At 32.4% G+C, this 72089-nt stretch overlaps 4 protein-coding genes across 5 annotated transcripts in view; 2 read left to right on the top strand and 2 right to left on the bottom strand.

Moving 5' to 3' along the window:
- The window catches only part of LOC141693543 (choline monooxygenase, chloroplastic), a 5284-nt gene extending 2706 nt beyond the window's left edge, over positions 1 to 2578 (top strand). Inside the window, exons 4-10 of one of the 2 annotated variants that reach the window (XM_074498682.1) lie at positions 19 to 93; positions 195 to 404; positions 569 to 664; positions 869 to 990; positions 1104 to 1197; positions 2117 to 2182; positions 2256 to 2578. In XM_074498682.1, the coding sequence (XP_074354783.1) occupies positions 19 to 93; positions 195 to 404; positions 569 to 664; positions 869 to 990; positions 1104 to 1197; positions 2117 to 2182; positions 2256 to 2396 (804 nt within the window). In that variant the 3' untranslated portion in view covers positions 2397 to 2578. The remainder of the gene's footprint in view (positions 1 to 18; positions 94 to 194; positions 405 to 568; positions 665 to 868; positions 991 to 1103; positions 1198 to 2116; positions 2183 to 2255) is intronic. The other variant, XM_074498683.1, reaches the window with a different exon arrangement.
- Positions 2579 to 5203: 2625 nt separating this feature from the next.
- On the top strand, positions 5204 to 8091 carry LOC141693013 (large ribosomal subunit protein uL30y-like). The gene is made up of 7 exons (XM_074497993.1): positions 5204 to 5275; positions 6104 to 6291; positions 6389 to 6486; positions 6573 to 6630; positions 7292 to 7371; positions 7492 to 7594; positions 7690 to 8091. Exons 2-7 carry the CDS (start codon positions 6109 to 6111, stop codon positions 7903 to 7905), a joined length of 738 nt encoding a protein of 245 aa, XP_074354094.1. The 5' UTR covers positions 5204 to 5275; positions 6104 to 6108; the 3' UTR covers positions 7906 to 8091.
- Positions 8092 to 10179: 2088 nt separating this feature from the next.
- LOC141693069 (protein SMAX1-LIKE 4) lies at positions 10180 to 14296 on the bottom strand. Its single transcript, XM_074498071.1, has 3 exons — positions 12827 to 14296; positions 11927 to 12122; positions 10180 to 11824 (listed from the first exon to the last, which is right to left on the bottom strand). The coding sequence occupies exons 1-3, from the start codon at positions 14110 to 14112 to the stop codon at positions 10289 to 10291; spliced, it is 3018 nt and encodes a 1005-aa protein (XP_074354172.1). The 5' UTR covers positions 14113 to 14296; the 3' UTR covers positions 10180 to 10288.
- Positions 14297 to 49271: 34975 nt separating this feature from the next.
- LOC141690337 (DNA ligase 4) lies at positions 49272 to 67232 on the bottom strand. The gene is made up of 27 exons (XM_074495114.1): positions 66815 to 67232; positions 65057 to 65148; positions 63793 to 63878; positions 63570 to 63706; positions 63142 to 63216; positions 62904 to 62995; positions 62682 to 62753; positions 58871 to 58950; positions 58696 to 58733; positions 58603 to 58609; positions 58335 to 58490; positions 56638 to 56713; positions 54948 to 55072; positions 54813 to 54847; positions 54668 to 54726; positions 54312 to 54395; positions 53558 to 53653; positions 53430 to 53478; positions 53204 to 53291; positions 52671 to 52874; positions 52224 to 52349; positions 51955 to 52054; positions 51767 to 51872; positions 51200 to 51327; positions 50951 to 51118; positions 50624 to 50779; positions 49272 to 50147 (listed from the first exon to the last, which is right to left on the bottom strand). The coding sequence occupies exons 1-27, from the start codon at positions 67142 to 67144 to the stop codon at positions 49376 to 49378; spliced, it is 3537 nt and encodes a 1178-aa protein (XP_074351215.1). The 5' UTR covers positions 67145 to 67232; the 3' UTR covers positions 49272 to 49375.
- Positions 67233 to 72089: the final 4857 nt, after the last annotated feature.

Below are 72089 nucleotides of genomic sequence, written 5' to 3'. Positions count from 1 at the left end.
ATAGATAATCTTCTGCAGGGATGGACATATGGATTAGATGGAAAACTTCTCAAGGCAACTAGAATCACGGGTATTCAGAATTTCAATGTTAATGTACGCAGCAAATTTGATTATGGGTGCATTCTAATCCTAGGCTTAAGCCACATTTTCTGACTGAAGTAATTTTGGTAATATTTATGGACATTTGGAAGTAGGAATTTGGATTGGTTCCGCTCGGAGTAGCTAGTTGGGGACCATTTATTCTTCTGAATATGGAATCTGAAAATTTTCCTCATCAACAATCTCCTAGTAATGTGTGTACTGAATGGCTTGGTAGTGCATCAGAGATCCTGAGTGTCAATGGAGTTGATTCATCACTGACTTATCTGTGCAGACGGGAATACATTATTGAATGCAACTGGAAGGTCAAATTCTATTTTTTAGCTTTTTCACATTAACAGGCATGTACGTACTGCATGACTTCAATCTTTAATTTTAGGGGATCTGCTCTTTTCTATAAGAGCGCTTCCGTTCTGTTAGCAGGATGTGTTATATATGGATGACTCAGAAGTCCTTTATTGTCTAGCAGGTATTCTGCGACAACTACTTAGATGGTGGATATCATGTACCATATGCACATAAAGGTCTCGCATCTGGCCTTAATCTTGAGTCATATTCCACCTCGGTATGCATCCTTCTTAGACTTTTAGTTCACTCTGTTATCTTTGGAACTGAGCTTGTATATTGATTCACAGCATAATGAATCACCATACATACTCTTAGTTCACCTTGGGTTATTTTCCGTTCTAGTTTGAATTTATTCTCCAGAGGTTTTGTCTGTCTCACATGCTCTGCTGATTTTCTACCTCTTTGCAATTTGCGGAATTAGGTATTTGAAAAGGTTAGTATCCAAAGATGCGATAGTGGTCAGGTTGAAATTCACGAGGATACTGATCGGCTTGGATCAAAAGCTCTATATGCTTTTATATATCCCAACTTTATGATTAATAGGTGTGTAGACTTGGCGCTGCTATACGTGATCTGGTTGTGTCAGTTTATTTTATATTCATTGTTTTTTGTCTCATGCTTTTATCATAACTTCTGTTTTCATCCGGAGATCTCAGGTATGGACCCTGGATGGATACTAATCTAGTACTACCCCTTGGACCGCGAAAATGCAAAGTGATATTTGATTACTTTCTTGACCCCTTGCTTAAGGTAACCTATGGCTTTACTTCGATTTACTAGTCAATTTTAGAGGGGCATTGTATCAATAATACAAATTATGTGGAACTAAAGTCGCAAAGAGAAATATTTTCTTAAAAAGTACACAAATAATGTTCCATAGCCCTGTCTATCGGCTGTAGCAACTGTTCTATCTGATCCTGCCACAGTCCCTCTAGTTGCTAAACATTGTTGTTCTTCATGCTGCTTATCCTCTCAAAAAATTTAAAAGGAACATTCCGCAATCAAGCATATATTGTAGCTTTTAGTTTTAACTGTGATGACTACAAAGAAATGGTTATTTGTTACAATAAGCCGACGTAAATCTTTTCTTCTTGATCACTGTTTTTTTTTGGAATCAATTATTGGCATCTTCGAGGTTTTACACAAGCTATGTAATTGCCTTTCTAATAATCAACTTTTGTGGAAAATTACCTTTTACAACCTTTGGACCAAACTTATAGGAACGCCCAAGTATAGGTTATTTACATCAATTAATTTTTTCCAAGTATTTTATACATCTTTATAGCTAAAAGAAATATCATGCATATAATTTTGAAATCGAAAGGCACCCATAGGAAGCTGTTGCACGGCAGGCTGCACTAGCCATTCCACCTATTGATTATTTAGAATTCAGTCAAGATGAAGGTTATTACCTTACAGAATAGTACCTTACAAAGCTTTGAAACTGTAGCAGAACCCATCTCCTTGGAAGCTTTTATAAGTTTTTTCTTTTTGGATTTTTACATTGAGTATAAATGCTAGTTTTTTAATGGAAATGCTTCAAGAGAAAATAATGTCAATAGAATAATAGCTTTCTGGTATTTGGGAAATTATTCTACTAACTAGTAACACCTTTTTATGTGATGTAATTACTAAATTTCCCATTATTTGAAAAACTAACAAACAATAGTTTGTGTTATTGCAGGATGACAAAGAATTTATCGAAACTAGTTTGAAAGACAGCGAGAGCGTCCAGGTACCGAGTTTAGTCCTTGTGTATACTAATATCAGGAAATATATTAGTTCTAAGAGGTGGGATCTATTTCCAGGATGAAGATATCTTTTTATGTGAAGCTGTTCAGAAAGGTCTTGAATCACCGGCATATTCTAGTGGCCGTTATGCACCAGCCATTGAGAAGGCCATGCACCACTTTCATTGCCTACTGCACAAGAATCTCGTAAATGAATAACGCAAATGTAGAGACTGGAGAGAGGTGGGATGCTGTAAATAATTTGCCTTGTACTAATACAATGCTTGTTAGAATTTTCATTTGGTGGATGACTGAAAACTGATTTAAACTCAAATCTTACGGGTCATGTTTTGATTATTTTTGGTTTGCTATCTGGCGGTGAGATGCATGTTCTTTCCCCCACTGTTTTGTGACTGGTTTGCTGTGATTCTCAAGTTTTGGTGAAAATGAACAAAATAGCATAAAAATTAAGTAGTTAATATAAGAGCTTAGAATAGCTTAATCAAAGTCATCATGCCGTGCTCAATGCAAATAAGTTTCAAAGTCGCGTTAAAATGGAGGCAACCTTCTTGGTTGCAGGTTCGAATCTCAGTAGAGGGAAATTTATGATTACTAGCCTATAACCCGTGCGATACACAAACCGATTATAATATTTGTAATTTTATTATTTTGTTATTTCGTAAAACTAAATTATAAAAATAATGGTTATATATTATTGAAATTAATAAAATTAAAATATTTACGTATTATTTTTTATGTATTATATATTATTGAAGGATTCAAAATTTCAATAGTTAAACTTTTCTTCTTCTGCAATCTATATGGCGGATGTAGGGTTTATACGAAAGTGGGAGTCTTAAATATAAGTGTATACGGATGATTCGCTATTGTTTTTTAATTTTTCCTTGATTTAATAAATATTTTATTATATTATAATTTGAATTAATAAAATTAATTTAGAAAGTGTTTGATTTCCTACCAAGAAAGAAGTTGAGTGCTCTCAGATATCAAGCTGGATTATAATTCATAGAATTTGTAGTTATATTAGATAGATGATTTATTTATTTTGATTAAATAATATTTGTTTAAACCTTTTTTGAAAGGTGTTAACATATTTTTTAGGAAGGTAGTAACCAACCGACCAAACGAAATCATGTTTCGTTTATAATAGTGTAGTATAGATGCCTCCTGAACAATGAACCCGTAGGGTTTACTCAGTACGCACCTGAAGACTAGCGGCTGCGGGTTATTATGATAAAAAAAATGACTCAATTTAGTCACAAATTTGAAAAATTATGTTAACTTAGTCAGTAAAAAAGTGAAATTTTTTGTCGTGATTTAGTTAGTCACACAAAATTTTGAATTAGTGACCAACTCGTTGAGGGGTCGTTTGATTCAGTAATTCTTGTATCAGGTATGAGTTTCGTTCATTCCAAACTCATATTTGGTGTTTGGCTGCCTGTTTTTAACCATTCCTTATACCCGTCTGGAATCAATTTGATACCCTAAGGGGAGGTGAGTTTGAGAGGGAGGTATGAGGTATCAAAATAAATTTCATTATTTCATTACTTATAAAGTTAAATACAATCTTAAAACATATATCTTAAATATCATATTTAATTTTAAATAAGTTATGCTTATTTTTAATTAATAAAAAATAATAATATTTTATTTTTATTTATTTTAAAAATTATAAATTAACATTAAAATTTAAATTTTTAATTTTTAATTTTTAATCACTTATATTTAATTGTTTTTAATTTGTAAGTTATATAACAACTTAAATTCGACATATTGCAATATATAAAAGTTTAATTTAATCAATAAATAAAAAATATTTAAATGAAACATATTTCATTCCAGTACCGAACCAAACACATGATATTAAGAATGATTTCTCAACCCCCCCTATTCCTTATTCTAAACCCATAACGTCTTCTGAACCAAACGACGCCTTTGAACTTCATGACCGATGTTTTTCATAAAAAACCTTCGGAAAGATGGTTCAGTTTTGGCGTCTATATGCATTTAAAAAACTTGTTTCGGTGGATCAAATACATCGAAATAAAATTTGATTCAGTACATTTTTTTAAAAAAATATTTTGATCCGGATTAAATATATCAAATCATAAATATTATAATTTTATATTATATATATTTTACATATATGTTAAAATTATAATTATCATCTTTAATTTATAATTATATTTATACACTTTTAGAACTTTATATATCACATAACATTACTTTAATCATTTTTAGCTTTAATAATTTTTGGTTTGATTTTTAATACATTTTTTGGGGATAAAATGACATTTTGTTTTTTCGGTCTTTTGGTTTGGTTCGATTTTAGAACAAACCGAACAAATAATCAGCTGTATGTTTGGGTGAAACAATGGTGAATTTTTTTGTTAAACTTGAAAAAAATGCGATGCACAGAGTTAAATTGAGATTGATTACCCCGAATAAGCAGGCTAGAAAGGTGCTATTTGCTTCTATTCCATCTATTAAATTATTTGTGAATTATTAGGACTATTTCAAGTAAAATATTTAAATTTGATCCAATCATAATTGAGTCACATTTACATTATTAATATTTAAATTTAAACTTACATATAGTACATAATTATAGGTTTTTGCAAAAAAATAAAAATTAGTATAAGTCAATCAATCAACCGTATCCAGTAAATACCGTCTAGATTGTATCTGGGGATGGTATACATACACAGTCTTACCCTCATTTCAAAAAAAATGAAGAAGTTATTTTCGCAAAAGACCCCAACTTGTGATATGTGTATTTTAGGTATAAAGTGATATATAAATAATAATACATAAAAATGCGTAAAAGTAAGCGGGATAATATATTGGCCCATAATTTTTTCCGCACGGGACTATACCATAAAAAAAAATAAGTATGCGAGTCTAAAAAGTAATGGGCCGCCTGACCAAAAATAGGTAATGGGCCACTCCCTCAAGATACAAAAGACATATAAAACGGCCCAATCACAATGGGCTTGACCTATCCAACGGCTCATATAACATTAGGGTTTTACATTGTATCTCATTCTCTCCTCACTTTCAAGCTTACTCGCATTCAGGTATTCATCTATACTTACACACATTTTGTACGTATATATCATCACTTTTTTAATTCCTGCTTATATTATCTCTGCAATTCTGGTTATATACACACACATTTTATGTATGTATTGTAGTATCAGTTAATTTGATTTTATATTTTATAGTTGTGCTTGTTTGTACATTTATTTGATTGTTGATTTTTGTATTTAATTAGATGTTTGATTTAATGTTTTAATGAAATATCATGTGGTGTATGGATTTAATTGATTAAGTTAAATAGTTGCTGTAAGTATATAGATCTTGTTATGAATTGAGAGAGAGAGAGAGAGAGATTCTAAATGGAATTTTCGATATGTTTTTGTTGAAGTTGTATCGGTTTCGATAAAATATGTTGTGTTTGGTTTGGTTAATTATTTGAAGGTAAGTAGTGATATTGAGATTCTGATTTTTGTTGAATTAAGATTGTGTGTGTCTGTGTGTTTAGGATGAAATTTGTCAGAGGTGTAAAATGAAGGATTAGTTTGTTGTCTCGAAGGAGAGTAGTTTATGGTTTTGTTGAATGCATTGATTTTGTTGAGTCGAGAATGTAGCTTAGTGTGAATTTTTATGATGTTGAGTTTGTGATTTGATTGAAAGGTTTTTTAGGAGAGTAAATTTATTGTGAATAGATATTAGGTTATGGAAGTGTTTTTTAATTTCTTGTGTTGACTTATGTTTTTGACAAATTGAATAATTTCAACAAGTATTTTGAGTGAGTTTTTGTTATATACTTATATCTGAAGAGGTAGCTACATTGGAACAAGATTGTTGAAATTTTTATTGTTATTGTGTTGTCTATGTTACAGAGAAAATGGTTGAGGTGGAAATGAAGGCTTCTGTGGTTCCAGAATCGTTCTTGAAAAAGCAGAAAAGAGCAGAAGAATGGGCTCTTGCAAAGAAGCAAGAGGTCGAAGCTACCAAGAAAAAGAACAAGGAGAATAGGAAGTTGTTCTTCAATCGTGCTCAGCAGTACGATAAGGAGTACAAGAAGCAGGTATTGTTGATGTAATTGGTAGTTTTTAATGTAGAAGTTACTTATTGTTTAAAGTTTGTGCAATAAATGTAGAAGTTACTTGTATCTATTTTTTTAGGATCAAGAGTTGATAGACTTGAAGCGTGATGCAAGATTGAAGGGTGGTTTCTATGTTAGCCCAGAGCCTAAGCTTTTGTTCATCATCAGGATTCGAGGGTAAGTGTATATATATATTAAAATGTTTGATGTCTAATTTTAAAATGCCGAGGGAGATGATGCATGCTGATGTTTTCAATTTCTAGTATCAATGCCATTGACCCAAAGACCAAGAAGATCTTGCAACTTCTGCGATTGAGACAGGTAAATTTGTTATAACCTTGGTATTACGATCCTAGATTAATAGTTAGTTATATGACGGTTTTTATTGTGTGCAGTGTTTTTTTATGAACAGGTAAGGTTTCAGAGGTATTTTGGATTTTTTTTTTAATTTGATCAACAGTATAAACTATATAGGTTTATTGTCAAACGTTAACTATAGCATTGGCTTCATTTTTTTACTGCTTCTAGTTGTGACTAGGAATTTCAAGGAAATTGTGACAACTACCTATATAGTATATGACTTGAATATAGTTTTTATTTCATCCTTACTAATAAATTAATAACAATCTAGATTATTTTTCGTTTATCTATTTCTTGTTGCATGGGCAGATATGGGCAAGATTTGTTGAATAAATTTTACTGCATTACTTTAGTTCTGCTCATGAAATATATCGGTGGTTATTACTTATAAATTAACATTCATCTATCTTTAATAATGAAACAATGTTGATAATGCCTGCAAAAAATTTCTTGTACTAGCATTACATTAGCACCATGTCTGCAACTGAATTTAGTACACACTGCTTCTTGCCTAATAGTAGTAGATGTGCCTCAAACATGATCTTTTTGTTTCAAGTGTTTGTGGTTTGATTGTGTATATATATAACAAATCAAATGTGACCCTTTTACCTTCTGTTTTCAGATATTTAATGGTGTTTTCTTGAAAGTAAACAAGGCCACTCTCAATATGCTGCACAGGGTGGAGCCATATGTTACTTACGGGTAAGCAACCTAATTATTTAGACAGCCAACTTTTATGAATTGAGACCAATTTTTCCAATTTGCATTTACTTCCTAAAGTTCATTTTGAAATTGAACTGATTTCTTTTCATTCCTGTGTAGATACCCAAATCTGAAAAGTGTTAAAGAGTTGATTTACAAGAGGGGTCATGGAAAACTTAAAGGGCAGAGAATTGCCTTGACTGACAATGCTATCGTGGAGCAGGTATGTTGTAGTCATTATCAGATCCTGGAGGAAACTTGCATTTGCAGCTTCTTATTGTGATCATGTATACTAACGTGTGAGTGTGATTGACACAGGCTCTAGGCAAGTTTGGAATACTCTGCGTTGAAGACTTGATCCATGAAATTATGACTGTTGGACCTCACTTCAAGGAAGCAAACAACTTCCTCTGGCCATTCCAGCTCAAGGCACCACTTGGTGGTCTTAAGAAGAAACGAAATCACTATGTTGAGGGAGGTGATGCTGGTAATCGTGAGGCCTTTGTTAATGAGCTCATCAGAAGGATGAATTAGTTTTCTCTTGGACTGGTCCAAATTAAATTTGTGGTACTTTGATTTACATTTTTACTGTTAGTGCCTTGTGTTAGACTCTGTAATCTGAGTTATCCTTGTTTTAGTAAAATTATGGTGATAAAGTTGAATTTTGTGGCTAATTGGTTCCTTTCAGTGATGAATGCAACTTTATGCATGCTTTTGGTATTTTTAGAGCTTTACTAAATATTTATAACTGATTAATACAATTTTCTCCCAGTTAATTATTTGATCGTGAGTGATTATGAACAAATCGTAACTGTTCCAAAATGTTTGATACAATTTGGTTTATAAATATGAAATATAATATGTTATATGTGCATTTTTATTTTACTAACATCTGTGTAGTTTACTTGTTATGTTTCTGATGTCTTGTGGTTGTATCATGTATTGTATGTATGTATGAATGGCACTGTATCATTATTTTTGGTATGTTCCAGTTTCCACTTTCCACTTTCCATCTTATAATATTGATAGGCATTCTTTAATATGAAATCAACATTTATTATGGATTTAGGAAATTCTAGCTTTAAGCCTTACCCATCTGTTTCATTTTTCATAACCACTTGCCAAGCAACTTCCATTCATTGACAAGGTTTGACAAAATAAACATATTTTGGCTTGGGGTGTTTATGTGAGATCAGTTATAAGATGGTCTACCTCTGAGTGAAAGTTCTCGACATTCTGGTATGGTATAATGGTTTGAACTAATAGATAATGAACTGTTACCATTACTTCCGTTCTCCAGTCGGAATTATTCCCCAATGCTTGATTAGAATCAGGAAATACTGTAGTCTGTCAAAACTTGTCATACTGTAGTCTGTATCCCTGAACTACGTGTGCCGTGTGTGTGCATTAGTTGAGTTGCGCCTTGAACAATTATTCCAGGGGAAATTACAATTCATTAAGAAATTATGAAACTCGGGTTCAAGACCATCCGAGAGGCACGCCAACTTAGCTACCAAGTTCCGGCACTATACAAGAAATGTTAGGGGTTGTTTGGATAGGCTCTATCATGTCTCCAAGCAGCACCATACTCAACAAGATGGTTGGTACTAATCCTTGAATCCACTCGGGCCAAGTTGTGTTGGGTGGTAGAGTGACTACAACATATCTTCCATTAGTAAATGCAAGCAGTAAGCAAGTACAAATAAAAGAATCCTAGTAATACTTGCACTATGACATTCTTTTTCTAAAACACCACAAATACTAGTACTATTACTCGTAGAGAATTATTGCATTTCCCTATCATAGAAAGGCACACCTACCCCCACCCCCCACATCCGCCGCTAGATGTAATCATTCTTTCTTTTATTTGTTGAGTTCTTTTCAGTCAAATTAATAAAAATGCAAATAGTAAAAAGACAAGTATTTTGAACCATAAAGTGAGATGAGAATGCAATGAAAAGGAGAGGGGGTCTATGTTATTGTTAGTGTGTTTTGTGTGTTGTGCAAAGGCGCAATGAAACAATTATGATGAACTCTCTTTTTCTTGGTTATCATCACTTGTACCCTACCAGAAAACCAAACATCTGAATGGATTGGTTAGTGATTGCAGTCAAAAGGAAATTTGATAATCATGGTTGCCTTTGTTATGGCATTGTAATGATCATTTATGTTTGAGATCACTTTGTTAACCTAATTTTAGAAAGCCCTACTTATGGTGGATGACTCCACGTACCCCCCCTTGTTTATGTAATCTTTCAACTGGAATTTTGTTTTGTGTTTAGATTTGAGGGAGAGAGAGAGGGGGGGAGAGAGAGAGAGAGAGAGAGAGAGAGAGAGAGAGAGAGAGAGAGAGGTTCACATTTGGGACATCTAGAATTCAAAAGTGTAGCAAAGAAAAAAGTGGTCAAGTTTTCTTTATTGTCCTAGCCCTTAATCCAAGAAATACGTCCAAAATCAAATCAAGATTCGCCGATAGCAGACCATATTTGGCATGCTGATCAAGACCTTTCCTCAACTCAACTTCGTATTTACTTATTTATTTTTGTTTCTCACAGCTTTTTACAAAAAACCCTTCCTTTTTTTCCTTTCCAAACCAAGATTCAGTACACACTCCTCACTACACCCTGCCTTGGGCACAACTTCTTTATTTTTTATCTTTTCCGCTAAGAATAATGCGTACATCTCACCCTCTTCACTATATCGAACTTACGAGGACGACTTCGATATTCGGAATATGTAATGTTTGATCTAGTTTGCCAATTGCCACTATGACAAAAAGATAGTATGGAGACAGAAAAATGCAAGACACATAATGAAAGAGCATTGATTAGTTAGATACATAAGGACATTGCAAGAAAGGTTTATACAAAAGAGAAATAAACACTACTAGTAATTAAAAAACATTACAGAAATTAACTTAGAAATGGATTTTCTTGGGCAGAATTGAACCCTTAAACCCATCATCTTGTATACCACCCCCCTTCTGTATACCCCCACACTCTTTTTTGTCACCCAAACAAAGCCTAATTATACTCCCACCTTCTTTCCCGCCACTTTTAACTGTATTCAAACTTGATTCAAAAATGTCTTTTAGCCATTTTTCAAACAAGTTCTCCAGAAACTGATCACACCCCCCTACTAATTCATCCAAAACTGCTTCCTCGACTTGTAATTCATCGTGATCGGCATCCTGTTTTGCTGCCTCAAATGCCCTCTTGATCTTGTACAAGAATGTGTCCTTCATTTTTCGTGATTCTTGATCGAAAACAAACTGGTTTTTTATGGATTCAAGAAACTTGAGTGAATTCTCAAGGTCACTTGAAAGTACATCATTTTTGTTGCCTTCATCGTCGTCGTTATCATCAGCCATGAGATTAAGATCAAGGGTGTTAGAGCTTGATTCTCTACTCAGATCTTTTTTGTTCTTCAAATTTTCACTTATGATCAAACTCTCTATTTCTTTTTCATTGAACCTTGCAGACTTGCTCCTGCCTGAAAATTCATAGTCCAGTTTGCGTTTTTGGTCAAATCTAGGACTTGTTTCGTTAAGCTCCAGCTTCATTTGTATGACTGTCGTCTTCCTTCTCTTTTCCTCGCTGTGATGTGTCGTATGAGACGCCTTTGTTAAAATGAATACACAGTCTTCCTTTTTAGAAGTATCACCAAAATTCCCGGTCTCAAATCCGTCACTCAGAAACTTAATGAACTGAGGTTCAGCTAAATCGACATCTTCCACTAGAAGGACAAGCTTTTCACGACTTCTCAATGCCCTTTCGAGTATCTCAGAACACGAGTTTATCTTATATCCTTTATCACTCATGTTCATGCACAAGTAGTAGTCAGCTGATCCGAATACTAATTCTGCAATTCCAAGAGCTAATCTTCTCTTCCCAATTGAATCATTTCCTTGAATTAACATCCAAGTACTTTTGTTTTTGGCATTTTCAGTCAAGACTTGAACAATAGAAGGAATTTTTTCTAATTGCCAAGGCACATTATCTTGTAGCACTTTACATAAATCCCCATCATGGATCATTCTTTCACCTTTCCCAGAATCCAAGGGTTGAATGTTACCAAGGGCAAGTGTGATTATCTCTTCTCTTCCTTCCCCATCCTTAAGAGAATTCAAGTTTGGTTCCTCCGCTTGTTTGTTATAGCGGTCAGCATAATTGAACTCAATGTGACATGATTGTTGTCGTCTGAAACGTGGGATAGTACTGCCACTTACACGATTATGCTTTAACCCTGAATCCGCAAAGGAGATTGAATTAGTGTCAGGAGCTGTGCTATTCTTATTAGGCCACCATGGATGTGTTGATGAAGTATACGACTGATTGGTTCCAATCAAATGTCGATTGCTTAGCAAAGAAGAATCCATGTGGTTCTGAACCCTGCCTTGGTGGAGGCTATGACATAGTCTACTCCATTTCCTCCTCAACTCAGCCAGATTATCCTGAAGTAGAAGATTGATTAGATTCAGTTCTAAATCATCTACAAGCTACTGTGTAATGAAGTCGGAAGGAAATGTAATAAATATATTTCGGACAATTCTTACCCTTTGAAGGGAATCAGAACTCTGTGATATGAGCCAAGAAGGCTTGTTTTGCTGGCCTGATAATTTGAATAAAGCAGCTTCTTTTTCATAGTTGATAGTGCATTCTGCGCAGCAAGTGAACATATCTGATTCCTCTTTGCTTGTGAATAGCTTCCTCTCTAGCATTTGAGATGGCGCCATCCTTGATTCGTGAACACTAGTAATATAAACCAGTCAGTTAAAGTTATGTATTCCAATGGTTGCATTATTAAGAATTTACAGTGCAGAAAATGAACTAACTAGAATTCTAAATGTTTCCTTAAAACCAAAAAAGAACTATTTGCATGTAAAAAGGCTCAATCTTGTTCCAAGTTTCCCCTCAAAGCACCAAAGTGAACAAGTTTAAACAAAGATTATAGTTCTAAATGATCATTAGTGAAATATACTTCTAACAATAAGACCAAAAAATAAAACAAAACTAGACAAATTTATCAGTATAGTATGATTTGTAATCTTGTGAGGACACACAGTATCAAAATCTCAGGTATGTTTTGTTTATTTCCTCCATTTCCAGTTTCTTGTTTAGCAAATACAAGTCACAAGTGATATTATAGACAAAAGCAGGCAATAAAGAAAGGACAGTGATGATGCACATTATTGTCTCCCCTCCAACCTCACTTTTTTCCAGTAATGACATGGTCCTGACCTTTGTTCAGACCAAACAAAGCTTATGTATCAAATAGACACTACAGGTGGCTTCAAAGACTAACCATATATGGTATTCCTAATTCATATACTTATCATTAGACAGTACATGTATGATCATACAAGGTAGTAATAACAAATAAATCTGAAACACATTATAAGAACTTTTCACTAAAAATATGATATTAATTAGTTAACTAGCTAGGCTTTACTCACCTAGTGGCATTGAGACTCAAGCCAAGTCCACCAGATGGAACAGAAACAGCTTGAAGAGACCATTGCATCTCAAGAGAAGGTTGTTTCATTTGGCACTTCATGTAGGTTTGGTAATCTGCAGTAGCCATCAACCAGACCTTTGTGTTTGAGCTACTATACTCAAAGAGCAACCTTCCTATCTCTGAGACCAAATGATCAACTGGGCTATATTTACCTTCTCTTGAATCATCAAAATGATTTTCAACTGTCCATTTCAAGTCACCTGTGAATATAATCACTCCCCTTCCTCCTAAAGAAAGTGAATCCACCTTTCTTTTCAGGTCTGACAAGTTCATCTCCACTTCATCTCTTCTCATAAACCTCAATGGAATTGATGAGAACTGAAACTTAATAAAATGGGCTGATCTTAATTCTTCAGGAACATCACTATGAACCCAACCTCTTTCGATCCTCGACATGATTTCAGTGACAAGACCTTCAGTTATAGACACTGAATCTCCAACAATGATAGTGTTCCTCTTTTTCTTCCTCAACAAGACCTCAAAAACCAACTTGACATCCTCTTCCTTGACATAATCAGGTTCTTGAACTTTCTTCAGAGGTGAAAAGAAAAGTGGGTTTTGCTCAGAAGAGTAATTCAAGAACTGGGTATGCAAGAAATTAGTAGGATAATTAGTAGCATCAGCAGTAGAGTTGGGAGAACAAGGAGATGAATAAACCCCACCTGAAGTACTACTATTATAACAGTACTGAAAAACAGGTGAAGCTGAATTAGCAGACTCTTCCAAGTTGTTCTTGATCAAAGTACTTGAAAAACCAGCTTCTCTCATAACTCTACTAACACTAGGATCATCCAGGATAGACAAAATGAGCTGCTCCAGCTCAACTTTAATAGCCAAAAGAGGCTGTTGCTGCTGTTGTTGCTGCTGCTCAATGCACCCCCTCCTCTGATGAGCTTGAGCACGCTTAAGCGCCGCAATGAGAGCATTAGACAGCGAAGGCTGGCCATGCAGAAGAGGCCCTGGTGTCGTCGGAAGACGATTAAGAGCCACATTGAAGCAAAGCTCAAGTGCTCTAGAATGCAAAGGATGCACAGACTGAGGAGACTGAGATTTAAGACAAGCCCTTTTTAAAAGACTGCCTCTAGAGCTCAAAAGAACGGTGGCTACATGCAATGGAGTAACTTGAGCATGGCCTCGCCGCCTCGCCAAGCCAAGAGAATGCTTCAATACAGAAGCAGCCTCTGTAGTGAGGGTCTGTTGAACTGTTATAGCTCCTGCACGCATTACTTATACAAAATCACACCCCCCACCCACAATTTACCTTAAAACTTGTCACTAGCCTATGTGATCCTGATCAAGATTTCTCTCAACTTCAACCCTCCAACACAATGCAAGTATTTTTAAAGATGCAACTAGTTTAAGGAGAATATATGGAAAGCTTGAGGAATGTAATAAGCAGAACTAGACTAGAACACTAAGCACCTTCTTTATACTTGTTATTCATGTTTCTTTAACTTTTTTTTGTACTCCTTTTTTAATTTATTGGGTAATTACTTTTTCCTTTTTCTTTTTGTCTCTCTTTTCTGCAAACTATATATTACTATTAATTACTATAAAACTTAAGATTCCTCCTTTCTCTATTGAGTTTATTGTTAGATTGACTGCTCCTGTAAAGTGTACTCTATGGATTATTGTTAAAGTTGGGTTAGTGTAAAAGCTTAAATTAGTTATCATTCTAGTTTTCTTGGGCCTATGTCAGTATCATGATTCATGCATAACTAGTTAGTTTGGGTTTCAATCATGTTCTTAAACGCGTTAATTTTGTATTATCTAAAATTTTACATATTCGTCGGAGTGAAAACATGCAATTTTTAGCATGAGAACACGTGAGATTTATCGTTCAAATGTCCTTCTCGAATAATTATTTTTAACGTTCTCCGATCTTTCTAGAGTACGGTCCTATTTGTTTATGTATATTTATGTGTTAATCATGTCAATAATTGAGTTGGGGTCAGGTCTTGGTTTACATTGTCATCCCTGATCAGTAATAAGACTCACAGGAGGGTAAAAAAATGGTAGTTGAGATGAATATAGCTACAAGTTCACCAGCAAGATAATGAAAAGCTGCAAACAGAAGATCTCAAACCAAACCAAATATGTAGGGGGTACTAATGTATAGTACACATTGTCATTCTTTTCTTTCATGCAAATGACACCACTTTATGTAAATCAGGGTCCACTACAAAGCACCACATTCAAAAAAAATTAAGTATGAAAAATATAGTAATTGAACACTGCTTTAATAAAAAGAAATTCACAGACCAGCCTTTGAATGGACAGACAGGCCAGCAGATATTCAAAATATACTGGTATAAAGTGGTAAAGAGGGGAAAAAAAGGAAGGGAAAGAGAGTAGATAATTGTGATGAAAGATAAAAAAGCAAAGTGCTATTTTATTTCCTTTCTCATGTTCTCATCATATTTTTAAGAAGCCTAGACTATGCATGCAAATGACAGATTAGTACATTAATAAGAAGAGTTGTATTTGTAGAATCATAGATTTTGCAATTTGTTATTTCAAGTGAGGAAAGAAAAGTTTTGGTTGTAGAGAGACAGAGTTTTATTCCCCAGGTACCCAAAAAGCAATCATCTGTCTCCTCTCTTATCTAGTAGGCTACCATTATTGTGATTTATTTCATCTTTTTTCTGCAGTCTGCAATTACCATTTGTCTTTGTCCTGCCCATTCACTATTTTATGCCCACACATACAAGTATTTACCTATAATTTCTTGCATCCCCATGTTACAATAAGATGTAGATTATAGCCTAATTTTGTTTGGTTTATGCTTTGAATTTCAAGCATTTTTTTTTTGAAATACTTTAAATTTTTTTATATACAATCGACTATACAACATCGTATTTCGACTAGATCAAACATATCTATTATATCGATCAACCAAATCTATGATATCATATATTAAACCTCAATCACATAATACACCCGATTCTCGATTCTAATCTCGTACCGCTCCTTTAACCGAACAACCCCATTTAGAGAAATTCAACAGTATCTTAAGTCAATCCTTATATATAATATAAAAAACTGGCTCTTAACACTTTAAGATAGGAATAAGTAGTTTGTTCTCCCACAACATTACTTATATCTACTGCTTATTTAATATATAATAATTAAAAATACATTGTTTCAATTAAAGTAGAAAATAAAATGATGATGTGTTCCATATTTTATTATAAAATATAAGTTAAGAGTTTCTTAAAATGAGAAATTATAAAGACATTGTTGGAGTGAGCTTTTTTAATCTCACTCCAACTTAAGACCTTGAATTGCTAGATTATTGGACTTGCTCTTCAGATCTTCAGGAAAGTTATATATTACTCCCTCCGTCCCTAAAAACGTTTCCTATTTGTGTTGAACACGTTTGACAATGCATACTTTTGATTGTTAATATCTTTAATTTCGTATTAGTATTAAATATAAAAATTTCGTTGTATTAGAATACTCATAAATACGAATTTAACAAGATCACTCATGACTATATTTGATTTTATAGATTAGACGTAAATTAATAATTAATCAATTACCATGAATAGTATCAGAAATTAAAATGAAAAATGTATATCGGGAGGGAGGGAGTATATGATAGGGTGTAATTAAATAATTTTGGCCTTTATAGAAATTTGAACTTATATATTGGTCATGGTCTCATGGATTCACTAAACAAGCTTTAGCAAGCACTCCCAAGTACTAATCTGATCAAGTAGTTGTACATCTTTAATAAATCATTGTATGCTCTACTGCACCTTATCATTAAAAGCCTCGTAGAGTCTAAGATCAAACTGATTAGTGTCCTTTCAAATACAAGAAAAGCTGAAAAGAGACGAACAAAATGCAATGAGGTGGGACATTTCTTTTAGTTTTATCAAGTGCTGCCTTTACGATATAACAAACTTGGAAATTTCATGATGCCTATACCTTACACATTGCTCATGTCACCCTGTTTATATAATCACAAGAGTACTATTGAAATGTTTATATCAACATTTTGAATTTGAATAGGTGACAACATTGTTCAAATGCCTTCCTATTTCAGTTCTCGATTCTTTCGAAATCCTGAATCTTAACCGTTGCTCACCCTTAATGTAAAATTTGTAATACTATATTACATGTGCTTATATTCATAATTATTAGAAAACATGAAAGCAAAAAATGTAAATAAGTCGGCAATGATTGACTCAGTTGGTCGATCCTTGGTTGGTTAAAAAGGGGATAATTATCCTCTAGGTCGCATGTTCGAATTTCACGGGAGGAGAATTTTTATGATTATGTCTCCTGAGCCAGAGTATGTCGCTTAAATGCGATTTACCTTTATTTACTTGATTTGTTGGTTATTGCGTGAGCCCGTAAGATTTATCTGGTACGCGTCCGAATGGGAGCGACCGCGGATAATCTAACATAAATAAAAAATGTGTAGATAAAATTGCTTTAAAAGAAAAGGTTTGGTCAAGAAGTGGTGCTCAAATCATTGGAACATGATAAGTAAATTTAAAGGGTATAAAAAATGAAATGATCATGATCTATAACATAACATGGTTTAGGTTCCTCTACTTACAAGAAAAGGATCAATTGATTGATTCCTTTGTGCCAAATTTTTCTTCATATTTGGGAGTTAAATGATTTGGTTCTAGGGGTTGGTTAAATTTTTTTGAGAAAGTAACAAAGGATTATGATTTATGAGTGACTGGCTATAAGAGTTGGAGACATTTTGGAGGGCCACAACTCTAAAAGTGGAAACAGGTAAATATCCAGTTTTACTAGAATTTATAATCTTGACCAAGTCCATACCAAGGACGTGTTTGTGACGTCATGACTTATTTTCAGATAAATTATTTGGTCGGAAGAGACAGAAATTAAATGTTTCGAATTAAATTTCTGGATAAAGTAAAACAAAGTGAATACGGTAAAATCCTCAGAAGTGATATCTTGGACCGCTATTAATTATCATTTTATAAAGATTATCACATAAAAAGTTTGTTAGGTAATCCAAAACTTATACTAAAATAATTACAAAATAACCTGTCATAACACGTGTCGGAATTTAATTTGTAAATTCATTTGAATGCGTGGGGTTCCGTATTATTAAGAGGAAAATTACCATTTGTAAAGTATTTTGAAAAAAAAATTGTAACAATATTTGGGGACTTTAGCAATTTTCAAAAGGTTTATAATTTTTTAACTCTAAAATAATTATATATTATTTTATACACAACACTACATGCAATGTACATAGTTTCTTTTTATTACAGAATATATGGAGTACTAATTTAATGTATGGATACACTTCTATGTCAAAAAATTACTTATAAATTTAGCAAAATTATTTATTTCGATGAAATTTTTTCAAAATGCGAAAATTATAACGATCAATTAAAAACAATTAATATCATTTACATACAAATAAAGTGTATAAAATGTGTTTTTTAATCAAAAATACCATTTTATACAAAAATGGGAACCAATATTTAACACTACAATTTCTGGAAAAAATACTCTAGAAAATAATATCAATTTAGAGGTGTTGTTATAACAATAAATATTTCAAGGCCTGGATTGTATTTTAAAATTCTGCAACCACCAGAACTTGAAGACGGATGAATGTAGGAATAGAAATAAGGGAGAAAAGGTTAAAATAGGTGAAGGCCAATATGTTGTAAAAAAGCTCTTGACGCTGAAATCAAAGAGAAAAGAGAGAGAGAGTGAGAGGGAGGGAGGGGGCTAAACGCTAGGGCTAGCAATGGAAGTGAAAGGGGAGGGAGAGAAACACAGAGAAAGAAAAAGGAAGATGAGTAGTGTAGTGGTAAAATGAATGAAAGAAAAGTAGTAAAGAAAAGATAAAGGATAAAGAAAACAAAAGAAAAGATGTTCTTTTTTTACTCTTAATTTGTTCCTTTCTTCCTCCATTGTCATCCTCCTTATTTTCATCTTGAATTTTTGCATGCAAAACGATGCGGCCACCCTAACACCCATCATTGCTGCCACCTTCTTCCCCCTCTCTTTCTGCTCTGATCCCAATGCATACATTGTCTTTATGCATTTATCTCCACTTTACTCTTTTTTTTATTGCTTAATACACAAGGCAAGTGTTTTCATATCTAGCTTGTTATTTTGGCGTTTAAGGTTGTATTGATTCTTTGTTTTTATGATTATATTAAGTTATATTACATTTTGAGAGGTTATAAATGATTAAGGGAGTGGTAGTGTATAAACACTCTCATGCATGCATGTTTAATTGATTCAGGGTAGAGGTGGCCACTTGTGCGGGTTCGAACCGCCCGTCCGGGACCGGCTCGGTCTAAAACCCGAATTTATTCGGCCCGGTTCGGTCCGGTTCAAAACCGCCCAAGTCGGTCGAAGTAACGAGCCGATTACGAATCGATTAACAAAAAACCAGGACCGAGCCCGCACGGACCGCATAGGAACCGCAACCCGCGAATAACCGCAACCCGCGAATAACCGCACTTTCGTGTTACAAGTAGATATTTATTCTTGTGTGTTCTAGTAAATAAAAATGAATAGTAATAAATTAATAAAAGCAGCTCTAATACCAAGAAAGATAATAAAAGCAAAACACCTGTGAAGTTGTGAATAACCGCACTTTCGTCTTACAAGTAGATATTTATTCTTGTGTGTTCTAGTAAATAAAAATGAATAGTAATAAATTAATAAAAGCAGCTCTAATACCAAGAAAGATAATAAAAGCAAAACACCTGTGAAGTTGTGAAGTTGTGATACCAAGAAAGAAAGTAGTTCAATAGTAGTTCAGCCTGCAAAATGAGGGGAAACGGCGAGTAAACGCACAGAAGCCCACGAGTAACCCGCACAGAAACCCGCGAATAACACGCATAACCGAGTACGAGTTTAATTTCCTCGGTTCAAGCCCGGCCCGAGCCCGATTCGTTCATTAACAGGCCGGTTCAGGGTTGATGTTTCGAGTGTTCAACACGTGTGCGGCCCGGCCCGGCACGCACGGACCGCACAAGTGGCCAGGTCTAATTCAGGGCTTCCTCCTCAATTTTGTAACGGGAAGGAAGTAAGTGAGTAGGAGCTAAAGTATTTTCATCCCATTTTTAGAGTGAAAATTTTGGATTAAAAGATTATCAAATTTGCATTCATTAACATTTGTTTTAGCTCATTTTAAAAATTAGGAAGCACGATTACCAAGAAAAATGAAACTACTTAATTTTATTTTTCTTCCTTTTTAAAACTCGGGAGTAAGGGGTTATACAACAATATGACACAAGATTTAGGTATTTAAAGTCTTCAAGATTTTGAATGAGCTGTTTTTTTACACGGCGCCGGTAATTTTAAGTCATTCCAGTATTCTCACGATTTATTTCATAAACTTCGGGACATGAGCTTATTTTCTCAAAAATGAATATTCGTGATCCTAAACCATTCTCTTCGACTCACTCAATGGGTGCTGATTAGACCTGACAACGTTTCATGTCGTATACAAACGTTCCGTATACTTTCGTGTTTTCGTGTACTAAATTTTAAACTCGAACCCGACCCGGATTTGCATACGTGTACCAATTTGGTGATAGTAACCCGAAACTAATATATTCGTGTTTAACCTCTTTAGTACACTAAAGTACACGGATTATATACGAAAAATATTAATTGTTAAAAAATGCAATAGATAATTAAATGGTGAAGTGCTTACTCATGTAGTCAAGGAAGATTATAATATACTTTAGTATTTACAATTATATATACATTATTTAGAATAGATAAAATTCACATTAATTTAGTATATATATGTATATTATATATTTTTAAAATTTTAATTATTTATTTATTCTGTGTACTTTCGTTTCGTGTCGTGTACTTATATTGGAAACCCAAACCTGACATTAATTATATTCGTGTTTTTTCGTGTTCGTGTACTTTCGTGTTCGTGTACCAAATTTTTGAACTCAAACACTAATTATTCGTATCGTTTCGTACCGTGTTCACGTGTCGTATACCAGTATTATCGGGTCTAGTGCTGATGAGTTGATTGTTTAAATTATTCGAATCGTTTTGTACCGTGTTCACGTGTCGTATACTAGTATTGTCAGGTTCTGATGAGTTAATTGTTTATTAATCTACTCCACGTAAGTAGTGTACGATCATATAATTTGTACGACAATTGATACGCTGCGATTAAGTGTCGTTCAGTGTTGATGATTGAGAGATCGGATTAAATTTAATTTCTTACAAATTGATTTGAAGTTTGGAAAATGGAGAGGTGAATTAATCAACTAACTATCCATTAAATTGTAGCATCTGTTATCCACCTTGTATTATAAATCAACAAATATGGATAAACTGATCGATTTATGACATAATCTAGCTTGTTTGGTTTGCATAGAAAGTATTTATTAAAAGAGAATAAGTTCATGAGGTTATCTCACGGAATTTTGATGAGATAATATTAAAAAAATCAATACAAATAGTGATAAGGAAAGAGAATAATTAGAAAATATATTCCAAGAAAATTGAATAATGTTTTGATTTAATATGCACACATATCTCACGAAAAGTTTCTAAGACATGAGTATTTCTAGAAACTGAGTTGACATATCAAAAATAAAAAATATAGTTAAATCATACCCAACCTTTTTCTATAATTATAGTCAACCTCCTGTGGATGACTATATTTGTCGATCAGTAAGAAAAATACACATTAGTTATTATCATATTAAAATGATATATTCTATTTATAATAATTTAAAATATTAATAATAAACTATTTTTAAATTATGGCTTTTTTCATAAATATTCAAGTTTTACAAACTTTTTGTAAAAATACTGTCATTTTTTAAAATAAATTACAAAAATACTACCTTTCAAAAAATATTTGCAAAAATACGGAGGTTGAATTTGCAATTATATCTGCAACTGCTAGTAACAATATATGCAACCACAAATGCAAATTTGAAAAAATCTGTTGAAAATTACATTTAGATGCAAAATAAGTTGTCCAGATGGTTGCAAATAGCTAAAAAGGAATGCCCTTGCGGGAACAATACAATACCAACTAAAAATAACCCCAAAATCAACTAAAAACAATCAAAACCACTCACCAGTAACTCCACAAATCCACCTCCAACCACCACCACTCCCCTATCATGTTGCATCCATTTCTCCACCTTCATCTGCTATGACATCTCTGTAATATTTACTTCAACTCCGTTCTCACTTTCATAACAGGCAGTCCAAAATTCTTCACGAGAAACGAATCATCTCTCATCACACTCTGTTACACTACATCTCTCACACATTTTTCCAAACTCCACACTCATATCCGCGAAGCCTCTCCAAAACTCCGATTCCGATCACCGCCACCGCCATACGGAACCGCCGGAACCGTTGGAGTCGCCGGAGGTGCTACCGCAACTCCGATTCCGACGCCGTCGGGAATGAAGGTAGTCAAATCGTCTCCCCACAACGTAATTTCAGACATTTTGAAGAGAATTAAGGTATATAGAGATAGGGGAAATCTGTAGAAAAGCATTGATTAATGTAGTTTGAAAGTGAAGATTGATTAAAAGGTGCGACGCAAGTATCTGTACAAACACGTATAGATATTTAATTATGATGAGATGGTATTTTTGCAATTTAATTGTTTATATGTTTAAAAAGATAGTAAATTTGCAAGATTTTAAGTAAGATAGTACAGTTGCAAATAAATATCCAAAAATTGGTATATTTGGAAAATTTGCCAGAGATGAACGAAGTGTAAGATTTGTGAGAGAGTGCGAGATTATTATTTCAAATATTTAATTATGAGATTATTAAAAATAATATATAAATATATAAATATTTTAAAATGATATATAATATACATATAAATAAATATATAATGATTTGTTAAGTTTTATAAATCACGTAACTAATATTATTAACTTCTAAAAATAAATGAAATATATATTTCAATTATTATATCATTTATATGTAATAATTATTAATTAGTTAAATTAAAAAATCATCTTTAATCATCTATATCACTTTGGTAACACATTTTGACTATATAGCAACATAAAAAATAGGGTTGCGATAGACATAGGTTTAGAAGACTATTATTACATTTTTGTTTGCAACCCTAATGTAAACAATTGCAGAATCCAATTTATGGCGTAGTACAATATCATCGAAGCAAAATGTCTTATAGATTCAACAAATTTTACATAATCTCTTACATGTCCAATTTAGCCAACCATTATATCTAAACCCATCGGAAATACTCTAGCCAAACTTTATTACTTACTAAAATTACGATAATTAGGAGGTAGAAAATTTTGTTTAATTATCATCTCACCGTGGTGTCTTAATCTCTCTGCAAAGCACCCTTGTGATTTTTAACATACTACTCAAGTTTGAATATGCGCAACAGATTAAAATTATTGTATGCTTATTCGAATAAATATATTTCACCGTACACGATGATCATGAGTAACCATTTTACAAAACCAAAATCACACCAAAAAGCAGTCAAGAGCCCCAAATAACGGGAGAGATAAAAGCTGCACCCCTAGCTACTAAGTTATAAGTAGCGGCTAAATTACCTTGTTACGGTCTTCTGTTTCGACCAACTTTCACAAAAATAGTAGTGATAATTCTTTGTATGAGAACAATATTTTGCGGCTATCTCATTCATCTAAATTTTTCGACGTAAATAAAATACATATAAAAATATGCGGGTATTACCGTAATTGCAGAAAATTAAGAACATTTACAAAAATGCCGCTTGTGTTTTATTTTTATACCGAAAACCACATGTATCTCAAGCGGGCGGAATCATAAATCTAACATAGGTGATCAAAATAAATAAAAGTAGAAAACATACCAATTTATTTGAGATGTTCACGCCTTTCTTTGATCAAACCAACTCTTTTGAAATTGACGAGGATGATTTTCTGGACCAGAGAAGGGATAAACTTGCACAGGTTGATATGAGCCAAGATCAATGTATGCTCTCCTAATTAAATCTTTTTTATTTGGATGATAAGTCTCAATTTGTTTCCGCAAATTACGATCACGTATTAACGAATTGAAATCAATAATTTCATCAGTGTTCTCAGAATCAATACATTCATTAACAATCTCTGGATTTTGAGGATTTTGCTTGGAGTTTCTGTTTATCCCATCAAAAATCAGAGGCTCAACTTCATCTCCGATGACTTCAATTGAGGCGGCAGAAGGTTCTTCATCTTCACAAGTAGTTGTTTGGTTCTTCTTGGGTTGAAAATAGGATGTAATCTCTTTTCTCTAACTCATATTTACGGATTAGATGCAAAGATGGAGTAGATAAAAATAGATGATATTTGAGATTGTAATTTTGTAACTTGTATGTATAGTGTGTATTGGGGGTTTTGGGACCGGAGCAAAACAACTGAACAAGTATGTTCTGTTTTTAAATTTTAGTTTTAAGCATTTTTTTTGTTTCAAATTGTACTATCTTTATCTTATATGTTTATTTATTAATTATTAAGATTAATGAACAAATTCCATGATTTTCATCTAATCAATATTATTTTGAATGAAATAATTAACAAAATCAATAAAATTTTGTATAATCAATTCTCAATTTCATTTTTTTTTAAATCTAGGGGGATCAAAAAAATTTTGATAGTAAATTTTAAAATTTTATATTAAAATTTTGGAGTTATTCCGCAGTTGGCGGGGTCCCCCTGGTTCCTCCCCTCAAGTAAGTTTCCTGAGATAATCCCACAAACATTATTCTCATTTTTTATAAAAAAACAGTTAAAAAATATTAAGTTATGTTCAATGATATTATTAATTATATTTTTTTACCATTGATATTTCTAGTTCTAGTTCATCCCAGAACCAATTGCCTTCTTAACTTTGCCAGCAAGTGCATCACTAGTTGCCATCATCCTCCTGCAAACCATCACATTATGAAACACAGTATGCTTAACAAAGTACAATAATTAAATAAAAATAACAAAGGCAAATGAGCAGTGCAGAGAGGAAAGAAAGAAAATAATTGGAAGGAGCTAGGGTGACTGTAATATTCTTGTGTTTTTGGCACTCTTACTCTGTCATCTTTCGTGAGACAGAATTTTTAGACACTAAAGGGTTTAAAGTTTGCAGGAGAAGTGATCAGTTTAGTCCCAGAATTGATGGATAAAAAAGCCTTACACAAAACTGCTGACCTGATAATTGATAGACAAAAAAGCTTGCAACCTGTCCTTCTCTCTCTTTTTTTACTCAGAATAATATGCCCCACTTCACGAGGCTCCCCCCTAGCTATATACATTTATGTGTAACACAAACACCACATCCAAACAATGCCCTATTCTCTGTGTTTATATGCTTACAATAGTTATGCTATCTATGCATGCACATCTATATTACGTGTATGTGTCTGCTACTAATGAAACACAGTTATAGGCCAGACCCTGATTCATCTTTCTGAATTTATGTGCTCAGTTTTGGACTTGTTTAGCTGTGTGTTTTTTCAATTTTTATGCAAGTTTAGTTGTCAGCTCTTAGGTGATGATTTGTTTTGTTACTCTTTCATTTTAGTCAAGCAATCTCACCTGCTCTTGTTAATGAGGTCAGCCATTCAGGGTTGAAATTGAAAGATTGACAGGGTTTTCAATTAATCGAAACTAAATGCATAACTAAAAAAAAACTTTATTTTTCAACATTGGCGGTTTTGTCAAAGTCTTGACTATTGACAAACAAGTTTTGCATTTAGGGTTTTGTTCCTATATTTAAATTTTCAATTCTCCTATGTATAAAAGTAATTATGTGTAACCTCATGTGCTTAATATACGACATTCAACTGATTTCGACTAGACTCTCGTAGATCTAAGAACTTTTCCGAGATTAAAAATAATTATCACCATGAATTTCAACCTACTTCGTTTTCAGAGTTTCTCCCAGGCTTATGCTATTTTTTTTTTCTAACTAACAACACATGTGCACACTATGATCAGACTCTTGATCTCCCGGAAGATGGACAAAATCTCAACCACTATATCAATCCTACATCGTCTACGCTAACTCTTCTCAGCAAGGAAAAGAGCTTTTAAAATAGAGGCGAGAGAGTTAGAAGAACAGATACTGGTGAGGGAAGCATGCAGTAAATGAATAAAAACTGGTGTCAGTTAGTTGAAAAGGTAATGTAAGGGGGGGAGAAGATCTGGCAAAATAGTTTGCAACTTTTGACATTGATACACATAGTGACCCCGGTTCCGACCACTTTTAAGGTATCTAAAACTACACACCCTAGCCTCTAGCTCTAGCGTGGGAAACACATCCAGTACTGTCTCTTGTTACCCTACCTACTTCCCTGCTGTACGTATTATCCCCCTCCCATTCTTCTCTATATATAAAAGCTGTTCGCCTTGTACAATTTACATACGAATTACCTTGCATGCTCTCCTTCTCTTACATAACAAATTATATATAGTATTGTTAAGTCAAGTGTGTTAAAGAATATAAGAGGTATTATATCGTCTTTCTCTCACATTTTAAAATTTCGGTTGAGCTGGTTAATTAATATTTTGATTTAAGATGATTTAGAAAACGGTTCGGGTTCAATTTAAATTAAATATTTGTTGATATTGGTTTAGGTATGTTAATATTGTTCAGTTCTACGATTGTGTTCAAGAAATGTTAGTTAACAATGATCTCAAATTTCTGATCAAAACTAGGTTGTTCAAAAAACAATTCGGGTTAAGTTTACTTGCTAGTTAATCAAAGTTTGCGCATAAAATTAACACAAATTAGTCATTTTTCTGTCTACAAATAAAAAAGATTATATTTATAATTAAGAGTTGGAATATTGAGTTCCGCCATCCGTATATGAATTGGTTTTAATTCAAATTTAATACGGGCTCGATTCGACTTATGAAATAGTATTTGAGCTCATCTCAGCTTGAATTGACCTAAGTCCTATTAACGGAGTTCAAACTCAAGTCAAATTTCGCTGTTATGATATATATTTGTTAATAGTAATTCAAATAAATAGAAATTAAAGTGTTTCATATATATTTAATTGTAATACTTTAGGGTGCACTTCCCTGTTGGTTGAAAGTGGTTAAGTAGCCAACAAATCAGAACCGTTAATTCAAAATGGGACAGTTAGGATTAAAATCTTCCGCAATGATCAAATCAGAACCGTTAATTCAAAATGGGACAGTTAGGATTAAAATCTTCCGCAATGATAATGAATCATTGCGGAAAGCAGAAATTATCATTTTACCCTTATTGCTTCCGCATTGATTCATTGCGGAAGCTTGGTTCTCCTACACCCTGCCCAACAACAACAAACATAGGACAGCTAAATGAAACCAAACCTTTCAAGCTCAATTCTACGAGTACAAACACAAAGTACACATGCGATCGAAAGCGATTTCATCGAATTTTACCTGATTCGAAGCTTTGTTCTTCTGCTTATATATACGCCTAATTGAGGTTCGGTCATCCAAACCGGGTAAACCAAACAGCTTTGTACAACAGCTCGCGATATCTTCTTTAATCAGCCTAATCTTCTTGAACTTGAATCTCATATCAGCCTAATCTTCTTTAATCAGCCGAAATCAAGCTCGTCACTCACAATGATTTCCCCACCATTTTCGTCTTCACAGGTGATTTTCAAGCTCCACTCTATTTTATTCACTTTTTTTATTTGCAAATTTTACACTTATGTATAATACGTTTAGTTTTGTATTTATTGAATTTCTCGTTTTCAATCATTTTCTTTACCTGGGTACTCATCAATTTTATTTGTTGTTAAAGGCTTATTTTTATATTTTCTGATTTTTGTTGTTGTTTATTTAATACTTGTTTGTTTCCTGGTGTGTAGTGTTTTGTCGATTTTAATTTAATTTATTTAATTGTATTCATTTACTAAGGAGTATTGAGTGTGTGATCCTTTTATCAGTTTTAGTAATTCTTAGTTTTGTGATCATTTTTAATAAACAGAATATTTACAAGTTGAGAATTGGCTAAGTCGAGAATCAGGATCTGTCTAACAATCAGTATATGATCAATCGTCAGGATATGATTATCCGTTGGAAGCTTCATTATCATCCGTTGACAATCTGTTAAGTCATTCATTGATACTTACAAATGAATATCTGTCGAAGCTATAGCATATATCCGTTGGTCAGCTTATCCGTTGATAATGACTTGAATGACAAGTCAAAGCTGCGAAATAAATCGGAAGGTGCTGATTTATAGGATCGTAGTTGATTTAGATATGTATAGAAAGTAGTAGAGTTATACTGTAACATATCTTGTAATTGATAAAGATTGATTGTAGCTGTGTAATATATAAACACATAATATGTTAACGCTTTATGTGTGGTACACAACTCAAGTATTCTATAACCTAGCAGCTCTGAAGAATATTGTTTTTGAGAGAGTTTTGTAACAGTTTATTAAAAGATCAATATAAACTGTTATTTGATTCATATGTGCTTACTTTACTTCTGTAATACATCGATTTGTTAAGTAATTGTATCCAACCCCCCTTAAACAATTACTTTATTAGGCAATAAGTGGTATCAGAGCGGTCAAATTAACTGTTAATTTGAAAATGTCAAGATGTCTGGAAGTAAGTATGAAAGCATGAAAATTCCCATCCTGAAAAAAGCTTATTACTCTACATAGAGAGTAAAGATGTTGATGTTTCTGGAAGCCATTGATGATGCATATGTTGATATCATTAAAACTGGACCTCCCTATCCTATGAAGTATGTGCCCATGACAACAGATGTCCCTGAACACTATATCAGGAAAGAAAAATCAGAATGGTCAGATGCTGAAAAGGCTTCAACGCTTAAAGATGCAAATGTCATGAATATCATGCACAATAGTTTGGATAATGTGATGTCCAACATGGTGATTGCCTGCAATACTGCAAAAGAGATATGGGATGCCTTGGAGACACATTGCCAATGTACAATGGTAATAAAGAAGAATAGAAGAGCCATTTTTGTGCAATAATATGAGCAATTTGATGCAAAGGCTGGTGAGTCAATTAGTGACATCTATGATAGATTTCTGACACTACTGAATGATTTATCATTAGTTGGAAAAGAGTATGATAGAGAAGACTCAAACACCAAGTTTCTGAGAGCTCTTCTAGAAGATTGGGATACTCAAGTTTCAATAATCAGGCATCAATATGATCTCGATTTACTGAATTTGGATGAAGTGTATGGGATACTGAAAACTAATGACTTGGAGATCCAGCAAAGGAAGAATAAAAATGGTCAGAAGATGAAGGTTGTGGCTCTTAATGCTGAGACTTATAAAGGAAAAGAAAAGATGAGTGAGAGGTCAAGAAGAAGAAATATCATGGAAGAGTCAAAAACTGATGAATCATCAGATCTTGAAACAAATACTGACGAGGATTCTGAGATTGATTTGGATGATCCTCAAGTTGTTGAAATGGCTGCAATGCTGGTTAAAGGCTTTAGAAGGATGAGGTTTGCTAAACCACAAAGGAAAGGTGGTTTCAACAGAAAGTTCTCTGGAGATGGCAAAGGCAAAAATGTGGAAAATGTGAAAAAGATGGACAAAAAATAGGCTGGTGGAGGTGCATTTAATGCTCCTTCCGCAATGATTCATTGCGGAAGGAGTATTAAAGACTCCAACCAACCAACGCGCCACAGACGCACGAAATTTAAAAAAATTCCAGACCTTTCGCAATGAATCATTGCGGAAGCACAGGGCTTCCGCATGATTCATTGCGGAAGTGCTTAATTTTTTTTCCAAAACAATTTTTTTGTAGTAATTTTTTTTAAAATTAACCATAAATTTGATACGACTTGTTAATATTACAAGAATTTTTTATATCATTTTTTTTATTTTTTAAACATAAATATTGTTTATTTTACCTTTTATTATGGTAAAATAAGTACACTAAAAAAAATATTTAACAAATATAATTTTAATTTTAAAATACTTTGTTTATGATATAAAGTCCAGCTAAAAAAGAAAAATATATAATTCCGTATTACAAATATTATAACACTTCATAATCATGAATGAAGTATTTTGAGTATAGATTCTATCATTTTTCTTAGAAATATAAAATTTTGTACAATTTAATTTGAAACACATAAATATATTTTTAAACACAATATATAGGCTATTTCGGAATTAGACTTGTTATGTTCACATTTATCATTTTTTCTTTATAATAAAATTACATTTTTTATTAAATAATACTTGTTTCATTAATACCATTATTAGGTAATATAAAAAAACGCGTACCCGAAATGATTTTTGATTCATAAAATCATCATAAATTCATGGTCACCGTGAGTTTATGAATCAAAAATCAATATGAATCAGAAATCATTCTGGATATTCAGGATACACGTTTCTTGAAATAATCTAATAGTCTTAGATATTTATATTATAATTATATTATTCAATGATACATAATTTTACTAAATTTATAGAATAATAAATTTTTTTATTAATATAATATTATTATTTTATTTATTTTATTTTATAATTAAAGTATAGTAACTATTTAATAATAAATCAAACGTGGCTTCCACAATGATTCATTACGGAAGGTGACGTGGTTTACGCAATGAATCAACGTGGATTAGTTTGAACGACACAGATTTGTTGGTTCCAGAGTCACGTGGAACCAACTGTGACTGTGAAACTTTTGCCAATACTTTAATTGTGCATTGAACGCATTAATGTATTTGTGTATCAAATTTAACATATTCATATATGTAATATAGTAAAGATGATGTTATTTATTTAATTTTAGTTTTTGAGAAAATCTAAAATTTATTATGAACCTTTTAAGTACTTACGATAATCCATAATTAATTCTGTTAGTGAATAAAGTTTTTGTGCAACAACCTAGATTACCTAACCATGGTGACACTTGACGAGATACACCTTTCCTACTGTACAATTCAGATCATTAATTAACAAATTAATTAATAGTATATTAAAGGCTAGCATGCCAATATCAAGCTGACACTTTATCCCTTTAAGCTAAATCCAGATCGATTTTCAATCTCCCAATATGGATACACTTTGATCGTGATCATCAACTTTCTTACAAAACAAACATCTTCTCATACACATGCAATGTGTCTATATCTATATGTATCACATTATTATTTGTGCACACTTTTTTGTTCTGAGAGCGAGATATATCATAATTATAATATATTATAAATTTATAAGCATGATATATCTCGTCGTTTATCGAATAATAATACTTTTTTTTTCGATGAATAAACGAGAAGTTTATTAAAAAAGTAGAATTCAGCCCAGATAAACTGTCGAACTGTGAAACAAAAAAAAAGAACTAAACCAATATTCATTTTATAATACCGCTTAGTTCTTCTATAATATCAATTTTTTTATTATACTACCACTTAGTTCTTCAATATTTATCCATTTTTTATAATAATACAATCTCTCAGTATATACTTCTCAGACGATAAATATTTAGAAATCGGACTTAATAAATATAATTTTAAGCGAATACCCGACAGAATATACAAATACTATCAGAAATTAAAGTGATTATTCTAATTTTAAATATACAAGTAAAATCGATTACCGAGCTTTACAATTTCGAAAGCGTTTTTGGAATCTATAAGCTTGACAAAAAACTGTGCATGAATAATCAAACAGTGAATCACATACTACAAAAAAAAAGAAAAAAAAAATATGATTGGGTGCCCCATACATGAAATGTAATGATTGAAGATATGTTGGGCCGGGAGAAATGGCTTTGCTTTTGATAACTTTGTATAAACGTAAAAAAAAATATTAGGTATAAAATAATACATATACTTTTCTTGGTAGGGTACAAGGAATGTCTGTTTGCTTGTTCTTCTAAATATTCTCTTGAAAAATTCTTGTGTTTTTGGTATTTGCAAGGAGCACTACATACTGTTGCCTCGGGACTGCCCTACTTTTTTCACATTTTTCTCTTTTTAATTTCTTGTATGGGAACTGCTGTTTTATCTCATCCCCTTTTTTCTTTTGAGAATCATGCAACTTTAGTGTTACTTACTGTTCTTCAAACAATACAATTGTTCTCATCAACTGCTCAGTTATTTTTTCCTGCTCATTGATTGCTCACACCATATCACAAATGGAGCTCAACTACTGCACCAACACCTTAATGTTGACCAACTAGTTACTTATGTTTTTTATTAAATGAGATCGTCAAATTAAATTGCATATTAGACATATTAGACAGAGTAAGATGTAAATAAGATGTACATATTTATAGATTTGTAAATTATGTATGTGGTGACATGAAAGGGGGAGAGACTGAAGTGAAGTTGCAGAGTTCTCAGAGCGACTACTTCCAAGAATGAATAGTTACTTAATTACTTGCGTTTTAAAAAAAAGTTAGCGTCTCGAAATAACTATTGACTATTAATGTTATAATCTCCGTCTTTTTTTAGTTATTATATTTGATTTTTATGCATTTAAATTGATCAAAATTTGAACCAAATTTATTTATATTTTTATAACTGAATAAAATAAAAAATATATATTATTAAAAAATAAAATTTAATCTACTTCAATATATGATTTTCAGTTTTTTTTAAATAAATAAGATTAATATTTAATATTTGATCAAAACTAGGTTAATTTATAAAAAAAAAAGAAATGTATTTACTCTGCCCATGACCATCATGTATTTTGGGCGATGCATAGGTCACAACATAACTATGTTTAAAGTACCTAATCAACCTCTAGAGTCGTAGTCATTGATGCAGAAATAATTATGTGCATATTGGGGTACATACAGAAAGAATTTAAATGGACCGAAAGCCCAATCTTAATTTATCTTTGAACTTTTGGTCAAAATAAGGAACGACCATATGTAGCATTAAAACATGATACAAGTGATATAATGAATGTTAACATGGGATACTTTTTCCCATCTGTCATTTCTTCTTCTATTTTTAGGGTTAAAATCCTAACACCATACTAACGTTTTTTGCCCTCTTTATATTGAATGTCATAACGCCGTTCTTATCTGTACCTAAACAATCTCAGATTTTTCTAACCGTAACACCATTACATTTTCTATCCCAATTTCTGGGCAATTTCTGGGGTTATTATTATGGATCGTTTATATATCTACACAACCCTAAAGAGGGAAGGCGAGGGAAGGTGCATGCATTTTCGTATTAATTAATATGGTTATATTTTGCATGTAGTAAGCAATAGACAAAATCAAATTCATTATTTTAAATGAAATCATCTCTATAACCTCATACTAATTATACATCATAATCTCAGAAAACATTATTTTATAATGCTATCATACACAATCAGATTTAAATCAGAAGTTTTTACCTCTTACAATAGCTTTCTGGTCACCGGAAGTCTCAACTCACCCTTGCCCTATTATCCATAACGCTCTCCAAGCTCCTTTGGATATTCTTTGGCTGGATGCAGGAGTCCTCACACGGTCTCTTCCATATCGCTATTCTTCAAGATATTATTTTTCTGAACCAATTCTGATTGTATATAATACTTATAAAATAATCTGTTTCTATTATTATGATATATTCCTAGTAGAGTTTATAGAGAGTGAAGAAGTTTAGCCAGACATATTCAGAGAGAGAGAGAATTGAACTTCAGAAATTTTTCAGATATCTTTTCCATTTCATGTATGGACTTATTTATAGTAGTCTTTCTATATGGTTACAGATTACCGGGATAACCGGTTTCTTTTACATAATTACTAATAATTCAGGAATCTTTTCTTTTCTTTGTCTGTCATTTCTTCTTTTGTCGTCTCTTCATATTTTCTTCATCTTTATCTTTTGTGTCTGCCATGATATCTTGCAGGATCTGTCATCTTTTTCCAGGGAATCTGCTTTTTCTTTTCTTCTTTCTCCATCTTTGTCTGCCATGATATATTTGGAATCTCCTGGTAATATAACTTTTTGGTTTTCACCATTCAATTTGCAGTGTTCTGGTGTATTACACCATTTTTGTATTATGCAAAGGGATCAGAATTCATCCCTTTGTCATCATCTTTTAGACTGATAATAGGTCTCTTTCGAGGACCTGTTATTCTTTGATAATATTCAGTAGTATGTTTTGCATGATTATATTTCAGGTTTTCTATTTTATCAAGCATTATCTCTAATGCCATAGTTCCTGAATTTTGTATAATATTATCATAATATAAGGTTATTATACTTTCGGTGAAACCTCCACCATGGCTTTCAGAAATAATTATAGCTTTCCGAGCTCGTAGTATATCTTGTATTTTGGACCTGAGGGTAGCTAGTCCAATGGCTCGTTTTTCACATAACCATTCCTGGAATTTGTTAATATCACAGGGATTTGGCAATTTCAAGCTTTTGGTTTCTCCCACAATATCTGCCATATTCCTTCCCAATTTAAATAGTTGACATATTATTATGGGTTTTCCAACTAGATCGGTTGATGCATCAAAAACTTGTATTCCATATGAGCCTGCTCCCATTTCCCGTATCATAGCTTCCACGGATTTGACAATTATACTTGGAAGCTTTGATATACAATACATGGTTTCATTTGTTAAGATCTTGTCAACAAAACCATGTATAAACAGGTTATAGACTATGTCAGGTTTTGCATTTTCACAACAAATATATCTGGGATATTTTGTAGATTTTGTCAGTCTGCAAACATCAGGGTTAGATTTATAATCATAATATTTCATCATTTGCTCATATGTTTTCACTATCTCAGGTGAGTGTTTCAGCCTATCACTCATTGATAAATTTGACAGAGTAGTTGATATGTTGGTTGAAGGTGATGGCATGGTTACAAGCTTTGATGAAAATATTATAGGTTTTATTGTAGGGATTGCAACTAAAGCTTGTAGAGTTGTTTTGTCTTTTATAGCTTCCATAATTTGTTTCAGAAAATGTTGGTTCTCCTGAACCAGGGTTTCTATCTCCTTTTGGAGTTTGGTGATTTTCTCATTATTGGTTGAGATATGAGAAGTGACATCAGTGATATATTTCTCAAAATTTTCCATATCCTGCTAAGATCAACAAACAATTAAATTTTCCCTTTACAAAAACAAAATGCATGACATTCAATGGCATTTAATTTTCTAATAATTGATATTAATAATTCATCAATATACCTTCTATTAGGAGTGAAATAATAACCAATGTGTTTTTCTATTTCTAGAAATCCTTTGTATGCTTCTTCTAGTTTTTCTGTATTATTTTCATCTAATCCTTCGAGAGCAAAATTTTTTATAAATTCTACAGCTTCTGAAGTAGTAGTCCATATTATTAAAGATCCCGATATGATTTTCCATGGTTGAGCTTGTCTTCTTGTATATTCTATTTTCATTGTTTATTTTCTCTGCTAAGATAGTCAGCTAACACATTTTTTGTTCCTGATATATTTTTTATTACAAAATCATAACAACAGAAAAAAGATTGCCATTTTCTTCTTTTATTTAATTCTGGTAATAATTCTATTTTATTAGTAATAAAGGCTTTTACTTGAGTATTATCTGTTCTTACTACAAATTTAACAGGTAATAAATGATAATGAAACTTTTTAATCCCATATTTTACAGCTAATAGTTCTTTTTCATTTATGTGGTAGTTTGATTCATTAGGTTTCCAAGTTCCTCCTGCATATCCACATATATGTGTATTTTCTTTATCTATGTCATCCTTCTCATATGCTATTAGGACTGCTCCCCATCCTATATCACTAGCATCAGTATATAATTCTAAATGATCTGTTTCTATGGGTATTCTATGTTTTGGTAAATCTTTCACCTTTTCCTTAAGAATTTTTATACAGTTTTCATGTTCTTTTGTCCATCCAAAAGGTTTATTTTTTGTTAGTTCCTGTAATGATTTTCTTAATTTAGGTAAGTCTTTAATATGATCTGAGGCATAATTTATTATTCCTAAAAATTGTTGTACCTCTTTTTTATTTTCTAATTTGTCCTTAAAATTTACAATCTTTGTTACTATATGATCTTGTAATTGTATACCTTCTTTATCTATTTTGTATCCTAAATATTCTATCTTATTCTTAAATATTTCAGATTTCTTTTCAGACAGTAATATTCCATGCTGGTCTATTGTTTTTATAAATTGCTCTAAATGTTTTATATGCTCTTCTAGAGTTTCACTATATATTAATATATCGTCTACATATACTATACAGAAATCTTTTAATTTCCTAAAGATTTGGTCCATTCTTCGTTGAAATATTTGTGGCGCATTTTTTAATCCAAAGGGTAATACTATCCATTCATAATGTCCTTGCGGAGCACTAAAGGCTGTTAAAGGCCTTGATTCTTTGGTTAATTTTATTTGCCAAAATCCACTTTTACAATCAAATTTACTAAACCATTTCTTATTTCCTAGTCTATTTATAAGATTTCTTTTGTATGGTAAGAAATATCCATCAAATATAGTTTTCTTATTTAATTCTCTATAGTCTATTAGCATACGGGCTTTTCCCCTTTTCTGTTCATTATGTTTTCTTACAAGGAAAGCCGGGCTACTATGTGGACTTTTACTTTCTTGTATTAATTTTAGTTTTAATAATTCATTGATTTGATTATCAAATTCTTTTTGGTCTGAAGGGCTATACCTTATAGGTTTAGATCTTATTATATCATTAGGGTTTAATAATTTTATTTCAGCATATATCTTTTCCTTATCCCATAACCTCATAGGATTTTCTCCGAAGTTGGATTTTAATAAATTATTATATTTTTCAGTTAATTCTTGTAGATTATTATTTCTTTCTATTTTTAGATTATTTATTCTTATAGTATTTATAGTACTTATTGGCATAATTCTTTTTAATACTATCCACTTATTACACGGAGTTTGTAATGATAGGGTATTTGAAGTTACTATATATGTTTTAAAATAATCTAAAAAGTTATTTCCTAATAATATAGATTGCTTCATCTTATTCTGATATACAATAGGTAAACTGAATAATGTTTTATTTAGCTTTATTCTCATGTTTTTTGCTATTACATCTAATTCCTTCTTTTGTTCATTAAATCCTGATACCCTAGTTCTATGTGCATTAGATTTTTCCCATCTATATGAAGCTAAAACTTCCTTTTTTACTAGACATAGATCTGCTCCACTATCTATAAATATTTTTTGTTTTAGGAATTTATATTTTTTATATTCTACATCTGCTTCTATGTATATTGCTACCATTCCTCCCAATTGCTTTCACTAGATGATTCATAATTTATAAAGTTTATTTCATTATCAGTTTCACTAATATAAAACTCTTCATATTCATACCATCTATTGTCATCTTCTTTAATTTGTTCTATTTCCATTATGAATTGTGATGTATTTATATATTTTACTTTCTTTTCTTTCAGTTTAGGACATTTATCAGCATAATGTCCTTTTTCATTACAATTCCAACATTTACATTCACTTATGTCTTTCTTTTTAAAAGGTTTTCTTCTAAACTTTCTCTTATTTTTATATCTTCTCCTATTTTCTGGTGTATTTCTAAATTTCCTAAATCTTTTTCTCTTATATCTGTTGTATTTATAAGGATAATTATTTCTATTTTGTTTGCTTCTGTACTTATCATATGATTTTTTCTTATTATACCTCTTCTTATAGTTCCTACAGCGTTTTTTATCTTCACATCCAAATACTAATCTTCTTTCAGTGAATTCACATATTTCTCTTAATCCTAGTTTTTTATCCTTTTTAACCTTCTGTTGTACCCTATATTCTTCACATTTTCTCATTAGATATCCTCTTAGTACTCTTATTCTTTCACCCAGAGTGTTCTCACGAGGTTCTAACTTATTATATTCCTTTGTTATCTCAGTATTATAAGGTTCTGGTAAATGATCATAATATAATTGTTGATATATATGTCCTTCTTCGGGTAAGAATCTAGCTTCATAAAAGAATTTAGTAAAACTTATAGTATATTCTGGTAACTTGTTAATTTTACAGCATTTCATGTTATTTAGATTCATTATTATTTCTATTTTTCTTTCTATTAAAACTTGGTCTCTAGCTACTATCCAAGGTTCTCCTAAGAATTCTCTTTTTAATATCATATCAAATATTTGTAACATTGATTTCCAATCCGTTGCATACCTTAGTACTTCAGTTTTTAACTGATATTCTATGGATTCTATCCAATATGCTACCTTTCCAATTAACGTTATTGAGATTAAGTTATAAGTATATTCTAACTCATCTGTATGAGTAGAATTCATTAATGCTATATACATTCCTAAATTCCAATCAGTAATTCTCCTGCTAATTTCTTGTTCTTCATATACATTATCTAAGTCTAAAAAGTATCCATTCAAGTTTACGCCTTGTGACATTGATCCTATAAATTCTTTAAATTCATTATGTTGTCCTATTGGTATGTGTTTTGGTATCGTGTTCCTATATCTTGTTATAACTTCCATATTATGGTCGGTTACTTCTTCTTCTGGGTAGTTATCCATCTCCTCATTTTTTATTTCTTCAGTTTCTATATCAGTATAATTATTTTTATCTTCTTGGTCACTATTCGATTCTTGTTTTATTACTGCATTTACATTTTTCATTCTTTCTAAAGCTTCTATTATATTTTTATTTTCTATTTCCATTTCAGAATTTTCCTCATAACTACTGTTATATTCTTCTATTATATTCACCGTTTTTCCTAAATTATCTTGTTCCAATTCACTAGTACTTGTATTATTATTTGTAGATACAGTACTAGAAACTTCACTTGTATCTTTTTTTTTCTTTTAACTTATTTAATTGCCTTTTCAATATTTCTATTTCTTTTTTATTTTCTTCTGTTTTTTCATTTAATTCCTTTTTTGTTTGTCTTAAATCTCTTTTTACATCTTTTAGTTCCTTTTTAGTTTCTTTATATTTATTTTTATATTTTTTATATTTTTCTAACCATTCTTCATTAGTATTTAATCGTAATTTTTTATTCTCCGTCCTTATTTCTTCTATTTCTTCCTTTTGTTGTTCTAATTTTGACTTTAAATATTCTATCACAGTTGTATCAATCTTAAACTCAGCTTTGCTTTCACTAGTTGTTTCCTTTTTTAATGGTTCATACTTATATTTTTCTCTTTCTAAAATTTCTTTTCCATGATTCTTTAAAAATGTTATCACGTTATATTCTTTTTGTTCTTTAGTTTCCATTAGAACTTTCCTTTTTTACTAAGTTGTCCCAAATTATCTAATACCTTTCCTATTGGTTCAGATATATTAGGTTTCATTTTACTTATATCTATCATCATTGGCTCATTAACTCTTCTCCATGCATTTATGGCTTTTAGTTCTGGCTTATTTGTAATTTCTTTTTCTGGTATAATTTTTTGTTTTCCTTCTTCTAATTTTATTAACTTGTCTAGTATCATTTTTAAAGTAGGTATTTCAGAATTATTCCATAAGCTTGTTAACTCTTCTCTTATTATTTGTCTCAAATTTTCTTGATTATCTTGTTTTTCTACCAATCTCATTATTGCATTTAGTTTTTCCTTAACTATTATTTCTTCCCATAAATTTTTTATAAATTCTGAGTCTGACATTTTATTATTTGTTGATTCGCTTCTTCCAACCATTTCCAACATCTATCCAATATTTACTAGTATTTTTACTCTGTTCTTCTAATTTCTTAATATCATTTTCTAACTTTGTTTGTCTTTCCTTATATTCTAAATATTTTATTTGTGAATCTATTTCGCTTTCTAACATACTCTGTATTTTCTTTAACTTTTCTTTCTTATTCCTTAATTTTTCTTGTATATTCATAGCTTTTCTATAAATCTTTCTTTTCCTTGATCTACTATCTTTATTCCATTATTATTAATTTTATAATTTATCATTTTTAAGAAGTCGCTTCCTAATAATAATTCACTCGAACTATCATATTCTATTACTCCTATATTTATATTATATTCCAAGTCTAATATTTTAAACTTTAAATTAGTACATTTAGTAATAAATATTTCTCTATCATTTTCTGCATATCTGTAAGTCTGAGGTTCTATCCACTTACAATTTTCTTCATTTACCTTGCTTATATGAATAAAACTTTTGGTAGCTCCTGTATTAATTTCTGCTATACAGTCTCTTGTTATTGTTTCGTCAAATATTATTATTTTTATTTTCAAACTATCAGTATCTATTTTTATTAAATCTATCTTTCTACTTGTCATACTCATTGATCTAATTAATCTTATAGGATTTTGTTCTTTTCTAAAACTTAATCTAGATCCTTCTAATATTGGTTTAATTCTTTGCCTTGGAATCATTTGTCTATTACTAAAATCTATTGTAATTTCTTCTGGAATTGTTATTTGAGATTCTTCTTTATGTTCAATTTTTTCTAATATATCATTATATAACTTTGGTACTATTATTCCTAATTCCGTTTGTTTCTTTACGTGATGGTTTCCAGTCATAGCATAAACCATTTTGGTTTCTATACTAATAACTTTACTTCCTTTTTGCATTTTTATTCCATCTAACTTATAGTATAATGTTAAAGATCTTTCTTTATTTTCATCCCTTAGTGATATACTGAAATCGGGTTGTATTATAAATTTTAATTTCTGATATATCAAGTTTCCTTTTATTACTGCTATTAATGAATCTTGTATATTTCCTATTATTCTATCATCCAATACATATATCTGTATAGGAGTATCGATATTTTTCTGAAAATATGCTTTTATTGTAGATTCTATTGCTCCAAAATATATGTTTTTTAGTTTATTTGCTTCCTTTTATTTTAATTTGGATAATTCTCTTTTTATTAATCCATCTGTTATTAAATTTATTCTTGTTTTTCCATTTATTGTATCTATATCTATTACATTCTCATGTTTTTGGGCTATATACCTAACTTCCTTATTTCTTTCAAAATATGATGTCTTGAATATCTTTTTTATTGTTAATTCTTCTGTTTCACTTTGAATTTGATTATATATATCTGGTTTAAAACTTAGGGTTTGTGATGTTCCTCCTTCGTATTCATCCATTTGATAATACATATCTTGTTATTCACTTATTTCTTCTAATGACATTTTATCCATCTATATTTTATCCAGTTATATTATTTGTTAAAATTATTCTTTTAAGTCCTTGTATTCTTAGTTTATCATTTCTAAATGTTATTATCATATTTCCAAGTTGTTGGTAAATTCTCATAATTTCTTCGTTTTTCTCTCTTGTCCATGTTATTTTATTTTTTCTTTCTAGTAATTTTTCCAGATCTATTTCTAATTTTTCTTGATTTTTTATTAATTGCTTTAGTTTTCTATTATTTCTAGTTATTGCATTTGGATCTGTCCAATTCATTTTTTAATTTTTTGTTTTAAATCGTCTATTAATCTATATTGTTCAGTTAATACTTCTTTTAAGTCTTTTATTTCGATTTCTAAATTAGTTTCTTTAATAAATTTTTCTCGTTTTAATAAAAGTTTTTCTTCCTCTAGTCTCCTAATTTTTTCATCTCTTTCTTCCAACATTGTTTGTAATATAGCTATAATATCTAATTTTTCATTTATTATTTGCATGCTTATCTTACAACTTTCAATATGTTGATTTATTAGCCTATTATATGTTGGTTCTTTATCAGCTATATACTGAATTGATCGTATCCTTAAATCTTCCATAAGTCAGATTAATTGTCTGTATAAAATTTTCTTACACATCTGTTGTGTTACTTTGTTTTCTACTATAAATAAAATTAATAGAGTTGCTATTATTTTATATTTATATCTTTTATTCCTTTCTCTATTTATTCTTGTCGGATGTCTCATTTAACCATCAAATTTTATTTCCTTTTTACTATTCATTAGTTACTATTCACTGTTTACTATTCACGGCTACTTTTGCTACAGTGTTTTACTGTTCATTTCCCGCCTATTACTAGCTCTGATACCAATTTCTGGGCAATTTCTGGGGGTTATTATTATGGATCGTTTATATATCTACATTACCCTAAAGAGGGAAGGCGAGGGAAGGTGCATGCATTTTCGTATTAATTAATATGGTTATTTTTTGCATGTAGTAAGCAATAGACAAAATCAAATTCATTATTTTAAATGAAATCATCTCTATAACCTCATACTAATTATACATCATAATCTCAGAAAACATTATTTTATAATGCTATCATACACAATCAGATTTAAATCAAAAGTTTTTACCTCTTACAATAGCTTTCTGGTCACCGGAAGTCTCAACTCACCCTTGCCCTATTATCCATAACGCTCTCCAAGCTCCTTTGGATATTCTTTGGCTGGATGCAGGAGTCCTCACACGGTCTCTTCCATATCGCTATTCTTCAAGATATTATTTTTCTGAACCAATTCTGATTGTATATAATACTTATAAAATAATCTGTTTCTATTATTATGATATATTCCTAGTAGAGTTTATAGAGAGTGAAGAAGTTTAGACAGACATATTCAGAGAGAGAGAGAATTGAACTTCAGAAATTTTTCAGATATCTTTTCCATTTCATGTATGGACTTATTTATAGTAGTCTTTCTATATGGTTACAGATTACCGGGATAACCGGTTTCTTTTACATAATTACTAATAATTCAGGAATCTTTTCTTTTCTTTGTCTGCCATTTCTTCTTTTGTCGTCTCTTCATATTTTCTTCATCTTTATCTTTTGTGTCTGCCATGATATCTTGCAGGATCTGTCATCTTTTTCCAGGGAATCTGCTTTTTCTTTTCTTCTTTCTCCATCTTTGTCTGCCATGATATATTTGGAATCTCCTGGTAATATAACTTTTTGGTTTTCACCATTCAATTTGCAGTGTTCTGGTGTATTACACCATTTTTGTATTATGCAAAGGGATCAGAATTCATCCCTTTGTCATCATCTTTTAGACTGATAATAGGTCTCTTTCGAGGACCTGTTATTCTTTGATAATATTCAGTAGTATGTTTTGCATGATTATATTTCAGGTTTTCTATTTTATCAAGCATTATCTCTAATGCCATAGTTCCTGAATTTTGTATAATATTATCATAATATAAGGTTATTATACTTTCGGTGAAACCTCCACCATGGCTTTCAGAAATAATTATAGCTTTCCGAGCTCGTAGTATATCTTGTATTTTGGACCTGAGGGTAGCTAGTCCAATGGCTCGTTTTTCACATAACCATTCCTGGAATTTGTTAATATCACAGGGATTTGGCAATTTCAAGCTTTTGGTTTCTCCCACAATATCTGCCATATTCCTTCCCAATTTAAATAGTTGACATATTATTATGGATTTTCCAACTAGATCTGTTGATGCATCAAAAACTTGTATTCCATATGAGCCTGCTCCCATTTCCCGTATCATAGCTTCCACGGATTTGACAATTATACTTGGTAGCTTTGATATACAATACATGGTTTCATTTGTTAAGATCTTGTCAACAAAACCATGTATAAACAGGTTATAGACTATGTCAGGTTTTGCATTTTCACAACAAATATATCTGGGATATTTTGTAGATTTTGTCAGTCTGCAAACATCAGGGTTAGAATTATAATCATAATATTTCATCATTTGCTCATATGTTTTCACTATCTCAGGTGAGTGTTTCAGCCTATCACTCATTGATAAATTTGACAGAGTAGTTGATATGTTGGTTGAAGGTGATGGCATGGTTACAAGCTTTGATGAAAATGTTATAGGTTTTATTGTAGGGATTGCAACTGAAGCTTGTAGAGTTGTTTTTTGCCCTCTTTATATTGAATGTCATAACGCCGTTCTTATCTGTACCTAAACAATCTCAGATTTTTCTAACCGTAACACCATTAGATTTTCTATCCTCAGAGTTCATAAATCATCAGTTGGATCATACGCCACATGACTGTTGCTGCTGTTTCTAACCTTGACATTTTCATACGCGCAACTCAACAAGCTTCATAATTTTGTTAAATATCAACATGTTGTCAAATTATCAAGCATTTACACTAAAGAAGCTAATTAGCAAACTGTATTGAATCAATAAGAACATAAATTGTATTAAGATCAAGTAGATCTAGAATCTTATTTATATCATTGCATTACTCCCTCTTCTTCTCTCAATCTCTCTGCACAACTCTCTCTCTCTACATTCTGTAACTAACTTTTCATAACTGAATTTGGCGCCTTCATCTTTCTATTTAAAGTGACTGCATCTGTGTTGATTTTGTTTTGGGCCTGTTGCTTTCCTTGGGCTTGCTGATTACCTTGGGCCTGTTCTGAGACTGTATATTCTATAACATCCCCCCTCAAGGTAGGAGTGTGAAAGAAATTACACACACCTAGCTTGGAAAGAAGAAAATGAAGCTGAGCAGCAGAAAGAGCCTTGGTAAAAAGATCTGCAGGCTGATGGGAAGTAGAAATATGAGCAGGCACAATAACCCCCTGTTGAAGCTTTTCTCGTACATAATGACAATCGATTTCGATGTGCTTAGTACGTTCATGGAAAACCGGATTTGAAGCTATATAGATAGCTGATTGATTATCACAGAACAGACGAGCAGGACTTGAAATAGGCAAATGAAGTTCAGAAAATAAAGAGAGTAACCATGTTATTTCACATGAAGTATCTGCCATAGCACGATATTCGGCCTCAGCCGTAGACCTCGACACAGTTGCTTGCTTCTTACTTTTCCACGAAATGAGAGACTCCCCTAATTGAACACAGAAACCAGTAATAGAGCGACGAGTGAGCTGACAACTCCCCCAATCAGCATCACAGAATGCAGTGAGAGACAAAGAACTCTGAGAGGAAAGCAGAAGCCCTTGACCACAAGTGTACTTAAGATACCTGAGAAGTTTCATGACAGCTTGCATATGAATAGGTTTTGGATGAGCCATGAACTGAGCCAAAGTCTGCACAGTATATGAGATATCAGGCCTAGAGATAGTCAAATATATAAGACGTCCAACTAATCGTCTATACAATGAAACATCAGAAACATCAGCAGTGAGTTGCTCAGTAAGTAAACCATGATTATGTTCTAAAGGAATGTGAGAAACTTTGCAATTCAAGAGAGACATATCCTTAAGAATATCTGTAGTATATTTCTTCTGATGTAGGTAAATACCAGAGGTAGATCGAGCTAATTCAATGCCCAAGAAATACTTAGGATGTCCAAGATCCTTAATTTTGAATTGAGTGTTCAGAAAGTCTTTGATCTTGCTAAGAACCGAAGAGTCATTGCCAGCTAGAAGCATGTCGTCCACATATACAATAAGAACAGTCAAGGTGGAATCAGTTTTGTATACAAATAGACTGTGATCACTATGGGTTTGGACAAAGCCAAACAGAAGAAGAGCAGCTGATAGTTTCTTGAACCATTCCCGAGGAGCCTGTTTAAGGCCATATAAAGACTTAAGAAGCTTACACACCAGTCGAAGATTGGGATAGGTATTAACAATAGCAGAAGAAGGAAAGTAACCATCAGGTAGGGCCATGTACACATCTTCAGCAAGGTCACCATGCAAGAAAGCATTGGTGACATCTAGCTGAGTAATAGACCAACCAAATATAGCAGCCAAAGCTAACACAATTCTGAGAGTAGTCATCTTAGCGACCGGAGCAAACGTCTCAAAGTAGTCAAGACCTTCAGTTTGAGTATACCCTTTAGCAACCAACCGAGCTTTGTAACGTTCAACTGAACCATCAGGCTGATATTTGACTTTATAAAGCCATTTACACCCAACCACCTTTTGATTTGCAGGTAATGGAACAACCTGCCATGTATTGTTGGCCTCAAGAGCAGCAAGTTCAACTGACATTGCTGTACACCATTCTGGAGAATGCACGGCTTGTTTATAAGAGTAAGGTTCTGGGATCTTAGCCACATTGGCGATAAAGTGATTATAATCAGTAGAGAAGTGATTAATAAGATCAGTTGTTAGAGAATCAGCTGAGTAAAGTACTGTATTGGATGATTTATTGAACATAGAAGGAAGATTGGTGTAATCTGTATATTTAGCAGGCAACATTTTTGTCCTCACAGGCCTAGAAGGAATGATGGGAATTGGAGATGAAGTATTCTCCAGAGAAATCTCAGTAACAGAGTCAGTATTAGTAGAAGGAATAGAAGCCAAAGTGTCAGATAGAGTAGGAGACAGAGTAGGAGTACTGGCAATAGAACCAGTAGTATCAAATGATGAAGATGAATCCATATGTAGAGGATCACTATAGGGATCAGACACAGAAGGAAACAGAGAAGCTGGAGCAGAAGTATCAATATCTTTAAACGGAAAAACCGTCTCAAAGAACTTGACATCCCTTGAAATAAACACCCTTCTAGTAGTGAGATCTAACACTTTAAATCCCTTTTTGGCATAAGGATACCCCAAGAAGACCCCCTTTACTGACCTAGGTGCAAACTTATCCCTTGACTGAGGAGTAATAGTGGCAAAGCATAAAGAACCAAACACCTTAAGATCATCATAGATAGGAGGTTCTTTAAACAATACCTCATATGGGGTTTTACCAGCAAGTAAAACAGAAGGGGTTCTATTGATGAGATGTGTGGCAGTTAAGATACAATCACCCCAAAAATGCAAAGGTAAACTAGCATGAAATCGTAGTGCTCTAGCAGTGTTGAGCAATTGTCTATGTTTACGCTCCACTTTGCCATTCTGCTGAGGTGTATATGTGCAACTGGTTTGATGGATAATACCAAGAGTTGCTAAACAAGTTTCCAAAGATCTGTTAATAAACTCAGAACCATTATCAGACCTAAGGATCTTGACAGAAGTGTGAAAGTGATTTTGAACATAAGCAAAAAACTGAGCAAGAATAGTAGAAACCTGAGATTTATCACTCAACAGGAAAACCCAAGTAGTTTTGGATTTGTCATCAAGTATAGTAAGAAACATATTACAATTACCTTGAGTCTTACAATGATAAGGACCCCAAAGGTCAACATGAACTAATTCAAACAAAGAAGAAGAGCTGGAAGTACTGTTTGAAAAGGGTAATCTAGGTTGCTTAGCTAGGTGACAACTGTCACAAATTGACAGATCAGTCATATTACAGGAAACTGGCAGTAACTTGAGCATTGCAAGTGGGACATGCCCCATTCTTGCATGCCACATATCAACAGAAGATTTGGAAACAGAATTACAAGTAGAAATCTGAGAAGTAGAAGGCTGGAACAGATATAATCCATTCTGAAATTTACCAATCTCTACAGCCCTCTTCCATGTAGGGTCCTGTAAGAGACATGCATGAGAAGTAAACACAACACTTGCTTTAGATGTAGCAGTGAGTTTAGGAATAGATAGCAAATTGTAGGTAAAAGAAGGAACACACAACACTGAGGACAGGATAATATCAGGAGTTAAATGAAAGTCTCCAATATGAGTAACAGAAACAGTGTGACCATTTGGCAGTTGTAAATGAGAAGAACAAGAATGAACATTGTGAAGTTTATCAACAGAATATGTGATGTGATCAGTGGCTCCTGAGTCAAGAATCCACTGATCTGATGAAATAGAGGCAGAAATATGTGCATTACAGGACAAGAACTGAAATGTACCTGCAAACTGCACAGTATTAGCAGAAGATGTACCAGAATAAGCTGCATCAGTCTTCATAGTTGCTTGAATCATTTTCAGAAGATTCTGATATTGATCATCAGAAAGACCTGTTCCTTTAGACTCTCCAGTATCAGTCAGATTTCCAGAAGATCCAATATCTGCAGCTAATTGAGGAGTAGAAGTAACATTGTTTGCTTTTGCTCTAGGTTTAGGTTTTGGTTTACCAAAGAGCCTATGCCACTGAGGATAGCCATGTAAGCAAAAACAAGTATCCCTGATGTGACCTTTCAAATGACAGAAATCACACATCAATGTATCATCAGTAGTCTTCTTAGACATGCCAGAGGAAGTAGATCCATTTTGTCCAAATTTTCTTTGAGGACCAAAATAGGAGTTCTTGACATTCATTGCTAGACTATGATCAGTCATGTAGGAGGACTGTTGAACATCTCTCTGAGTCTCTTCTTGCAATAGAATAGAGTAACATTGACTGAGAGTAGGTACAGGTTTCATCAGCAATATTTGACCTCTAACAGAGGTGAATTGTTCACTTAATCCCATAAGAAATTTTGTTAACTGAATAGTGCATTCATACTGATCTGACTTCGTGTTAACATTGCACGTACAGTGTGTACAGGTACACCTAGGTCTAGCAGATAAGCTATCCAGTTCATCACTCAGAGTCTTGAATTTTGTATAGTATGATGCAATTGTAAGTGAACCTTGAGTAATTTGAGAGATATCTTTTCGCAGATTAAACAATTTTGGCAGATTACTTTGTGAATATCGAGTCTCAAGATCTTTCCAGATAAGATGAGCAGAGTTCATATAAACTATACTGTTGCGTATATCAGTTGAAACAGAATTTAAGATCCAAGAGATTACCATATGATTGCATCGCATCCAAAGAGCAGATAACGGAGAAGTAAGAGCAGGTTTGTTACATGATCCATCAACAAAACCTAGCTTCAACTTTGAGGATAGAGCAATTATCATGGATCGATTCCACTGTGAGTAGTTCTGCTCATTTAGCACAACTGTAGTTAGCAACATTCCAGGATTGTCTGATGGATGAAGATAGTAGGGATGATTTGCATCAATCACGGATGCAGCTGCAGCTGTAGCATAGGATCGTTCTGGTGTTGACATTTTATCAAACACGTGATGAGCAATACTAACACCTTGAAGAAATCTTGAATAAACACAGAAGAAATCACCAGCAATCAGAAATTATCAATCAGCAATCAACTAAACAAGATCTATGAGATGTAATCAGAGATTGCGGAAGATTTAGATGTGACAAAGCTCTAATACCATGTCAAATTATCAAGCATTTACACTAAAGAAGCTAATTAGCAAACTGTATTGAATCAATAAGAACATAAATTGTATTAAGATCAAGTAGATCTAGAATCTTATTTATATCATTGCATTACTCCCTCTTCTTCTCTCAATCTCTCTGCACAACTCTCTCTCTCTACATTCTGTAACTAACTTTTCATAACTGAATTTGGCGCCTTCATCTTTCTATTTAAAGTGACTGCATCTGTGTTGATTTTGTTTTGGGCCTGTTGCTTTCCTTGGGCTTGCTGATTACCTTGGGCCTGTTCTGAGACTGTATATTCTATAACACATGTCAGGTAGATATCGAGAGTTTGTGTTTAACCTTTTACCAGAATCACGTAACCAGAACATTGTCAGTTAATACTTTGAATGTTTTCTAGATCAAATTGTGAATCATTTGAAATCACACGAGAACATTGTGATGCACATTTGCAGGTAGAGGAGGAGTTTTAAATCTTCTTACAGGAGAAGTGTACAGGAAAAAAGCACTTCAAATAAAATTTAAAGTAAACAAGAACATACACATATTTACACTATACAAAGTGACGCCCATCTTCAACTTGCAGGATACTTCATTAGTCCTTAAGAAGCTCATACGCAAGATCTTTATAGCTAACCTTCTTCCTTTTTGCCGGCACTTGATTAGGATCTGAAAGCTGTGGTTTACTTGCAGTAACAGCATTAAGATTTGAAGGGTGCGGTTTACTTTCAGTGATAGTACTAGTTTGTGTCCCAAGACTAGGGATCATATCCAGTAATATACTCTGGACCGGATCAACCATCACCTCTAACTTTTCAAGCTTTTCATTTGAGACAATATTATTTTTCTCCTCAATACCAGTTTCATCACCGCTATAAACCCACTTACTTTGTTCAGTGCCTTCTGTATCCTTAATCTGAATTCCCTTGCCCCTTTGTGATGATTCAGAAAATTGGCCAATCTCATGACTTTCGGTATTTACACGTTCTTTCATGTCCATCAGGTCACCTACTTCATGAATTTCTAGTCCTATTTCAGACTCTTCCTTTTTACCTGTATCTTCCGAACACACTTCAACATCCGACTCATTTTCACATATTTTTGCTGGCCTGTACCCAACTCTTGCCCTTGCCCTTGCCCTTGACCTTATAGGGTGGCTTTTAACAGCTTTCATATCTTTTCTACTTGTACTAGCAGGTCTTCCTCTTCTTTTCATACTGTACTTCTTTCTTGGGGCATCTGAGCTAAAATCGTCTACATTGGCTTTCCGTTTCCTCTGTTTTCCATCTTTACCAGGAGAATGCAAGGGATTCTGCTTTCCAACATCATCAAAATCAAGTTCATCTTCAGTTTTAGGTTCATTTTCGCTGCACGTAGAGTAAAGACCACCACAAAAATAATATTTTATAAATTCCCAAAAATAATCTTGAGGCAGCAAAACAGTACTTAAAATGCTGAATAAGTTCAACTTCATTAGCACAATGCAAGAGTAAAGTTCCAGAAAATCAAAACATGAATACATTAAATCTTATTATTTCCATATACCATACATACGTTCACGGTGTACTTGATGGCTCAATGCATATGTTATATACTGTAAAATTGGCACAGCTTTGGGCCCCAACTCATGTTAACAAGTCACGAGTTAATGCCATGTTCTGTAACAAAAAAAGTGGTTCGCCTCTTTTTCTGGTCTATGGAGGGGGGAAACATTATGAAATTTTACTTTTTAAAAAATTCATGGCAAATGAACTCTCATTAGTCACTTTACAATATTGCTATATGGCAAAGACTCTGGATGCTTGCAGTAGTGTAATTATTCATATGGAAACTCATCAATTACCTCTCTTCAACATTTACACCTTCTAATCCTTCCAGCTTTATATTATATGTATCCTCTCTAAGTCTTTGGCTACTCTCAATAGAATCCTCCAACCACTGAGACCCAACAACATGCATTTTTTTGTTACATATATGATGCACATCTGCTGTTGAGAAGCTGGTCAACAAGAGATATAAATCAGTAAAACCGGTGAACTTATAGTAACAAGAATATTACCAGACAATCAACTTGTAACCTGAAGTCTACATTTTGCCGACAACTTGGAGGAGTAAATAAATTTCCAATGTGGACAAAAACATAAATGAAATGCTTGAAATGAAATTTTACCTATTTAACACCACACCTATGCCCACATTAACAAATTGAAGAGACTGGATCACCAAATGAGTAGCTTGAGAAAGACTGCTGCTCACTTTGCCACCACCAATAGAAACTTCAAGCTTCAACCTTCTTTGTGCAAGTTCCAGCAAAGATTTCGATTCTGAATTCCTAGAACTATGATAAAACTTAGAACAGGAAGGCTAACACTAGAAAAAGTTTATTTAAAGAGATGAGTACAGCAAGAAAGGATCTTACGAGTGAGTTGACAGATGAAAATAAATGCAGCATCCAGTAAAGCAAGACCATTTATCCTTTGGGCAGTATTTCTTCTTGTAATATTCAACAGACTTCAAATCTTCTAATCTATCAACGTTGTTTAAAAGCTGCCAAACAAACCACAGTTGTATGACAAACAAAGGGATTCATCATGAGATTGTTGGTGCACAGAATATATTGTTCAGTGTTCACTGATATACACGAGCACAAAAAAGTTCAGCATCTATTTTCTAGTTTGAAGTATGTTACTGGATGTCGCAAGTGAAATATATTACTGTGCATTTCTGTTGTTGAACTAAACTGTTTAGTGGCTTAGAAAGCAGGATCTAATATGAGGTAGTAACTAGAAAGAAGGGAAGGGAAGCTATTTGAAGTACTTCAAATTTGGTTAGTTGTGTTTTTTTAACTGATTGCATTAGAGTTGTCTCAACTCAGAAGGATGTCTCATTCATGTTACTTTACTGCACATCCAAATGTGCTAATAAAACTATACATAATTTACAATGTAGACTGTATTATATTTATAATTCTTCATCGCCTGTATACCTGTTTGAGGTCTATGATGTCTAGATCCAAATAGTACGAGTCTGAGAATTCATCAATCTCTTCCTCCAACAATTTCTTAGATTGTTCAGAAAGGTGGAGGAAGTACCTGCCACACAACAATAATCTCACACTCTACGATCGTACCAGCTATGGAAATATATGGGGCAGCTAAAGGAGGAACAACTAACTTTGGCTTTAAAGGTAGAAGCTTCTTCTGTGAACAACAATCAAAGAGCCAAGAATAATGAATAACATCTCCTCGAAGTTTTGCAGCCTGAAACTTGATCCCTGCACAATTTATTAGCAAACAAATAGGCATAATTAATTACTTTTCTAAAAAGAAAAATTTAACTGCATGTAAGAAATGAGTTAAATACGAGGGAGGGAGGGGGGGGGGAGAGAGAGAGAGAGAGAGAGAGAGAGAGAGAGAGAGAGAGAGAGAGAGAGAGAGAGAGACCTTTGCTTTCAGCAGCAATACAGTGAGTAACAGAATTATTAAGATTCATCGAAGAAGTACCCCCATTTTCAGCTACCAATCTGTGCAAAGAATCTAGAGATTGGGTAGGAGGCAAATTGACAAAGTCTATGTTGTCAAGGAAGAACCAGTAGCATTACACACAAAATATTCATATGGTCATTAAAATAAATCATATGTATAGGCTTATTATTCTTTCTCTGAGGTGCAGTGTCTAGGTTGAGGACTGCCTGAGTCAACCACCATTAAACTCATGTTGATTCCGAGGTATTTTCTAAGAAGTTTTGGGGGTTTAGGGTAGCTGTAATTGCTTTTTATGAATCTATTTTGCAAGTACACCAACACTTTCGAATAAATAAGCAACAAAACTTATTGACTTAACAGATGCGAAGATATAAAGTTCATTCACCAAATGTGATGACAGGATACAGAACATCATGCTTGAAAATATCAACGTCTTTCCTTTGATATCAGAGACATTGGTTTGAACAAAATGAGAAGGAACAACAGTAACACTGTGTTTTTCTACATTTCTGGAGACTTTTGCTCGCTTAGGTTTGTTGTCCATTAAAACTCCTTGATCCCCCTCCCTTTGTGTAGTACCATTGCTTGAGTGTACCAATTCGATAAAAGCTGCAGACAAGGCAGGACAAGTAGAAGAAAAACATTATACAAAAAGCATGTAAAAGGGCATAGAATTTACTGGCTTCCCTAAGTCCCAAGTAGTAGGAAACGAATACAGGAGAGAAGCATTTATAAAAAGAGCAAGTGTTCTAGAAGTAAGTTTCATTTCTATAACACTAACACTTTTATGATAAAGCCAAAATTGTGCAATTCATCATAATTTTATGCATACATCACCTTATCTCCATATTATAAATAAATGCAGGCATATAACATATGTTTTAGCAAAATAGTACCAATGGGTAAATAAAAGAAACAAATATGCAGTCGCCACTTACACTGTACATCAAGGCATTCATGCCAGGGCTTGTCATATCTGACACGGTCAATACGTGGAAATCTCAAGCCGTATGGTGCAGAAAATACCTGTAATGGAAATAAGGATCTGGGATAGTATGAACATGAGCAAATTTATACTGTAGTAGAATCAAGCCATAAAAGCTCGAAACTTCCAAGTATAAAAAGACATTTCTGCCTACTAGTTATGATTGACATGAGCTATACCTCAGACCTAATTGTTCGAATATCACTGTTTATTGACAGTATAATTGATCTGCACATAAAGATGACATTGGTAAATATATAATATGTAGCATGCTAGTTTTACTTAGATGGTACGGAACAATGCTTACTTTTCAGGACTATCTATCCAGACATCCGGCCTTTCCTTTGAGTTGTTAGTGACTTGATAAAAGCTTGGTGCAGCTTTCTTTGGGTATTCATATTTCCTGTGAGGCATGTTGTCAGATAATACTACTATAAAACACGAGAGAATTGCATTTTGCACCCCTTAAATTTGTCCAAAAATCAATTTTGTATATCTACTTTCAGAAATTGCAGTTCGCATCCCCCTATTTTGAAATCCGATTCAACATGCACCCTTTTTGCCTAATTATTTAGCCCTAATTGTTGTCCCGTACAATGTATTTCATCTTTTCTCTTCAAGAATAAATTAAATATGTTGTTGAATACAATAATTTGAACTAAAAATTGAAAATTTTGACAAAAAAGTGCAACTTGAATCATATTTCAAACAAGGGGGATGCAAACTGCAATTTCTGAAAGTAGGTATATAAATTGATTTTTGGCGAAATTTAAGGGGTGCAAAATGCAAATCTGTCTATAAAACACATGACATCTCAACTAATCTTTCCCAGTACATATCCACGTTGAAAATGCCAATCACCGCGTTTATATTTCATCTCAACTAGTCTCAATATATATTTTTTCATTGCAGTTTTTGTAAGTCCAAAGGCAGAGAGAAAAATCACATGTAACCTTACTGCCAATTCATTTCCATAAACAAAGATCTTTGGGCATACTTGAACACCGCCTGATGGAAGTAAACCATAATAGTTAACATTCGGACATCAAGCATACAAATACCTGAAGTAAGGCTTTAACTTAGTTACTACAGCATCAAGCTCCTCATCTGACAGTCCAGTACCCACCCTGCAAAACGAAACGAATCTGCAGCAGGAAATAAAATTAAAAGATGAGCACATGCTAATGGATGACATACTTATGTAGTATACTTGGAAAGAATATATACGGGTTAGAATATCATCACTGAGCTACTAAGAAAAGCCCATCATCATGGTACCTAACATTATAATCAAACAATTCTGAAATGACGGATATGCCCCTGACGACCAAACCACTTTAACTCCCTTACAGCGGTTATATATAGGATATAATTAGTAATAAACACTACACTCTTACAGATATATGAGTATACCTACCTTCTAGGATAAGAGTTTGTTGTCGGACGTTCTGCCAGGCCCACCAGAAATTGAGCAACCTTCAATTGTATGAGACGTCTATATATCAATCTTATGAAACAACTTGAAGAGAATAGATATATCAGAATGACACCAGAATTCTCACCTCACCCCCACGACGTCCAGAGCCATAATATCCTCCTACAAAGAGTCATTGAATTGTAAACTTGAAATTAGCTACAGCTCACCAACAAATTGCCATTCTGGGATGAGGAAAGCAAACATTAATAACAAAACAAACCTATGATTAGAACATCCAAATCTGATCCAGCTCTAATGTATTCAGGCTTCAATTTCAACCACTTTATACTCCGATCACTTGGTTCCCATTTGGAAGCCAAGTCTTTTAAAACAATCCCTTCATCTCTAAGGAAATACAAACAACCTTAATGAGTAATACTTACAGCATTCACTCCTCATTGTTTAATAAAGAGACCCATCTAAATATGGCAGGTCCAATTATAATAATGAACACCATAAATTTTGCAACCAGATAATAAAGGGCTAACATTTTATATATTGTACATGTCCAAAATGTCTAAAACAAAACTTATGCCAGCATGGATGAACAAGACAACTATCAATCAACTCTTTATTACAAGAAATCAGAAAAAATAATCTTTTTTAATTTCTTATCTCAAATTCTCAATCATCAGCATTTTGTACATGAGCAATATACATCTATCAGCTTTGGAACGAGGATATCTACAATATATATGCAAACAATCCAATAAGTTTATCACTAATTATAAGGAGTCATAGAGATATATACAAGAGAATAAATTAAGAAAATTGTTTGCGAGAAGATATAGTTTGAATCCTTGCACAATTATATATGATCTTATACATATACGTTGAACAATATGTTATACAGGTAAATGTGAGAAACGCTATATCTATTTAATAAAGGTATCATGTAACATAATTTAATGAATCACAAAGATACAAGTGGGTAAATAGATTGACTCTATCATAAAATTCAGAGGCAGAGTCTGGCATTCCTTAATTAGTAAACGGGGTTTACTACAGAGGTACTTCCTCTGGTCCATTATATAGGGCGTTTGACTTTTTTCACGTACTTTTAAGAGCTTTGAAAATAAAGTTAGAATTAACATTTTTCAAATTTTCTTTTTCTGAATTAAAATATAGTATATATTTTTTAATTTAGTAAAAGAAAATTAAAAATAATTATTTTTGCTATATATTCAAAGCACATTGAAGTGTGTGCAAAAAGAAACGCCCTATATTCTGGACCAGAGGGAGTATTTTAGAGTACTACATGTGAGAGAAATTAGTAATTAAAAAAAATGAGTAAACTTTGGCCGTAGAGGGTAATCTCTTGATTTCCAAATTAGAGGAATTTTTTAGTTCCTGTTATACTATATTATTCAATCCTTGTTCTGGAGCACTAATTCTCAATCGCTAAAAGGCACTAAACTGTCAGTTGGAAAGCAAGCAGCTTGCACTCGTGCATAAAATTTACAATGCCTATTAGGCAACTCTCCCGAACTATAACAAAGAGAAAGCTGTCGGTTTATGTATCTCCGCGAACAAGTTTCTATGATAGTGAACTAGCATTAACAGTTTAACATTAGAAGCAAGTAAAACATTTATGATTCTCTTTGTTGCAAATGTTTAGGTAGAAAGAAGGTAGCTGGGACGTTAAGATAATAAGATCAATAAAAAAACTAGCCAACAACAGATTAAAATCCAAAAGCTTTGCAAGAACAATGACTTTCTTCATGTGATTCATATTTACCCATAGCAACTTTTAGGGAAGGACCAAAAAAGAAAATGACATGAATAGCAGCACATAATACTTTGACTACACAATTAGGCAAAAGGCAAGATAAAGCCAATTAGATAGCACATGCTCTAAACCTAACGATCAAGAATTAAAATGACCACAGAGAAATGAGAAGAACACTAACCTGTTGTCGATGGTTTCTTTAAAAAACCTTTCGACATCATCTACACTATAAGCAATCAGAGACCAACATGGATCCCCTGTAAAAAGAGGAGTCAGCTGTAAAACAAATCTAAAACTTCAATTTCAACGTAAAATCTTAAATTTTTAGAGTACATTCATTTGGAGGGACTAAGAATGGGATTAAAAAAAATTATAGTCAAATGATCCTAATCCCGAGTTGGGTTAATAGAAATGGTAGGAAATAGTTAGTACTGGGATGAAGTAACGGATGAGGGTTCTAGTTACAAATATGGAATTACTTATACCTAGTCCAACTAGGAATTAAAAGGAATTATTTTGTATCTCGACAAACCAAATAAAGGTCTAGTGTTGTGTGCAAGTTCATTTCAATAATAGTACATATAATAGTCTAAACAAAGTCCTTTGTATAATCCTGACCAAACAAACATATGATTACTAGTGACTATATTATAATCCATAAGATTAGTCCCTGAAATATGAAGCCTTGCAAACAGACATAAAGACCAAGCAAAAGGAAAATAATTAACCTTATTATTTTACCTCCCCTTGGGCTAACATAATATATAAACAAGCTTCAATATAAGAACTCAAACAGTAATTTTTATTTAAATTGAGTGCTTGATTAACAGGATATTTATTTTTAAGTACAAAAAAAATTGAACTACAATGAGTCATTCTCTTACTTTCTATATATATGTATATATATATAGAGAGAGAGAGAGAGTCAAGTTCTATGGAGACCACGTTTTTGTTGGAGACCACGGAGACCGCTTTTGTTTTGACATTGCAAAATGTATTATTTTGTGCATTATGTTCTACAATTGTCATTATTTTATTCAAAATTTTAAATATCATACATGTACTTCATGTGGAACATTATAATTTGTTTTATTCTACGAAACATATTTAGTTTGCAGAACATTTGTTCAAATTGCAGTAATACACATTATACTTATTAAACTTAAATGGTCTTCAACATTTTTAATGAATTAGTGATATTCGTAAACCATACTTCACAAAATAATATATTTCATAGTGTTTTGATTACAGAACATAAGTGGTCTCCGAGGTCTCCGATAAAAATGTGGTCTCCATATAACTTTTTTCTATATATATATATATATATATATTGTTGTATAAGTATAAGATTTGATGCATGACTAAGCAGTCATGTGACACCGTCACTAAATGAGTTTATGTAGAGAAATCACCTGTAGGCTGTAGTATTCATTTTAATGCACAACCTAAATGAGAAAAATAAACCTCCATATTCTAAGATGACACCCGCCATCCAGCCTTTTTACATATTATTTACTCTTCAGTCTAAGCAATCCTTAAACATGCTTAATCTTGAACTAATGAGCAAAATTTGACACTGCAGTTCAAGCTAAAGAACATATGTTCATCAAAGTATCTAAACAGATATTATAAAGATTATCTAACTATCAATGCTCTAACAATTGGCGCAATAAACATTCTCGGCACCACTTCATTTGAGTAAGGATACAACTTCAATGATTAATATCAAGAAAGCCAGTTAATTAGACAAAATAACTCATCTTTTCTACACTCGATTCAAAGAAAGAATAACAGCACTACATTCTCTTGAAAGTTAAATTTTAAAAAAATGCTCGACAAAAGCTTCATTATCTGATAACTATCGAATCGAATGGTTACCAGAAGGACGATGAAGATTAGGACTCTCGTTAGGGACCAAGATTTCCAAGCGACCCTTTATGGGCTTCACAACCTTCTGAAGTAGTTCATGCCGCTCCTTCAAACTTTGATGGATAACACTAGTATCTCCTACATATAGAATATCAAATGCAACATCTAACCAGACATCATGTTAAGGCATACAAAAAAAAAGAGGGCAGTCTGTATTGCGAGTCTATATTGGTGCAACTTTAAGGCACCTATCAGAACTTGTTTGAAGTAAGGATACAGCACAACTGCATTAAAACAAGAACGAAATTAGAACTGACAGTAATTCCTAATACTATAGAAAGCATCATAACCAAATACACAGCAGTGAAACCTGTCTGTCATTTTCAAGTCCCTCTTTTGCAGCCTTAGCTGCAAAAAAAAAATTAAAAATATGAAAACTTAAAATATAGCACCAACTGAAGTGCACAGAACACCAAATCTTAGCAAGACTCTGGCAAAAATAATGCAAAGAAAAACATAGACTAGGACTCAGAAAGTATGTAAACCTATCTCCTGATTTGATCCAAATTCAGCAAAACGATTCAAAGATGTGTCCCAGACCAGCATTTCCCCATCAAGTATACACCTAAAAAGGGGAAAATAAATATTGATTACTAACCTTTAAATGAATTCAGATTAACCAGATAATAAAGGGCACAAGAAGATTTTAGCAGATTATGTATTTCAAATTTTATTATCGCCTCTACAATTTATAATGACTCAACTTGCACGAGGAGCAAAGTTCCCCCTTAGTAGTTCCGCCTTAGTACTTAAAAAAAGATGTTTGATCTATGGAGACTGGACAGATCATACAGGGGAAAATAGCACAGCTTATACCTCTCCATATCTGAAAAGAGCTACACCCTAAAGGAATATTCATAACTCCCCCCACCCCGAAAAAGAAAAAGTTCCGGTGTCCCTATTTGGCCTTTAAGTGACATGTGGTGACAACAAATTTGAAAAGAAAATACTTAAAACACACTTTTTTGTCAAGTTCAAAGCTCCCGTAAAACCTTAAACTGTGAGAGGTAACGCTTCAATAGATCATATATTTATATTTAACACTACGCCTACTCGCAAGCCCGTTTTATGGTTCGAGAGTGGAAAATTAGGAGCCCATTTTGGGAGATTTAATCAAACTCAATGTCCAAAATAGATTATGAAAATTATTGGGGGTAGGAAGGTTCGAACTCCATAACTCTCGTGTGTGTGTGTGTGTGTTTATACGTCACGTGGTTGATAATAACATGTGCATGGTATTCTGGTTTATATTTTGGCTCAGGAATGCATCTATTAATAAATAAGTAAAATCTTTCTAGGTTTATAATTTGGCTCTGGAATGCATCTACTAATAAATAAGTAAAATCTTTTTAAGATTCCCGACGGTATATAAAGCATTAAAGGGTACGGGCACATCACATTCATATGTAAGTTCTCTGTTATAAGGGAACTCAAGTAAACCTGTTAACAACAATAATGATAAACTAGTTACCTACTTACAAGTTGCCTGCCTTAAATCTAACTAGACACATCTACTACTCGAAGGTTTTCACTCTTTGACACAGAACTTGAAATTAAAAAAATAAATTTTTATTAATTTTATTGTTATTGTTATTATTTAAGAACAGATTAAATTTTAATTTTATTCTGTAGTTATATTATATAAATTGACAATTAGAAATATTCTATATTATGGTCAAGAATCAGGGATTTTGTTCCCTTATTGTTAGAATTTAACTTCGTGCTTAAGTTTAAGGGATATACTCCCATACAAAGAGATGTAAAGCCCATATGGCTTTATGTTAAAATAAACCCGGTTGGCAACTCATTAAAGTTCTAGACTTTAGGTTGTAAATGGCCCCTAAGCAGAAGTAGCTCCGAGCTACTTTTTTGCTAAAAACTTTAATCATTTCGCTTCCTTTTTCAATTTCTTCTCGCAACACTTGTTGTCTTGGAGCTCCAATCATCGACTACTTTAATTTGTTTTGTATATTAAATTTTTCAAAATAATATAATTTTATTTTTTTAAATAAAAGATTACTTTCATCTAAAATTTATCTAACACTTAACTAACTTTAAGTAAAATTTACCCAAACAGATGAATCCAACTTAAAGAAAAAAAAAAAAAAATTTACCTCAAGTTAATATTAAGAACTTTAGGTCACAGGCAACTTATTTTACGTTAAATAGACTCCCGTTGTTTATTGATTGAATTGAGATTGTTTTCTATTTTATCTTGTTATGGATTACGATCAATGCAAACTCTTCTGTTTTGTGGTTGAAAATTCCCAAGGGCAGTGGCTCTTCAACATTAAAATCACCTTAGGGCTACTGGTTTTTCTCTTGGCACATTTTCCACATAATCGTATCTTATCTTTGTTTTAATTGTTCTTCTGAATCAGTATCGAGAGCTTCGATTTTACATCAATTTCTAACTTACTAATTATTATTGAGATTCAGAGTTATGCAAAAAAAAAAAGAGTTAGTGCTCGTCGCGCAACTTTCACCTCTACTTTTTATCCTATGAGTATTGTTCATCAGGCACTATACACGGGCTTGTTCAAAAAAAATTAACCAAAGCCAATATAGAAATTTTTTTTGACTGATATAATGATGGCACTACTAGGATTAATGATGAACTTAAAGAGTACATTAGTGTTGTTCAAGGTGCAGATATTGAAAAAGCGCAAGACCCGATTTGAAGCATGAATCACGAAACGCCATTAATCGCATGTTTTTTACAAAAAAAAAAATAATATTTACAAACTTGACAAGAAACTATATTTAACATAATTTTAACATTCAAACCTTACAAAGAGCATATATAACATGATAATAATGAAATAATGAAGCCTTGATCGATAAGGTTCTCTAATTCAAAGGATTCAGTGTCATATAATATAACTCAATCTTGTAAATGGAGGCTGAGATGTAGAGACTATTAAGAGACTTGAGATGAAGGCCGAGTGTCGTGTGAAACACTTTACGGTTTTTTTTGGTTTCTCCCTTTTTTAAGGTTATTACCATCTTTCAAAATTATGAGAGACTCTTTCCAGTCCTTAACATTTTTAGGCACTTCACATGCACCTTTTAGATGATTTCAGAATCGTGCTAAATCGCACATTTTCGAATCGCATACCTTGCGCCTAAGCACGAAGTGACATTAATCGCGCCTTTAACAACCCAAAAGTACACTTGTTATGGTTGATAAAATAGTAATAAAATGGTGCAGAGAAAAGTGTCAAGGGAAAATATTAGACACCATGAAGATGGTAAATCACAAGGTTAACATATTTTGACTTTTGAAGAAAAACATATATACTTAAATCTCCTAAAAATAAGTGTACTAACATTGAGATAGATTAGTTGTTTCAAATGGAATAAGTTCTGGCCAAGGAAAACGATATCGTTATGGTGGAGCATATGGACTTCTTAGGCAAAGACAATATATTGGAAGCAGAGACAATATATCTAGAACTTTTACTACGTCCAAATATCCAATTATTTCCATGTGAAACAACAATCTTGTCTGTGAATTTAAAATTGAAATCTTCAAATTCATGCAACTTCGCATGTTGTTAATTTCTTAATTCGGTTTTTCTAGTGTGTGCCCAAGGGCACACACTAAGAATCCGTGTTTGATGAGTTGTCAAAATTTTATTGGTCTAGATTTTTGTGCTTGCAGGAGGTCCATTATTATTAATAAGCTCTCCACCGATAAAATTTTGACAACTCATCAAACACGGATTCTTAGCATGTGTCCTTGGGCACACACTAGAAAATTCTTTCTTAATTATATAGAACTCATGGGTGACTTTTTTCAAATGTGAAGAGAATGATTTGGGATGTGAAATTCAAATTTTTAGTTTGTAATTCATTTTATGTTATTACTTCTTAATATATTGATAATTAATTTATTATATACTTGTATTATATAAATTGATATTTATGAAAAAAAGAAATATATCATGGAAGATAATTAGAAAAGGACTTTCTTTTTTCTCTACCATTAAGATTTCACATGGTGCTTTAGTTTAGGGATTTACTCCTACATAGGGAAATTTAATCTTTTATTCCTAAAAAACACCTATTAATTTCGGATCAAATTTAGTATGCTAGCATAGTGTTTTTTACGCATATAAATGTTTTTAATTGGTTCACATCTCACATTTTACAATCAGACTCTAGTATATATAAATGAAGGCACTATTTCTTAACCACCAATATCAATGCATAATTGGTTGATTTAGAAGATTAGAACATAAATGACAAGCAGCAACATAATTTGAATATCAAAAACTTAGTGTGGAGCCATACCTGTCGGTTACAACATTTTTCTTGATAAACTTTGACATTGCATGTCCATATTCTGGATGATCAAGAAAGTTCCTGCATAAATTTATGATAAACAAACAGTGAACTTAACATTGATGGTTAGGCTTTTATAGTTTAAAAATCTAATATCTTCATTCTTAAAAGAGATTTTATGGCATAAGAGCTAGAAAAATTAGCTTAAAAGATTAGATAATGAACAACTACCGAGAGAAAAAGTGTATATCTTCTCCATTCTTGTGGATCTGGATGCGATCTCCATCAAATTTGCATTCAACAACCACTTCCTTCCCATGAAGCTAACAAGGGGTGGAGAATACGTTAATAATTATATACAGGTAGTAACATATTAAAGTAATTGGGAAAACTTTTCAAACAATGAAGTCAATCGATGTGAATCAATCTTGGTTCCTGTGAAGGCAAATTCAAGTACTTGCGAACAAACCTTTTTCCAAGCACTAGCTGCATTACTGACTCGTAGAGCTAATTGAGGCCGTACAGGTTTACCAACTTCTATGTCCTGCAAAGCAAGGGGGATATAAACACAGCAAATGCAAACATCTTTAGTAAGCAAAAACAGAAATCGTTAACAACTCAATACCTCTTCACTCTTTCATTTCTTTTCTTAATATAGCAGTAAATATTCTATGGATTTTCGCTAATCTTAACTTTTTACTGTTTCTTTTCCGTAGTTCCTTGCTCCTGAATTTTTTATTTATGGAGATTTAAGGTAACAAAGAAAACTAAAAATAATATAGGTTAAGGGTACTACTCATCAATGCGGATATTGTTTATTGAAGCAATCATTATAGAAAATGGTTTTAAAATTCAGTATAATGCAAAATGAAGCAGCAGCTTAAGACTAATATATACCTGTCTTTTATGTCTCTGACTTCTGTCTCTTAATTTTTCACAAACTAGTTTCAAGTCACATGTGACATTAAACAAGTCTTCAGCATCTGGATGGAACTCGTGAAAGATGCTTTTCTCACTAGTTCCCAACTTTAAATCTGGGAGCGATTAGAAAGATGAAGGTCTCATACATACATAAAATATTGTATTTTCGAGATTAAGATCATAAGTAAATGATTCAAACCTTTAAGAATGATCATTACAATCCACTTCATTTCCTGGGCATTTGTTTTCTGGATCAGCTCAGAAAGAACAGAGGTTTTTTCCGCTCTGTCGTTTCACACCAAATCAGTCTCCATAGACAGAGTATCGAATAAAATATTATATTGCCAAACAAGTTTTAAAAAAAACCTTTTTTAAATCTATTCAGATAAAAGAAACCTTTACAAGGATGACAAAAAAGCATTTATGAGTAGAAAATCACAAAATATTAGGTCGAGATCTTTCTTTGTTTTGATTTTTGCAAATCTCTTCTTGTCAGTGTGCATAAAAGACCACTTATTGATTCTGCTAAATCAAGCTGATGCTTCCAACAAGGCTTTGTGCTTTGTGACATTGCCATTAAATCTGTGTGTAATATTAAGCACGGGCCGTATATAGAATGGTTAAACTCCAGAAACTGGACTGCATTTAACACTATAGAATTTTTGTTTTAACTACAAGTCATAAGCCTGATTCTAAAATAGGAAATTGTATCCACATTCTACAGTGCATTATACTTTCAAACGTGTACAAATAAGTAACGTAATAGTTCAATTGTTCCTCTTGCTGCAAGCTGATATATTTGGGACTTTGATATGAAGTATGACTGTATGAATAGTATCAAACAGTAGTATAAATTACAAACTTATATTTTAGTTGAGTGGAAACGGAAGATTTATGCGAGCATGTCCACAGATTAAGTGTGGACAAAAAGGTCACAACTCCCATCAGTAGTGCCCCAGTGCATTTGCCCTGTGTTTTTCATAAAAAAAAATTGACAAATTTGAGTAAAATGTCACTTTCTTTCTCTCTTTTTTGTCATTGTCTTTGTGACATGGTTTTCTCAAAAACTAAAGCATAGGAAAATTATTAATACTCTCAATAACAATATTGCCCGTGTATTTTAATTATTAAATCAGCCTTTGCAACCAATCAAATATGAAGGTGTTAAATAGTTAATTAAATACTACTAAACTACCTGCCCGCGCAACTGAAGATTAAAAAATTAAAAAGATATGCAGATTGTTGAACTCAAGCTACATAACCAACTACAAACTAAGTAACGAAATTAACAGTGCTTACACAGTTGTGGGGCGGAAATTAAAAGGGAAGAGTAGCTAATAATATAATCATGAAATGTTTTACGCCGTGGTAAAAGGCCACGGCCATTGACTCTTTGGCATTTCAAGAGGTTCCCGTATAATATGAATAGCTGTAACATCAATACAAGAAACTAAACTCCTTACCTATTTTCACTTGAGGCCAAGCGATCAAGTATGTCATTTAATTCCTTAATTGTTAGTTCCCCTGAAGTTGTTCCCTGTCTGAGTTGTAAAACCTGACCACGGTAACAAAGAATGAGACGGAGATCCTATAAGAAACTGAATGTTCAATCAGTTAAAGTGAAAGGTAAAATCCATCAATTTAAAACTTTAAATTTGTATAATAGTTATGCTCAGCATGAAAGTATAAAAGTATTGTGCGTATACATTTACCTAATTCTCTTCTCATTGCTCAAAACCTCTTTTTAAAGTTAGAAAGGCCAACTTATTTTATTACGATAAACAAAAAAGAGTGTGCACTTTTATTGTATCCCAGGTATCCCATGAATTTAGTAATCTAAATAATGCGTTAATAAAGACGAAACAATCGAACTGAGGGTAAATGGGAACAAAATTAGTTACAAATTTATAGTTCTCCATATCGTCATAATGTTTAATATGCACCATAAAAAATAGTGGAGGGAGTACAGATAGAGAAACTGTTAATAAGAAAGTTTAAAAAAATTGGCTAGTGTATCAGAAACCACCCACCATGCCACTGTGCCCCTGGTAAAATAGAAATACAGTAATAATGAAGTCTTATATTTTTTAAAATATTTAATACCCTTCAACCATCACAAACCTACAAATAAGGTACCAATCTTGATGCTTGTTTAATAACTATACTTTGATACCTAAATCAAAAGCAATCAATAATTTCATATTACCCCTTTCCGAACATTTTTATCTTTGAAGTCCCTAACATTATAATTTATTTAGTCGTTCCCCCCCATTCTTTAATGGTATCCCAAAAATTTAATGATTTCAATAAAGCATTAATAAAGATGAAATAATGAAATTAAGGGTAAATAGGTAACAGAAATATGTGTGCTTTTGTAGTTCTCTAAATTATCATAATGTTTTGTACGCACTATTAACAAATATAGGAGAGACTGTGCATAACAAGAAAAAAAATATATTAAAATCCTAAGGTGTGTTCGATTCTTTTCAGTGACATCTTGTTTTTACTAGGTATTAGTTTGCAAATTGTCCATCATGTCATTAAATGTGTGAAGCAGGTCATCAACTGCATGATGTCATTTAAAGCAATAAAATAATGTCTCTCTGCCATAATCATATGTAATGCATGCAACTTGTTTGACTTTGCAGGATAACGAAACACCAGTAACGCGTATGTGAAATGCATAAAGCCAGAGCCGAAACCAGCCAAACTTTTAAAAGTGCTAGTTTCCTCATTTTTTGCTCAAATTATGCTCAAAAAAAGACCAAAAAACACCCAAAAGAACCTATATATTCATCACAATTCTATCCGCTTTAACCATCACAATTCTAAGAAAAACGTAACAATCCTAATACATGTATCACTTAACAATTTAACATTATCTCCAAAAATCTAATAACTAGCCCTCAATTAAAAAACACCTGTTACCTTTTTTTATCCTCAAATTTCATCGTAACACCTACGAAAAATTCTTCAACTATTTCCTCTACAATTTCTTAACCAAGTAGAATTAACACACAAAACTCAACTCAAATGAACTCGAACTCTATCATTTTACACACTAACATACAAAATCTCAAAATTCAACAACACATGTAATACACACATATTTCAACATTTATTCAACTCGAACTCGAACTCTATAGTTTTACATACTAAAATACAAAAATCAATAATTACCGAAACATAAATCAACATTTAATCGAACAAAAACCCGATACCTCCGCCGCGACTTGCGAGAAGTTTCCAGCACTAGCACCAGTCCTAGCACCGCCTTTTCGCCAATTAACAAGCCTAATCGCATCGCTTGACTCCCTCGAAATCCCAAGCGCATCGATCAAACAGGTGGCGAGCACAGACTCTTTGAGACCGTACGAGCCTCGCTCGCGATCTAAACTAGGCAAAATTAACCTAATTGCACTGAAATAATCGGCAGGTTTACAAAAATGATCGAGAAATTTACAAAACTTAGAGCGTTTTTTAGCGGATGATTTGCTTTTTTGCATCCAATTGAAGAGACTACACATTACGTGGAACTTTGTGCTTGACATTTTGGGAGAGGTTTCAAGTGTGTTTGAAAATTGAGGGTTTATATAGGCGGTAAAATGAAAGTGTATATTAGAAGAATTGTTGAAGAAGCTTGGCAAAGGACGAAACCGGAACCCCAAGCATATATTTTCGGTTTTTAAAATCGAAAATCGTAACCGCCGATTCGGATTCGACTTCATTACAAAATCTCGGTTCGGTTTCAACCGGCTCGGTTTCGGTTAAAAAATCGACAACCATAAAAATGAAAAAAAATATACAAATAGGAGAAATTAATGTGCTAGCTCCATTAATAATAAATTTTTTGTCAAGCCATAAATAATAATTAATTCAACAGTAATGTATATATTATAAATTGTTAGATAACCCTTTCCTAAGGTTTGGTATCCATATTTTGGTTCGGATATAATTTTTAACTTTAATTTGACTCAGTTAACTATCCATTTTTAGATTTGGTATCCATATTAGGTTCATAAAAGATTCATGTACTTATTATGACTCATTTTAATTATTATGACCCATTTTAATTATAGAAACTTTACAATACAATTTTAAATATGAATTGTGTTATTTATGGTAAGTTTTTTTTTGAAAACCACTTATGGTAAGTTTTTAATACAAATTTGAAGTAAAGTTTAAATTTTAACAGATATATTTATAGAAATTATCTCATAAATGTATAACATAAAAATAACATATGTAACGGAAGTAGTTTTTAAATAAATTTATCATAATATGTATATGTAATACATTTATTATATAGATAATTTAATTTTTCATAATCATATTATTCAATTTAAATTATAAATTTATTTATTTATTTTATTAAATAATTTTTTAGCTCACCGTGTGCAAAGCACGGGCTATAAACTAGTTTATTTGTAAACTGTGGAACGTAAAAATCATTCCCGAAGTACAATTTCCCGAAGAGTCGATTGCAAGAGTATATAATTTAATACAAAACGGAACCAACAATACCTGGGGCCTGTTTGTCAATATACTTATAAGCCACTTATGGCTTATAAGCCCGTAACAGCTTATCGACGAGTGTTTGTCGACCCAATTTATAAGCTGAATTTACAATTTATAAACTGATAAGTTGAAAGTTGGCAGTGACGTACTTTTTTCCCATTTATTTTTATTTTTTCACTTTTTTCTAAAGTTTTGATTTTAAAATATAAATTTTTAAATATTTTCTAATTTAAGATTCATGAACTAAGATAATTGTATTTAATAATTATTTGTTTTAATTCATTTAAGTAAAAAAACTTCTGACTTATAAGTAAATTTATCCAAACACTTATAGAACTTATAAGTATTTATCAACTTATCACTTATTTCGCACTTAATAATTTTAAGTTAAGTTACTTATTTTAAGATTTCCCAAACGGGCACCTAATATGAATGTTAATAAAAATGTTATGGTGTGTTTTGTTCTTTGTTGCCTTTTCTGTCTTTCTGTTGTTATTCTATAAACTAAAGCCTAATACCTAATCTACGACCTGTATTAACTTTGAACTCCGTTGGGCTCCTTGTATACGAATTACAAGACCAAATTGTATTTACATATTGAAATTACAGTTTACTAATTCTTCAAATGTTTAATTGTATTTATTATTTTTAAAAATTTATATAGATTATATTTATAATATTTATTTTTTTAATTATTACCGGTTCGGTATTTATCGGTTCGGTTAAGAGTTATAACCGGAACCCAACCAATCAAATCGGATCGGTTTTTTAATTTTCGGTTTCGGTTTCGGTTTTATTCGGATCAATTTTCTCCGGTTTTTCCCGGTTTCGATTTCAATTCAGTTTTTTGCTCGGTCCTAGCGAAGGAAATACAAGTTTTTGGTTTTTTTTTTTTACTTTTGGTCATTTTTATATTTAACTTGGATTGTTGTTTCTAACTTCAATTTTTATAGCATTTTACCATGAGACACAAATTTGAAATTGTTGTGACAAGTCATATTATATTTCATAATTTATGCAATAATAAGTCAATGCATTACCAGATATCATTAAAATTTAATATATCTTTATTATACTATAATAATGGGAATGAGGTATAATTTGATTCAACGGTTATCCCCTAATTTTTGTTATTAAAAAAATAAATAAATAGTGTTATATATCTGCTAAACTACTAAATTATTAAACTACAACAGGCATAGTCTACTTTTCCTGCTAAACTACTATCACAGCTTATCATAATATTAAAAAAATAAAAAATAGTATTATATATCCGCTAAAATACTAAATTGTTAAAATACTAGGTATAGTATACTTATCCTACTAAACTACGATCACAAGTTATCCTATTATTTTTTTATAAATTTGTTATTATTATATATTTATATAAATAATTTTAAAATTATAATATAACAGGATTAATAAAATATGTAAATATTAACAGGAACCCGTGGATTTAAGATAGTATTTTTAAAATTAGAAACCATATACATGTGTTACTCTTCGTACCTCTAATGGATATTTGACAAACCGTGTTGCAGGTGTAATCCTTTTGGGTGCTTAGTTGTGGGCAGTCCAATTTGGCCTTCATCGTGCTTTTATCGAAGATGTTCCAGACCTTTCTCCTTTTGGGTGCTTAGTTGTGGGCAGTCCAAATTGGCCTTCATCGTGCTTTTATCGAAGGTGTTTTGAATGTCATCCTTGAGACATATTACATGTAAGCTTTTGGCGCCATTCAATTCGCTCATCTGTATCAGCACCCTAATCACGATGACTTGTTTCATCAAATTTTGACTAGGATTAGAGATACTAACTGAACGTGCTCCTTTCGCTTTGTTTACTCAGCTCACAACATTCTTGCTACTTATCTCTCTCTTCTTCGCGAGGAGTTTTTATCTGCTATGAGCCTACTGGTCGTATGGCAGAGTTAATGGACTTGGATATGGGTCTTGGCACCCTCTTGGTCAACAATTTATGGAGGCATCTATGGTTGAAGAATAATGGAAGGTATTTTAAGGTATCATGGAGGATGGTGCAGGAGTCCTATAACACCCTCCAAATCCGGGGTATAGATTTGGGGCATTATTAATAACAATTACAAACTAAACCTGCACAAGCGGAATATAAATATAATAATTACCCCGAACGACTACTACTCAGGACCTTTTAAGATTAAGAGTTGAAAACAAGAACAACACACTAACTTTATTACAAACCCAAATAAAAACAATATGTCTCAAGAACTATCTTTGTTACAAAACTTTATTCTATCTACATTCTCACCACACAACTTTTATTCAAACCACACAAAACTTTTATTCAACCCAACATTACTACTTATCCTGTTACACCTGATCTGGTAACTCAAAACTCTCTTCGGGAATAGGAAGGAACACTCTTGGTATAAGAGGGTCCCGCTGCTTGACTCGCTTCTTGACTACGCGGGTCCTGATGGGTTTCATTCTCTACCTTAACTGTAAAACAATAAGAATAACAATAAAAAGGGATGAGCCAAAATTGCTCAACAAGCCTGCAACAATATATATATAGTATAAAGAGAGAAGAATAAGTGAACCAGTAAGCTGCTGGTTTGAACAACCATCTGTATCTGTATAGGATCATAATTTGCCAACACTGGCGAGTGCCAAATGAACAAGACTGGAAACAAGAACCAACATGTGCACTATAACCTGCTGATCAGTCAGGATACAGTGCGGATTTATACCCAACTGCATAGACCCAACCAACATAAGGAATACTCAGACAACTATGGCCTATTAATTAAAGGTTTGGGTAAAACCCAGCCCGTATCGTAACCATCCAGTCCCAAGCTGAGCATCCGGAACAATCGGAATGCTTTTGATGTATCCCAACATCAGGATATATCCGAGTATATGTAACAAGGGTAAAAGTATAGGAATATGAATAAAAAATTCAATAAATTGGGAGAAATCAAGAATCGAAATGAAATAGAAACAAGATTCAATAATTGTGTAACAGTGTATATGAACAAGAATTATCAAAGGTGCCTGATATAGAAAAATGGGATATAATTCACTATTCTGAATTTAGAATAGGGGAAAAACTTGTCTTGCGCGTACTTAACCTGGTTCAACTCACCGCCTTCTATCTCTAGCTTGATCGGCCTTGCTGACACTGAACCAGTCATATAAAAATAGTCGTTTAGATAACTTACTACATACGCGTATCTCGAATTGATACTACACAACCTTATCAGTCTACCCATGCGTTTATATCTGACTCGCATATATACACATATAATTACATAGCACGTATGGTTCACATAATCACGTAAAGCACATAGCACATAAGGCACATAATTAATTTTTAGACTTATAAATATATTTAGAATCGATACTAGACTTATATCTGTATTAACTAACCCTATCTGATTTTATTACAATTTTTCGGGATTTATTTGACTCAATTATACCCCTATTAGGGTTTATAAACAATTAACTAACACAAGACAACTCTATTTTGGAAGAAATTATGACTTACAATTATTTTTATTAGATTCGTTTCATTTTTCTGAGTCTAGGGGTCTTCGTTTCGCTCAAATCAGACTAACGGTTTAATTATTATGAATTAAACAAAATTTAATTAATTAATAATTATAAATAAATAAATAATTATAATTAAATAATCCTTAATTATATTTTTAAATAATTAATTAATAATTATTGTATTTTAAAATAATTAATCCCTAATTATTATGATTAATTACAATTTATTACAATTATTTACAAATTATTACTTACTCGATTAGATCGATTATTTATAAATAACCAATCGATATAATTAACTGATACGTTATATATCGAATAATTACTTATTACTCGAATTATAATCTGACTCAGGATCACTTACTCGTATAAATACGAGCTACTCGCGATTCTCGAATAACTATCGAACTACTATTATTATTATTATAGCTTATACGATTTATTAATCAAT

Source organism: Apium graveolens, chromosome 10 (assembly GCF_009905375.1).
Source record: "Apium graveolens cultivar Ventura chromosome 10, ASM990537v1, whole genome shotgun sequence".
NCBI lineage: Eukaryota > Viridiplantae > Streptophyta > Magnoliopsida > Apiales > Apiaceae > Apium > Apium graveolens.
Note: the sequence above shows the minus strand (reverse complement) of the source record. Positions and strands in the feature narration are given on the sequence as shown.

Excerpts from the sequence above, each read along its gene's own strand:
- LOC141693013 (XM_074497993.1), top strand. The coding sequence starts at position 6,109 with ATGGTTGAGGTGGAAATGAAGGCTTCTGTGGTTCCAGAATCGTTCTTG. Across the intron at positions 6,487-6,572 it reads TTCATCATCAGGATTCGAGG|TATCAATGCCATTGACCCAA; the intron begins GTAAGTGTATAT and ends TTCAATTTCTAG. Across the intron at positions 7,372-7,491 it reads GAGCCATATGTTACTTACGG|ATACCCAAATCTGAAAAGTG; the intron begins GTAAGCAACCTA and ends ATTCCTGTGTAG.
- LOC141693069 (XM_074498071.1), bottom strand. The coding sequence starts at position 14,112 with ATGCGTGCAGGAGCTATAACAGTTCAACAGACCCTCACTACAGAGGCT. Across the intron at positions 12,123-12,826 it reads TTGAGTCTCAATGCCACTAG|TGTTCACGAATCAAGGATGG; the intron begins GTGAGTAAAGCC and ends TTATATTACTAG. Across the intron at positions 11,825-11,926 it reads GTTCTGATTCCCTTCAAAGG|GATAATCTGGCTGAGTTGAG; the intron begins GTAAGAATTGTC and ends CTTCTACTTCAG.
- LOC141690337 (XM_074495114.1), bottom strand. The coding sequence starts at position 67,144 with ATGTCAAGCACAAAGTTCCACGTAATGTGTAGTCTCTTCAATTGGATG. Across the intron at positions 63,217-63,569 it reads GTCAGAGACATAAAAGACAG|GACATAGAAGTTGGTAAACC; the intron begins GTATATATTAGT and ends CTTGCTTTGCAG. Across the intron at positions 54,396-54,667 it reads ACAAACTCTTATCCTAGAAG|ATTCGTTTCGTTTTGCAGGG; the intron begins GTAGGTATACTC and ends TTCCTGCTGCAG.